Here is a 68076-nt window from a genome sequence, read left to right as displayed (position 1 = left end):
CTCTCCTGCTTATGACACTTTCTTAAATCAACCTGTCCCGCTCTCGGCCTTTCTTAAATCAGCCGCTTCCGCTCTCGGCCTTTCTTAAATCAGCCGCTCCCACTCTCGGCCTTTCTTAAATCAGCCTCTCCAACTCTCGGCCTTTCTTAAATCAAACGCTCCCACTCTCGGCCTTTCTTAAATCAGCCTCACCCGCTCTCGGCCTTTCTTAAATCAGCCTCTCCCGCTCTAGGCCTTTCTTAAATCAGACAGTCCCGCTCTAGGCCTTTCTTAAATCAGCCTCTCCCGCTCTCGGCCTCTTCTTAATACTGCCTCTCCTGCTCTCGGCACTTGCTTAAATCCACCTCGCCCACTCTCGGCTTTTCTTAAATCAGGCTCTCCCAATCTCGGCTCTTTTTAAATCAGCCACTCCCGCTCTCGGCTCTTTCTTAAATCAGCCTCTCCTGCTCTCGGCCTTTCTTAAATCAGCCGCTTCCGCTCTTGGCCTTTCTTAAATCAGCCTCTCCCGCTCTCGGCGTTTCTTAAATCAAACGCTCCCACTCTCGGCCTTTCTTAAATCAGCCTCACCCGCTCTCGGCCTTTCTTAAATCAGCCTCTCCCGCTCTAGGCCTTTCTTAAATCAGCCAGTCCCGCTCTAGGCCTTTCTTAAATCAGCCTCTCCCGCTCTCGGCCTCTTCTTAATACTGCCTCTCCTGCTCTCGGCACTTGCTTAAATCCACCTCGCCCACTCTCGGCTTTTCTTAAATCAGGCTCTCCCAATCTCGGCTCTTTTTAAATCAGCCACTCCCGCTCTCGGCTCTTTCTTAAATCAGCCTCTCCTGCTCTCGGCCTTTCTTAAATCAGCCGCTTCCGCTCTTGGCCTTTCTTAAATCAGCCTCTCCCGCTCTCGGCGTTTCTTAAATCAGCCGCTTCCGCTCTCGGCCTTTCTTAAATTAGCCTCTCCCACTCACGGCATTTCTTAAATCAGCCTCTCCAGCTCTCGGCCTTTCTTAAATCAAACGCTCCCACTCTCAGCCTTTCTTAAATCAGCCTCACCCGCTCTCGGCCTTTCTTAAATCAGCCTCTCCCGCTCTAGGCCTTTCTTAAATCAGCATTTCCCGCTCTTGGCCTTTCTTAATTCAGCCTCTCCCGCTCTCGGCCTTTCTTAAATCAGCCTCTCCCACTCTCGGACTTTCTTAAATCAGCCTCTCCCGCTCTCGGCCTTGCTTAAATCAGCCTCTCCTGCTCTCGGCTCTTTCTTAAATCAACCTCTCCAACTCTCGGTCTTTCTTAAATCAGCCGCTCCCGCCCTCGGCCTTTCTTAAATCAGCCTCTCCCGCTCTCAGCTCTGTTTAAATCAGCCTCTCCCGCTCTCGGCTCTTTCTTAAATCAGCCTCTCCCGCTCTCGGCCTTTCTTAAATCAGCCTCTCCCGCTCTCGGCTCTTTCTTAAATCAGCCTCTCCCGCTCGGCCTTTCTTAATTCAGCCTCTCCTGCTCTCGGCCTTTCTTAAATCAGCCTCTCACGCTCTCGGCCTTGGTTAAATCAGCCGCTCCCGCACTCGGCCTTTTTTAAATGATCCTCTGCCGCGCTCGGCCTTTCTTAAATCAGCCTCTCCCGCTCTTGGCTCTTTCTTAAATCAGCCTCTCCCGCTCTCGGCTCTTTTTAAATAAGCCTCTCCCGCTCTCGGCGCTCTGTTTGAATCAGCCTCTCCCGCCCTCGGCGCTCTGTTTGAATCAGCCTCTCCCGCTCTCGGCCTTTCTTAAATCAGCCTCTCCCGCACTCAGCCATTCTTAAATCAGCCTCTCCCGCACTCGGCCTTTCTTAAATCAGCCGCTTCCACTCTCGGCCATTCTTAAATCAGCCTCTCCCGCACTCGGCCTTTCTTAAATCAGCCTCTCCCGCTCTCGGCCTTTCTTAAATCAGCCTCTCCCACTTTCGGCCTTTCAGAAATCAGCCGCTTCCACTCTTGGCATTTCTTAAATCAGCCTCACCCGCTCTCGGCCTTTCTTAAATCAGCCTCTCCACTCTCAGCCATTCTTAAATTAGCCTCTCCCGCTCTCGGCCTTTCTAAAATGAGCCGCTTCCGCTCTCAGCTCTGTTTAAATCAGCCTCTCCCGCTCTCGGCGCTTTCTTAAATCAGCCTCTGCCGCTCTCGGCCTTTCTTAAATCAGCCTCTCCCGCTCTCGGATCTTTCTTAAATCAAACTCTCACACTCTCGGCCTTTCTTAAATCAGCCTCTCCCGCTCTCAGCCTTTCTTAAATCAGCCTGTTCTGCTCTCGGCCTTTCTTAAATCAGCCTCTCCCGCTCTCGGCCTTTCTTAAATCAGCCTCTCCCACTCTCGGCCTTTCAGAGATCAGCCGCTTCCACTCTCGGCATTTCTTAAATCAGCTTCTCCCGCTCTCGGCCTTTCTTAAATCAGCCTCTCCCGCTCTCAGCCATTCTTAAATTAGCCTCTCCCGCTCTCGGCCTTTCTAAAATGAGTCGCTTCCGCTCTCAGCTCTGTTTAAATCAGCCTCTCCCGCTCTCAGCGCTTTCTTAAATCAGCCTCTGCCGCTCTCGGCCTTTCTTAAATCAAACTCTCCCACTCTCGGCCTTTCTTAAATCAGCCTTTCCCGCTCTCAGCCTTTCTTAAATCCGCCTCTCCCGCTCTAGTCCTTTCTTAAATCAGCCTCTCCCGCTCTCGGCCTTTCTTAAATCAGCCTGTTCTGCTCTCCGCCTTTCTTAAATCAGCCTATCCCGCTCTCGGCCTTTCTTAATTCAGCCTCTCCAGCTCTCGGCCTTTCTTAAATCAGCCTCTCCTGCTCTCGGCCTTTCTTAAATCAGCCTCCCCCGCTCTCGGCCTTTCTTAAATCAGCCTCTGCCGCTCTCGGCTCTTTCTTAAATCAGCCTCTCCCGTTCTCGGACTTTCTTAAATCAGCCTCTCCCGCTCTCGGCCTTTCTTAAATCAGCCTCTCCCGCTCCCAGCTCTGTTTTAATCAGCCTCTCCCGCTCTCGGCTCTTTCTTAAATCAGCCTCTGCCGCTCTCGGCCTTTCTTAAGTCAGCCCCTCCCGCTCTCGGCTCTGTTTAAATCAGCCTCTCCCGCTCTCGGCCTTTCTTAATTCAGCATCTCCCGCTCTCGGCTCATTCGTAAATCAGCCTCTCCCGCTCTCGGCTCTTTCGTAAATCAGCCTCTCCCGTTCTCGGACTTTCTTTAATCAGCCTCTCCCGCTCTCGGCCTCTCTTAAATCAGCCTCTCCTGCTCTCGGCTCTTTCTTAAATCAGCCTCTCCCGCTCTCGGCCTTTCTTAAATCAGCCTCTCCCGCTCTCGCCTCTGTTTAAATCAACCTCTCCCACTCTCGGCTTTCTTAAATCAGCATCTCCCGCTCTCGGCTCTTTCTTAAATCAGCCTCTCCCATTCTCGGCCTTTCTTAATTCAGCCTCTCCCGCTCTCGGCGTTTCTTAAATCAGCCACTTCCGCTCTCGGCCTTTCTTAAATCAGCCGCTTCCACTCTCGGCCTTTCTTAAATCAGCCTCTCCCACTCTCAGCTCTGTTTAAATCAGCATCTCCCGCTCTCGGCTCTTTTTTATGTCAGCATCTGCCACTCTCGGCCTTTCTTAAATCAGCCTCTCCTGCTCTCGGCTCTTTCTTAAATCCACCTCTCCCACTCTCGGCCTTTCTTAAATCTGCCTCTCCCGCTCTCGGCCTTTCTTAAATCAGTCTCTCCCGCTCTAGGCCTTTCTTAAATCAGCCTCTCCCGCTCTCGGCACTCTGTTTGAATCAGCCTCTCCCGCTCTCGGCCTTTCTGAAATCAACCTCTCCCACTCTCGGCATTTCTTAAATCAGCCTCTCCTGCTCCCGGCTCTTTCTTAAATCAACCTCTCCCACTCTTGGCCTTGCTTATATCAGCCTCAAGCGCTCTCGGCCTCTCCTAAATCAGCCTCTCCTGCTTTCGACTCTTTCTTAAATCAACCTCTCCCACTCTCGGTCTTTCTTAAATCAGCCTCTCTCGCCCTCGGGCTTTCTTAAATCAGCCTCTCCCGCTCTCGGCTCTGTTTAAATCAGCCTCTGCCGCTCTCGGCTCTTTCTTAAATCAGTCTCTCCCGCTCGGCCTTTCTTAAATCAGCCTCTCCCGCACTCGGCCTTTCCTAAATCAGTCTCTCCCGCTCTCGGCCTTTCTTAAATCAGCCTCTCTCACTCTCGGCCTTGCTTTTATCAGCCTCAAGCGCTCTCGGCCTCTCCTAAATCAGCCTCTCCCGCTCTCGGCCTTTCTTAAATCAGCCGCTTCCGCGCTCGGCCTTTCTTAAATCAGCTGCTCCCACTCTCGGCCTTTCTTAAATCAGCCTCTCCAGCTCTCGGCCTTTCTTAAATCAAACGCTCCAACACTCGGCCTTTCTTAAATCAGCCTCACCCGCTCTCGGCCTTTCTTAAATCAGCCTCTCCCGCTCCAGGCCTTTCTTAAATGAACCTCTCCAGCTCTCGGCCTTTCTTAAATCAGTCTTTCCCGCTCTTGGACTTTCTTAATTCAGCCTCTCCCACTCTCGGCCCTTCTTGAAACAGCCTCTCCCGCTCTCGGCCTTTCTTAAATCAGCATCTCCCGCTCTCGGCCTTTCTTAAATCAGGCTCTCCCGCACTCGGCCTTTCTTAAATCAGCCGCTTCCACTCTCGGCCTTTCTTAAATCAGCCTCTCCCGCACTCGGCCTTTCTTAAATCAGCCTCTCCCGCTCTCGGCCTTTCTTAAATCAGCCTTTCCCGCTCTCGGCTCTTTCTTAAATCAGCCTCTCCTGCACTCGGCCTTTCTTAAATCAGCCGCTTCCACTCTCGGCCTTTCTTAAATCAGCCTCTCCCGCACTCGGCCTTTCTTAAATCAGCCTCTCCCGCTCTCGGCCTTTCTTAAATCAGCCGCTTCCGCTTTCGGCCTTTCTTAAATCAGCCTCTCCCACTCTCGGCCTTGCTTAAATCAGCCTCTCCCGCTCTCGGCTCTGTTTTAATCAGCATCTCCCACGCTCGGCCTTTCTTAAATCAGCATCTCCCGTTCTCGGCCTTTCTTAAATCAGCATCTCCCGTTCTCGGCCTTTCTTACATCAGCCTCTCCCGCTGTCAGCCTTTCTTAAATCAGACTCTCCCGCTATCGGCCTTTCTTAAATCAGCCTCTCCTGCTCTCGCCTCTTTCTTGAATCAGCCTTTCCCGGTCTCGGCTCTTTCTTAAATCAGCCTCTCCCGCTCGGCCTTTCTTAAATCAGCCTCTCCCACTCTCGGCCTTTCTTAAATCAGCCTCTCCCGCTCTCAGCTATGTTTAAATCAGCCTCTCCCGCTCTCGGCATTTGTTAAATCAGTCTCTCCTGCTCCCGGACCTTTCTTAAATCAACCTCTCCCACTCTCAGCCTTGTTATATCAGCCTCAAATGCTCTCGGCCTCTCCTAAATCAGCCTCTCCTGCTCTCGGCACTTGCTTAAATCAATCTCTCCCACTCTCGGCCTTTCTTAAATCAGCCTCTCCCACTCTCGGCCTTTCTTAAATTAGCCTCTCCCGCTCTCTGCCTTGGTAAAATCAGCCTCTCCCGCTCTCGGCCTTTATTAAATCAGCCGCTACCACTCTCGGCCTTTCTTAAATCAGCCTCTCCAGCTCTCGGCCTTTCTTAAATCAAACGCTCCCACTCTCGGCCTTTCTTAAATCAGCCTCATCCGCTCTCGGCCTTTCTTAAATCAGCCTCTCCCACTCTAGGCCTTTCTTAAATCAGCCTCTCCCGCTCTCGACCTTTCTTAAATCAGACTCTCCCATTCTCGGCCTTTCTTAATTCAGCCTCTCCCACTCTCGGCTCTTTCTTAAGTCAGCCTCTCCCACTCTCGGCCTTTCTTAAATCACCCTCTCCCGCTCTCGGCCTTTTTAAAATCAGCCTCAGCCGCGCTCGGCCTTTCTTAAATCAGCCGCTCCCGCTCTCGGCCTTTGTTAAATCAGCCTCTCCCGCTCTCGGCCTCTCCTAAATCAGCCTCTCCTGCTCTCGGCACTTGCTTAAATCAACCTCTCCCACTCTCGGCCTTTCTTAAATCAGCCTCTCCCAGTCTCGGCTCTGTTTAAATCAGCCTCTCCCGCTCTCGGCTCTGTTTAAATCAGCCTCTCCCGCTCTCGGCTCTTTCTTAAATCAGCCTCTCCCGCTCTCGGCCTTTCTTAAATCAGCCTCTCCCGCACTCAGCCATTCTTAAATCAGCCTCTCCCGCACTCGGCCTTTCTTAAATCAGCCGCTTCCACTCTCGGCCATTCTTAAATCAGCCTCTCCCGCACTCGGCCTTTCTTAAATCAGCCTCTCCCGCTCTCGGCCTTTCTTAAATCAGCCTCTCCCACTTTCGGCCTTTCAGAAATCAGCCGCTTCCACTCTTGGCATTTCTTAAATCAGCCTCACCCGCTCTCGGCCTTTCTTAAATCAGCCTCTCCACTCTCAGCCATTCTTAAATTAGCCTCTCCCGCTCTCGGCCTTTCTAAAATGAGCCGCTTCCGCTCTCAGCTCTGTTTAAATCAGCCTCTCCCGCTCTCGGCGCTTTCTTAAATCAGCCTCTGCCGCTCTCGGCCTTTCTTAAATCAGCCTCTCCCGCTCTCGGCTCTTTCTTAAATCAAACTCTCACACTCTCGGCCTTTCTTAAATCAGCCTCTCCCGCTCTCAGCCTTTCTTAAATCAGCCTGTTCTGCTCTCGGCCTTTCTTAAATCAGCCTCTCCCGCTCTCGGCCTTTCTTAAATCAGCCTCTCCCACTCTCGGCCTTTCAGAGATCAGCCGCTTCCACTCTCGGCATTTCTTAAATCAGCTTCTCCCGCTCTCGGCCTTTCTTAAATCAGCCTCTCCCGCTCTCAGCCATTCTTAAATTAGCCTCTCCCGCTCTCGGCCTTTCTAAAATGAGTCGCTTCCGCTCTCAGCTCTGTTTAAATCAGCCTCTCCCGCTCTCGGCCTTTCTTAAATCAAACTCTCCCACTCTCGGCCTTTCTTAAATCAGCCTTTCCCGCTCTCAGCCTTTCTTAAATCCGCCTCTCCCGCTCTAGTCCTTTCTTAAATCAGCCTCTCCCGCTCTCGGCCTTTCTTAAATCAGCCTGTTCTGCTCTCCGCCTTTCTTAAATCAGCCTATCCCGCTCTCGGCCTTTCTTAATTCAGCCTCTCCAGCTCTCGGCCTTTCTTAAATCAGCCTCTCCTGCTCTCGGCCTTTCTTAAATCAGCCTCCCCCGCTCTCGGCCTTTCTTAAATCAGCCTCTGCCGCTCTCGGCTCTTTCTTAAATCAGCCTCTCCCGTTCTCGGACTTTCTTAAATCAGCCTCTCCCGCTCTCGGCCTTTCTTAAATCAGCCTCTCCCGCTCCCAGCTCTGTTTTAATCAGCCTCTCCCGCTCTCGGCTCTTTCTTAAATCAGCCTCTGCCGCTCTCGGCCTTTCTTAAGTCAGCCCCTCCCGCTCTCGGCTCTGTTTAAATCAGCCTCTCCCGCTCTCGGCCTTTCTTAATTCAGCATCTCCCGCTCTCGGCTCATTCGTAAATCAGCCTCTCCCGCTCTCGGCTCTTTCGTAAATCAGCCTCTCCCGTTCTCGGACTTTCTTTAATCAGCCTCTCCCGCTCTCGGCCTCTCTTAAATCAGCCTCTCCTGCTCTCGGCTCTTTCTTAAATCAGCCTCTCCCGCTCTCGGCCTTTCTTAAATCAGCCTCTCCCGCTCTCGCCTCTGTTTAAATCAACCTCTCCCACTCTCGGCTTTCTTAAATCAGCATCTCCCGCTCTCGGCTCTTTCTTAAATCAGCCTCTCCCATTCTCGGCCTTTCTTAATTCAGCCTCTCCCGCTCTCGGCGTTTCTTAAATCAGCCACTTCCGCTCTCGGCCTTTCTTAAATCAGCCGCTTCCACTCTCGGCCTTTCTTAAATCAGCCTCTCCCACTCTCAGCTCTGTTTAAATCAGCATCTCCCGCTCTCGGCTCTTTTTTATGTCAGCATCTGCCACTCTCGGCCTTTCTTAAATCAGCCTCTCCTGCTCTCGGCTCTTTCTTAAATCCACCTCTCCCACTCTCGGCCTTTCTTAAATCTGCCTCTCCCGCTCTCGGCCTTTCTTAAATCAGTCTCTCCCGCTCTAGGCCTTTCTTAAATCAGCCTCTCCCGCTCTCGGCACTCTGTTTGAATCAGCCTCTCCCGCTCTCGGCCTTTCTGAAATCAACCTCTCCCACTCTCGGCATTTCTTAAATCAGCCTCTCCTGCTCCCGGCTCTTTCTTAAATCAACCTCTCCCACTCTTGGCCTTGCTTATATCAGCCTCAAGCGCTCTCGGCCTCTCCTAAATCAGCCTCTCCTGCTTTCGACTCTTTCTTAAATCAACCTCTCCCACTCTCGGTCTTTCTTAAATCAGCCTCTCTCGCCCTCGGCCTTTCTTAAATCAGCCTCTCCCGCTCTCGGCTCTGTTTAAATCAGCCTCTGCCGCTCTCGGCTCTTTCTTAAATCAGTCTCTCCCGCTCGGCCTTTCTTAAATCAGCCTCTCCCGCTCTCGGCCTTTCCTAAATCAGTCTCTCCCGCTCTCGGCCTTTCTTAAATCAGCCTCTCTCACTCTCGGCCTTGCTTTTATCAGCCTCAAGCGCTCTCGGCCTCTCCTAAATCAGCCTCTCCCGCTCTCGGCCTTTCTTAAATCAGCCGCTTCCGCGCTCGGCCTTTCTTAAATCAGCTGCTCCCACTCTCGGCCTTTCTTAAATCAGCCTCTCCAGCTCTCGGCCTTTCTTAAATCAAACGCTCCAACACTCGGCCTTTCTTAAATCAGCCTCACCCGCTCTCGGCCTTTCTTAAATCAGCCTCTCCCGCTCCAGGCCTTTCTTAAATGAACCTCTCCAGCTCTCGGCCTTTCTTAAATCAGTCTTTCCCGCTCTTGGACTTTCTTAATTCAGCCTCTCCCACTCTCGGCCCTTCTTGAAACAGCCTCTCCCGCTCTCGGCCTTTCTTAAATCAGCATCTCCCGCTCTCGGCCTTTCTTAAATCAGGCTCTCCCGCACTCGGCCTTTCTTAAATCAGCCGCTTCCACTCTCGGCCTTTCTTAAATCAGCCTCTCCCGCACTCGGCCTTTCTTAAATCAGCCTCTCCCGCTCTCGGCCTTTCTTAAATCAGCCTTTCCCGCTCTCGGCTCTTTCTTAAATCAGCCTCTCCTGCACTCGGCCTTTCTTAAATCAGCCGCTTCCACTCTCGGCCTTTCTTAAATCAGCCTCTCCCGCACTCGGCCTTTCTTAAATCAGCCTCTCCCGCTCTCGGCCTTTCTTAAATCAGCCGCTTCCGCTTTCGGCCTTTCTTAAATCAGCCTCTCCCACTCTCGGCCTTGCTTAAATCAGCCTCTCCCGCTCTCGGCTCTGTTTTAATCAGCATCTCCCACGCTCGGCCTTTCTTAAATCAGCATCTCCCGTTCTCGGCCTTTCTTAAATCAGCATCTCCCGTTCTCGGCCTTTCTTACATCAGCCTCTCCCGCTGTCAGCCTTTCTTAAATCAGACTCTCCCGCTATCGGCCTTTCTTAAATCAGCCTCTCCTGCTCTCGCCTCTTTCTTGAATCAGCCTTTCCCGGTCTCGGCTCTTTCTTAAATCAGCCTCTCCCGCTCGGCCTTTCTTAAATCAGCCTCTCCCACTCTCGGCCTTTCTTAAATCAGCCTCTCCCGCTCTCAGCTATGTTTAAATCAGCCTCTCCCGCTCTCGGCATTTGTTAAATCAGTCTCTCCTGCTCCCGGACCTTTCTTAAATCAACCTCTCCCACTCTCAGCCTTGTTATATCAGCCTCAAATGCTCTCGGCCTCTCCTAAATCAGCCTCTCCTGCTCTCGGCACTTGCTTAAATCAATCTCTCCCACTCTCGGCCTTTCTTAAATCAGCCTCTCCCACTCTCGGCCTTTCTTAAATTAGCCTCTCCCGCTCTCTGCCTTGGTAAAATCAGCCTCTCCCGCTCTCGGCCTTTATTAAATCAGCCGCTACCACTCTCGGCCTTTCTTAAATCAGCCTCTCCAGCTCTCGGCCTTTCTTAAATCAAACGCTCCCACTCTCGGCCTTTCTTAAATCAGCCTCATCCGCTCTCGGCCTTTCTTAAATCAGCCTCTCCCACTCTAGGCCTTTCTTAAATCAGCCTCTCCCGCTCTCGACCTTTCTTAAATCAGACTCTCCCATTCTCGGCCTTTCTTAATTCAGCCTCTCCCACTCTCGGCTCTTTCTTAAGTCAGCCTCTCCCACTCTCGGCCTTTCTTAAATCACCCTCTCCCGCTCTCGGCCTTTTTAAAATCAGCCTCAGCCGCGCTCGGCCTTTCTTAAATCAGCCGCTCCCGCTCTCGGCCTTTGTTAAATCAGCCTCTCCCGCTCTCGGCCTCTCCTAAATCAGCCTCTCCTGCTCTCGGCACTTGCTTAAATCAACCTCTCCCACTCTCGGCCTTTCTTAAATCAGCCTCTCCCAGTCTCGGCTCTGTTTAAATCAGCCTCTCCCGCTCTCGGCTCTGTTTAAATCAGCCTCTCCCGCTCTCGGCTCTTTCTTAAATCAGCCCCTCCTGCTCTCGGCCTTTCTTAAATCAGCCACTTCCGCTCTCGGCCTTTCCTAAATCAGCCGCTTCCGCTCTCGGCCTTTCTTAAATCAGCCTCTCCATGTCTCGGCCTTTCTTAAATCAAACGCTCACACTCTCGGCCTTTCTTAAATCAGCCTCTCCCACTCTAGGCCTTTCTTAAATCAGCCTCGCCCGCTCTCGGCCTTTCTTAAATCAGCCTCTCCCGCTCTCGGCCTTTCTTAAATCAGCCTCTCCCGCTCTCGGCCTTTCTTAAATCAGCCTCTCCCACTCTCGGCTTTTTCTTAAATCAGCCTCTCCCGCTCTCGGCCTTTCTTAAATCAGCCTCTCCCACTCTCGGCTCGTTCTTAAATCAACCTCTCCCACTCTCGGTCTTTCTTAAATCAACCTCTCCCGCACTCGGCCTTTCTTAAATCAGCCTCTCCCGCTCTCGGCTCTTTCTTAAATCAGCCTCGCCCGCTCGGCCTTTCTTAAATCAGCCTCTCTCGCTCTCGGCCTTTCTTAAATCAGCTGCTTCCGCTCTTGGCCTTTCTTAAATCAGCCTCCCCCGCTCTCGGCTCTGTTTAAATCAGCCTCTCCCGCTCTCGGCTCTTTCATAAATCAGCCTCTCCCTTTCTCGGCCTTTCTTAAATCTGCCTCTCCCGCTCTCGGCTCTGTTTTAATCAGCCTCTCCCGCTGTCGGCCTTGCTTAAATCAGCCTTTCCCGCACTCGGCCTTTTTTAAATCTGCCTCTGCCGCGCTCGGCCTTCCTTAAATCAGCCTCTCCCGCTCTCGGCTCTTTCTTAAATCAAACTCTCCCACTCTCAGCCTTTCTTAAATCAGCCTCTCCCGCTCTCAGCCATTCTTAAATCAACCTTTCCCGCTCTCGGCTCTTTTTAAATAAGCCTCTCCCGCTCTCGGCGCTCTGTTTGAATCAGCCTCTCCCGCTCTCGGCCTTTCTTAAATCAGCCGCTCCCGCTCTCAGCCTTTCTTAAATAAGCCTCTCCCGCTCTCGGCTCTTTCTTAAATCAGCCTCTCCCGCACTCGGCCTTTCTTAAATCAGCCGCTTCCACTCTCGGCCATTCTTAAATCAGCCTCTCCCGCACTCGGCTTTTCTTAAATCAGCCTCTCCCGCTCTCGGCCTTTCTTAAATCAGCCTCTCCCGCACTTGGTGCTCTGTTTGAATCAGCCTCTCCCGCTCTCGGCCTTTCTTAAATCAGCCTGTCCCACTCTCGGCCTTTCTGAAATCAGCCGCTTCCACTCTCGGCATTTCTTAAATCAGCCTCTCCCGCTCTCGGCCTTTCTTAAATCAGCCTCTCCCGCTCTCGGCCTTTCTTAAATTAGCCTCTCCCGCTCTTGGCCTTTCTTAAATTAGCCTCTTCCGCTCTCGGCCTTTCTAAAATCAGCCGCTTCCGCTCTCAGCTCTGTTTAAATCAGCCGCTGCCGCTCTCGGCTCTTTCTTAAATCAGCCTCTCCCGCTCGGCCTTTCTTAAATCAGCCTCTCCCGCTCTCGGCCTTTCTTAAATCAGTCTCTCCCGCTCTCGGCCTTTTTTAAATCAGCCTCTCCCACTCTCGCCCTTGCTTATATCAGCCTCAAGCGCTCTCGGCCTCTCCTAAATCAGCCTCTCCCGCTCTCGGCCTTTCTTAAATCAGCCGCTTCTGCTCTCGGCCTTTCTTAAATCAGCCGCTCCCACTCTCGGCCTTTCTTAAATCAGCCTCTCCAGCTCTCGGCCTTTCTTAAATCAAACGCTCCAACTCTCGGCCTTTCTTAAATCAGCCTCACCCGCTCTCGGCCTTTCTTAAATCAGCCTCTCCCGCACTAGGTCTTTCTTAAATCAACCTCTCCAGCTCTCGGCCTTCCTTAAATCAGTCTTCCCCGCACTTGGACTTTCTTAATTCAGCCTCTCCCACTCTCGGCCCTTCTTGAAACAGCCTCTCCCGCTCTCGCCCTTTCTTAAATCAGGCTCTCCCGCACTCGGCCTTTCTTAAATCAGCCGCTTCCGCTCTCGGCCTTTCTTAAATCAGCCTCTCCCGCACTCGGCCTTTCTTAAATCAGCCTCTCCCGCTCTCGGCCTTTCTTAAATCAGCCACTTCCGCTCTCGGCCTTTCTTAAATCAGCCTCTCCCACTCTCGGCCTTGCTTAAATCAGCCTCTCCCGCTCTCGGCTCTGTTTTAATCAGCCTCTCCCACGCTCAGCCTTTCTTAAATCAGCATCTCCCGTTCTCGGCCTTTCTTAAATCAGCCTCTCCCGTTCTCGGCCTTTCTTACATCAGCCTCTCCCGCTGTCAGCCTTTCTTAAATCAGACTCTCCCGCTCTCGTCCTTTCTTAAATCAGCCTCTCCTGCTCCCGCCTCTTTCTTGAATCAGCCTTTCCCGGTCTCAGCTCTTTCTTAAATCAGCCTCTCCCGCTCGGCCTTTCTTAAATCAGCCTCTCCCACTCTCGGCCTTTATTAAATCAGCCTCTCCCGCTCTCAGCTATGTTTAAATCAGCCTCTCCCGCTCTCGGCATTTGTTAAATCAGTCTCTCCTGCTCCCGGACCTTTCTTAAATCAACCTCTCCCACTCTCAGCCTTGCTTATATCAGCCTCAAACGCTCTCGGCCTCTCCTAAATCAGCCTCTCCTGCTCTCGGCACTTGCTTACATCAACCTCTCCCACTCTCGGCCTTTCTTAAATCAGCCTCTCCCACTCTTGGCCTTTCTTAAATTAGCCTCTCCCGCTCTCTGCCTTGCTAAAATCAGCCTCTCCCGCTCTCGGCCTTTCTTAAATCAGCCGCTCCCACTCTCGGCCTTTCTTAAATCAGCCTCTCCAGCTCTCGGCCTTTCTTAAATCAAACGCTCCCACTCTCGGCCTTTCTTAAATCAGCCTCATCCGCTCTCGGCCTTTCTTAAATCAGCCTCTCCCGCTCTAGGCCTTTCTTAAATCAGCCTCTCCCGCTCTCGACCTTTTTTAAATCAGCCTCTCCCACTCTCGGCCTTTATTAAATCACCCGCTCCCGCTCTCGGCCTTTTTAAAATCAGCCTCAGCCGCGCTCGGCCTTTCTTAAATCAGCCTCTCCCGCTCTCGGCCTCTCCTAAATCAGCCTCTCCTGCTCTCGGCACTTGCTTAAATCAACCTCTCCCACTCTCGGCCTTTCTTAAATCAGCCTCTCCCACTCTCGGCTCTGTTTAAATCAGCCTCTCCCGCTCTCGGCTCTGTTTAAATCAGCCTCTCCTGCTCTCGGCTCTTTCTTAAATCAGCCTCTCCTGCTCTCTGCCTTTCTTAAATCAGCCACTTCCGCTCTCGGCCTTTCTTAAATCAGCCTCTCCCGCTCTCGGCCTTTCTTAAATCAGCCGCTTCCGCTCTCGGCCTTTCTTAAATCAGCCTCTCCCACTCTCGGCATTTCTTAAATCAGCCTCTCCATGTCTCGGCCTTTCTTAAATCAAACGCTCACACTCTCGGCCTTTCTTAAATCAGCCTCTCCCGCTCTAGCCCTTTCTTAAATCAGCCTCTCCCGCTCTCATCCTTTCTTAAATCAGCCTCTCCCGCTCTCGGCCTTTATTAAATCAGCCTCTCCCGCTCTCGGCCTTTCTTAAATCAGCCTCTACCACTCTCGGCTTTTTCTTAAATCAGCCTCTCCCGCTCTCGGCCTTTCTTAAATCAGCCTCTCCCACTCTCGGCTCGTTCTTAAATCAACCTCTCCCACTCTCGGTCTTTCTTAAATCTGCCTCTGCCGCGCTCGGCCTTCCTTAAATCAGCCTCTCCCGCTCTCGGCTCTTTCTTAAATCAAACTCTCCCGCTCTCAGCCATTCTTAAATCAACCTTTCCCGCTCTCGGCTCTTTTTAAATAAGCCTCTCCCGCTCTCGGCGCTCTGTTTGAATCAACCTCTCCCGCTCTCGGCCTTTCTTAAATCAGCCGCTCCCGCTCTCAGCCTTTCTTAAATAAGCCTCTCCCGCTCTCGGCTCTTTCTTAAATCAGCCTCTCCCGCACTCGGCCTTTCTTAAATCAGCCGCTTCCACTCTCGGCCATTCTTAAATCAGCCTCTCCCGCACTCGGCTTTTCTTAAATCAGCCTCTCCCGCTCTCGGCCTTTCTTAAATCAGCCTCTCCCGCACTTGGTGCTCTGTTTGAATCAGCCTCTCCCGCTCTCGGCCTTTCTTAAATCAGCCTGTCCCACTCTCGGCCTTTCTGAAATCAGCCGCTTCCACTCTCGGCATTTCTTAAATCAGCCTCTCCCGCTCTCGGCCTTTCTTAAATCAGCCTCTCCCGCTCTCGGCCTTTCTTAAATTAGCCTCTCCCGCTCTTGGCCTTTCTTAAATTAGCCTCTTCCGCTCTCGGCCTTTCTAAAATCAGCCGCTTCCGCTCTCAGCTCTGTTTAAATCAGCCTCTCCCGCTCTCGGCCTTTCTTAAATCAGCCTCTCCCGCTCTCGGCCTTTCTTAAATTAGCCTCTCCCGCTCTTGGCCTTTCTTAACTCAGCCTCTGCCGCTCTCGGCCTTTCTTAAATCAGCCTCTCCCGCTCTCGGCTCTTTCTTAAATCAAACTCTCCCACTCTCTGCCTTTCTTAAATCAGCCTCTCCCGCTCTCAGCCTTTCTTAAATCAGCCTCTCCCGCTCTAGTCCTTTCTTAAATCAGCCTCTCCCGTTCTCGGCCTTTCTTAAATCAGCCTGTTCCGCTCTCCGCCTTTCTTAAATCAGCCTATCCCGCTCTCGGCCTTTCTTAATTCAGCCTCTCCAGCTCTCGGCCTTTCTTAAATCAGCCTCTCCTGCTCTCGGCCTTTCTTAAATCAGCCTCCCCGCACTCCGACTTTCTTAAATCAGCCGCTTCCGCTCTCGGCCTTTCTTAAATCAGCCTCTCCCGCTCTCGGCCTTTTTTAAATCATCCTCTGCCGCTCTCGGCCTTTCTTAAATCAGCCTCTCCCGCTCTCGGCTCTTTCTTAAATCAGCCTCTCCCGTTCTTGGACTTTCTTAAATCAGCCTCTCCCGCTCTCGGGCTTTCTTAAATCAGCCTTTCCCGCGCTCGGCCTTTCTTAAATCAGCCTCTCCCGCTCTCAGCTCTGTTTTAATCAGCCTCTCCCGCTCTCGGCTCTTTCTTAAATCAGCCTCTCCCGCTCTCGGCCTTTCTTAAGTCAACCTCTCCCATTCTCGGCATTTCTTAAATCAGCCTCTCCTGCTCCTGGCTCTTTCTTAAATCAACCTCTCCCACTCTTGGCCTTGCTTATATCAGCCTCAAGCGCTCTCGGCCTCTCCTAAATCAGCCTCTCCTGCTTTCGGCACTTGCTTAAATCAATCTCTCCCACTCTCGGCCTTTCTTAAATCAGCCTCTCCCACACTCGGCCGTTCTTAAATCAGCCTCTCCAGCTCCCGGCTCTCTTTAAATCAGCCTTTCCCGCCCTTGGCTCTTTCTTAAAGCAGCCTCTCCCGCTCTCGGCCTTTCTTAAATCAGCCTCTCCCGCTCTCGGCCTTTCTTAAATCAGCCGCTTCCGCTCTCGGCCTTCCTTAAATCAGCCGCTTCCGCTCTCGGCCTTTCTTAAATCAGCCCCTCCCACTCTCGGCCTTATTTAAATCAGCCTCTCCCGCACTCGGCTCTTTCTTAAATCAACCTCTCCCACTCTCGTTCTTTCTTAAATCAGCCTCTCCCGCCCTCGGCCATTCTTTAATCAGCCTCTCCCGCTCTCGGCTCTGTTCAAATCAGCCTCTCCCACTCTAGGCTCTTTCTTAATTCAGCCTCTACCGCACTCGGCCTTTCTTAAATCAGCCTCTGCCGCTCTCGGCTCTTTCTTAAATCAACCTCTCCCACTCTCGGTCTTTCTTAAATCAGCCTCTCCCGCCCTCGGCCATTCTTTAATCAGCCTCTCCCGCTCTCGGCTCTGTTCAAATCAGCCTCTCCCACTCTAGGCTCTCTCTTAATTCAGCCTCTACCGCTCTCGGCCTTTCTTAAATCAGCCTCTCCCGCTCTCGGCCTTTCTTAAATCAGCCTCTCCCGCTCTCGGCTCTTTCTTAAATCAGCCTCTCCTGTTCTCGGACTTTCTTAAATCAGCCTCTCCCGCTCTCGGGCTTTCTTAAATCAGCCTTTCCCGCTCTCGGCCTTTCTTAAATCAGCCTCTCCCGTTCTCAGCTCTGTTTTAATCAGCCTCTCCCGCTCTCGGCTCTTTCTTAAATCAGCCTCTCCCGCTCTCGGCCTTTCTTAAGTCAGCCCCTCCCGCTCTCGGCTCTGTTTAAATCAGCCTCTCCCGCACTCGGCCTTTCTTAATTCAGCATCTCCTGCTCTCGGCCTTTCTTAAATCAGCCTCTCCCACTCCCGGCTCTTTCTTAAATCAACCTCTCCCACTTTCGGCCTTGCTTATATCAGCCTCTCCCGCTCTCGGCCTCTCCTAAATCAGCCTCTCCTGCTTTCGGCACTTGCTTAAATCAACCTCTCCCGCTCTCGGCTCTTTTTTATGTCAGCATCTGCCACTCTCTGCCTTTTTTAAATCAGCCTCTCCCGCTCCCGACTCTTTCTTAAATCAAACTCTCCCGCTCTCGGCCTTTCTTAAATCAGCCTCTCCAGCTCTCGGCCTTTCTTAGATCAAACGCTCCCACTCTCGGCCTTTCTTAAATCAGCCTCACCCGCTCTCGGCCTTTCTTAAATCAGCCTCTCCCACTCTAGGCCCTTCTTAAATCAGCCAGTCCCGCTCTAGGCCTTTCTTAAATCAGCCTCTCCCGCTCTCGGCCTCTCCTAAATCAGCCTCTCCTGCTCTCGGCACTTGCTTAAATCCACCTCTCCCACTCTCGGCCTTTCTTAAATCAGCCTCTCCCACTCTCGGCTCTTTTTAAATCAGCCTCTCCCGCTCTCGGCTCTTTCTTAAATCAGCCACTCCTGCTCTCGGCCTTTCTTAAATCAGCCGCTTCCGCTCTTGGCCTTTCTTAAATCAGCCTCTCCCGCTCTCGGCCTTTCTTAAATCAGCCGCTTCCGCTCTCGGCCTTTCTTAAATTAGCCTCTCCCACTCTCGGCATTTCTTAAATCAGCCTCTCCAGCTCTCGGCCTTTCTTCAATCAAATGCTCCCACTCTCAGCCTTTCTCAAATCAGCCTCACCCGCTCTCGGCCTTTCTTAAATCAGCCTCTCCCGTTCTAGGCCTTTCTTAAATCAGCATTTCCCGCTCTTGGCCTTTCTTAATTCAGCCTCTCCCGCTCTCGGCCTTTCTTAAATCAGCCTCTCCCGCTCTCGGCATTTCTTAAATCAGCCTCTCCCGCTCTCGGCCTTTCTTAAATCAGCCTCTCCCGCTCTCGGCCTTTCTTAAATCAGCATCTCCCACTCTCGGCTTTTTCTTAAATCAGCCTCTCCCGCTCTCGGCCTTTCTGAAATCAGCCTCTCCCACTCTCGGACTTTCTTAAATCAGCCGCTCCCGCCCTCGGCCTTTCTTAAATCAGCCTCTCCCGCTCTCGGCCTTGCTTAAATCAGCCTCTCCTGCTCTCGGCTCTTTCTTAAATCAACCTCTCCCACTCTCGGCCTTTCTTAAATCAGCATCTCCTGCTCTCGGCTCTTTCTTAAATCAGCCTCTCCCTCTCGGCCTTTCTTAAATCAGCCTCTCCTGCTCTCGGCCTTTCTTAAATCAGCCTCTCACGCTCTCGGCCTTGCTTAAATCAGCCTCTCCCGCACTCGGACTTTTTTAAATCAGCCTCTGCCGCGCTCGGCCTTTCTTAAATCAGCCTCTCCCGCTCTCGGCTCTTTCTTAAATCAGCCTCTCCCGCTCTCGGCTCTTTTTAAATAAGCCTCACCCGCCCTCGGCGCTCTGTTTGAATCAGCCTCTCCCGCTCTCAGCCTTTCTTAAATCAGCCTCTCCCGCTCTCGGCTCTTTCTTAAATCAGCCTCTCCCGCACTCGGCCTTTCTTAAATCAGCCGCTTCCACTCTCGGCCATTCTTAAATCAGCCTCTCCCACACTTGGCCTTTCTTAAATCAGCCTCTCCCGCTCTCGGCCTTTCTTAAATCAGCCACTCCCACTCTCGGCCTTTCTGAAATCAGCCGCTTCCACTCTCGGCATTTCTTAAATCAGCCTCTCCCGCTCTCGGCCTTTCTTAAATCAGCCTCTCCCGCTCTCAGCCTTTCTTAAATTAGCCTCTCCCGCTCTCGGCCTTTCTAAAATCAGCCGCTTCCGCACTCAGCTCTGTTTAAATCAGCCTCTCCCGCTCTCGGCGCTTTCTTAAATCAGCCTCTGCCGCTCTCGGCCTTTCTTAAATCAGCCTCTCCCGCTCTCGGCTCTTTCTTAAATCAAACTCTCCCACTCTCGGCCTTTCTTAAATCAGCCTCTCCCGCTCTCAGCCTTTCTTAAATCAGCCTCTCCCGCTCTAGTCCTTTCTTAAATCAGCCTCTCCCGCTCTCGGCCTTTCTCAAATCAGCATGTTCTGCTCTCCGCCTTTCTTAAATCAGCCTATCCCGCTCTCGGCCTTTCTTAATTCAGCCACTCCAGCTCTCGGCCTTTCTTAAATCAGCCTCTACTGCTCTCGGCCTTTCTTAAATCAGCCTCCCCCGCTCTCGGCCTTTCTTAAATCAGCCTCTGCCGCTCTCGGCTCTTTCTTAAATCAGCCTCTCCCGTTCTCGGACTTTCTTAAATCAGCCTCTCCCGCTCTCGGGCTTTCTTAAATCAGCCTTTCCCGCTCTCGGCCTTTCTTAAATCAGCCTCTCCCGCTCCCAGCTCTGTTTTAATCAGCCTCTCCCGCTCTCGGCTCTTTCTTAAATCAGCCTCTGCCGCTCTCGGCCTTTCTTAAGTCAACCCCTCCCGCTCTCGACTCTGTTTAAATCAGCCTCTCCTGCTCTCGGCCTTTCTTAATTCAGCGTCTCCCGCTCTCGGCCTTTCTTAAATCAGCCTCTCCCGCTCTCGGCCTTTCTTAAATCAGCCTCTCCCGCTCTCGCCTCTGTTTAAATCAACCTCTCCCACTCTCGACCTTTCTTAAATCAGCATCTCCCGCTCTCGGCTCTTTCTTAAATCAGCCTCTCCCATTCTCGGCCTTTCTTAATTCAGCGTCTCCCGCTCTCAGCGTTTCTTAAATCAGCCTCTACTGCTCTCGGCCTTTCTTAAATCAGCCTCTCCCGCTCTCGGCCTTTCTTAAATCAGCCGCTTGCACTCTCGGCCTTTCTTAAATCAGCCTCTCCTGCTCTCAGCTCTGTTTAAATCAGCATCTCCCGCTCTCGACTCTTTTTTATGTCAGCATCTGCCACTCTCGGCCTTTCTTAAATCAGCCTCTCCTGCTCTCGGCTCTTTCTTAAATCCACCTCTCCCACTCTCGGCCTTTCTTAAATCAGCCTCTCCCGCTCTCGGCCTTTCTTAAATCAGCCTCTCCCGCTCTAGGCCTTTCTTAAATCAGCCTCTCCCGCTCTCGGCCTTTCTTAAATCAACCTCTCCCACTCTCGGCATTTCTTAAATCAGCCTCTCCTGCTTTCGACTCTTTCTTAAATCAACCTCTCCCACTCTCGGTCTTTCTTAAATCAGCCTCTCCCGCCCTCGGCCTTTCTTAAATCAGACTCTCCCGCTCTCGGCTCTGTTTAAATCAGCCGCTGCCGCTCTCGGCTCTTTCTTAAATCAGCCTCTCCCGCTCGGCCTTTCTTAAATCAGCCTCTCCCACTCTCGGCCTTTCTTAAATCAGTCTCTCCCGCTCTCGGCCTTTCTTAAATCAGCCTCTCCCACTCTCGCCCTTGCTTATATCAGCCTCAAGCGCTCTCGGCCTCTCCTAAATCAGCCTCTCCCGCTCTCGGCCTTTCTTAAATCAGCCGCTTCCGCTCTCGGCCTTTCTTAAATCAGCCGCTCCCACTCTCGGCCTTTCTTAAATCAGCCTCTCCAGCTCTCGGCCTTTCTTAAATCAAACGCTCCAACTCTCGGCCTTTCTTAAATCAGCCTCACCCGCTCTCGGCCTTTCTTAAATCAGCCTCTCCCGCTCTAGGTCTTTCTTAAATCAACCTCTCCAGCTCTCGGCCTTCCTTAAATCAGTCTTCCCCGCACTTGGACTTTCTTAATTCAGCCTCTCCCACTCTCGGCCCTTCTTGAAACAGCCTCTCCCTCTCTCGGCCTTTCTTAAATCAGCCTCTCCCGCTCTCGGCCTTTCTTAAATCAGCCTCTCCCGCACTCGGCCTTTCTTAAATCAGCCGCTTCCGCTCTCGGCCTTTCTTAAATCAGCCTCTCCCGCACTCGGCCTTTCTTAAATCAGCCTCTCCCGCTCTCGGCCTTTCTTAAATCAGCCACTTCCGCTCTCGGCCTTTCTTAAATCAGCCTCTCCCACTCTCGGCCTTGCTTAAATCAGCCTCTCCCGCTCTCGGCTCTGTTTTAATCAGCCTCTCCCACGCTCAGCCTTTCTTAAATCAGCATCTCCCGTTCTCGGCCTTTCTTAAATCAGCCTCTCCCGTTCTCGGCCTTTCTTACATCAGCCTCTCCCGCTGTCAGCCTTTCTTAAATCAGACTCTCCCGCTCTCGTCCTTTCTTAAATCAGCCTCTCCTGCTCCCGCCTCTTTCTTGAATCAGCCTTTCCCGGTCTCAGCTCTTTCTTAAATCAGCCTCTCCCGCTCAGCCTTTCTTAAATCAGCCTCTCCCACTCTCGGCCTTTATTAAATCAGCCTCTCCCGCTCTCAGCTATGTTTAAATCAGCCTCTCCCGCTCTCGGCATTTGTTAAATCAGTCTCTCCTGCTCCCGGACCTTTCTTAAATCAACCTCTCCCACTCTCAGCCTTGCTTATATCAGCCTCAAACGCTCTCGGCCTCTCCTAAATCAGCCTCTCCTGCTCTCGGCACTTGCTTACATCAACCTCTCCCACTCTCGGCCTTTCTTAAATCAGCCTCTCCCACTCTTGGCCTTTCTTAAATTAGCCTCTCCCGCTCTCTGCCTTGCTAAAATCAGCCTCTCCCGCTCTCGGCCTTTCTTAAATCAGCCGCTCCCACTCTCGGCCTTTCTTAAATCAGCCTCTCCAGCTCTCGGCCTTTCTTAAATCAAACGCTCCCACTCTCGGCCTTTCTTAAATCAGCCTCATCCGCTCTCGGCCTTTCTTAAATCAGCCTCTCCCGCTCTAGGCCTTTCTTAAATCAGCCTCTCCCGCTCTCGACCTTTTTTAAATCAGCCTCTCCCACTCTCGGCCTTTATTAAATCACCCGCTCCCGCTCTCGGCCTTTTTAAAATCAGCCTCAGCCGCGCTCGGCCTTTCTTAAATCAGCCTCTCCCGCTCTCGGCCTCTCCTAAATCAGCCTCTCCTGCTCTCGGCACTTGCTTAAATCAACCTCTCCCACTCTCGGCCTTTCTTAAATCAGCCTCTCCCACTCTCGGCTCTGTTTAAATCAGCCTCTCCCGCTCTCGGCTCTGTTTAAATCAGCCTCTCCTGCTCTCGGCTCTTTCTTAAATCAGCCTCTCCTGCTCTCTGCCTTTCTTAAATCAGCCACTTCCGCTCTCGGCCTTTCTTAAATCAGCCTCTCCCGCTCTCGGCCTTTCTTAAATCAGCCGCTTCCGCTCTCGGCCTTTCTTAAATCAGCCTCTCCCACTCTCGGCATTTCTTAAATCAGCCTCTCCATGTCTCGGCCTTTCTTAAATCAAACGCTCACACTCTCGGCCTTTCTTAAATCAGCCTCTCCCGCTCTAGCCCTTTCTTAAATCAGCCTCTCCCGCTCTCGTCCTTTCTTAAATCAGCCTCTCCCGCTCTCGGCCTTTATTAAATCAGCCTCTCCCGCTCTCGGCCTTTCTTAAATCAGCCTCTACCACTCTCGGCTTTTTCTTAAATCAGCCTCTCCCGCTCTCGGCCTTTCTTAAATCAGCCTCTCCCACTCTCGGCTCGTTCTTAAATCAACCTCTCCCACTCTCGGTCTTTCTTAAATCAGCCTCTCCCGCACTCGGCCTTTCTTAAATCAGCCTCTCCCGCTCTCGGCTCTTTCTTAAATCAGCCTCTCCCGCTCGGCCTTTCTTAAATCAGACTCTCCCGCTCTCGGCCTTTCTTAAATCAGCCGCTTCCGCTCTTGGCCTTTCTTAAATCAGCCTCACCCGCTCTCGGCTCGGTTTAAATCAGCCTCTCCCGCTCTCGGCTCTTTCATAAATCAGCCTCTCCCTTTCTCGGCCTTTCTTAAATCAGCCTCTCCCGCTCTCGGCTCTGTTTTAATCAGCCTCTCCCGCTGTCGGCCTTGCTTAAATCAGCCACTCCCGCACTCGGCCTTTTTTAAATCAGCTTCTGCCACGCTCGGCCTTCCTTAAATCAGACTCTCCCGCTCTCGGCTCTTACTTAAATCAAACTCTCCCACTCTCGGCCTTTCTTAAATCAGCCTCTCCCGCTCTCAGCCATTCTTAAATCAACGTTTCCCGCTCTCGGCTCTTTTTAAATAAGCCTCTCCCGCTCTCGGCGCTCTGTTTGAATCAGCCTCTCCCGCTCTCGGCCTTTCTTAAATCAGCCGCTCCCGCTCTCAGCCTTTCTGAAATAAGCCTCTCCCGCTCTCGTCTCTTTCTTAAATCAGCCTCTCCCGCACTCGGCCTTTCTTAAATCAGCCGCTTCCACTCTCGGCCATTCTTAAATCAGCATCTCCCGCACTCGGCCTTTCTTAAATCAGCCTCTCCCGCTCTCGGCCTTTCTTAAATCAGCCTCTCCCGCACTTGGCGCTCTGTTTGAATCAGCCTCTCCCGCTCTCAGCCTTTCTTAAATCAGCCTGTCCCACTCTCGGCCTTTCTGAAATCAGCCGCTTCCACTCTCGGCATTTCTTAAATCAGCCTCTCCCGCTCTCGACCATTCTTAAATCAGCCTCTCCCGCTCTCGGCCTTTCTTAAATTAGCCTCTCCCGCTCTCGGCCTTTCTTAAATTAGCCTCTTCCGCTCTCGGCCTTTCTAAAATCAGCCGCTTCCGCTCTCAGTTCTGTTTAAATCAGCCTCTCCCGCTCTCGGCACTTTCTTAAATCAGACTCTGCCGCTCTCGGCCTTTCTTAAATCAGCCTCTCCAACTCTCGGCTCTTTCTTAAATCAAACTCTCCCACTCTCGGCCTTTCTTAAATCAGCCTCTCCCGCGCTCAGCCTTTCTTAAATCAGCCTCTCCCGCTCTAGTCCTTTCTTAAATAAGCCTCTCCCGCTCTCGGCCTTTCTTAAATCAGCCTGTTCCGCTCTCCGCCTTTCTTAAATCAGCCTGTCCCGCTCTCGGCCTTTCTTAATTCAGCCTCTCCAGCTCTCGGCCTTTCTGAAATCAGCCTCTGCTGCTCTCGGCCTTTCTTAAATCAGCCTCCCCGCACTCCGACTTTCTTAAATCAGCCGCTTCCGCTCTCGGCCTTTCTTAAATCAGCCTCTCCCGCTCTCGGCTCTGTTTTAATCAGCCTCTCCCACGCTCAGCCTTTCTTAAATCAGCATCTCCCGTTCTCGGCCTTTCTTAAATCAGCCTCTCCCGTTCTCGGCCTTTCTTACATCAGCCTCTCCCGCTGTCAGCCTTTCTTAAATCAGATTCTCCCGCTCTCGGCCTTTCTTAAATCAGCCTCTCCTGCTCTCGCCTCTTTCTTGAATCAGCCTTTCCCGGTCTCGGCTCTTTCTTAAATCAGCCTCTCCCACTCGGCCTTTCTTAAATCAGCCTCTCCCACTCTCGGCCTTTATTAAATCAGCCTCTCCCGCTCTCAGCTATGTTTAAATCAGCCTCTCCCGCTCTCGGCATTTGTTAAACCAGTCTCTCCTGCTCCCGGACCTTTCTTAAATCAACCTCTCCCACTCTCAGCCTTGCTTATATCAGCCTCAAAAGCTCTCGGCCTCTCCTAAATCAGCCTCTCCTGCACTCGGCACTTGCTTAAATCAACCTCTCCCACTCTCGGCCTTTCTTAAATCAGCCTCTCCCACTCTCGGCCTTTCTTAAATTAGCCTCTCCCGCTCTCTGCCTTGCTAAAATCAGCCTCTCCCGCTCTCGGCCTTTCTTAAATCAGCCGCTCCCTCTCGGCCTTTCTTAAATCAGCCTCTCCAGCTCTCGGCCTTTCTTAAATCAAACGCTCCTACTCTCGGCCTTTCTTAAATCAGCCTCATCCGCTCTCGGCCTTTCTTAAATCAGCCTCTCCTGCTCTAGGCCTTTCTTAAATCAGCCTCTCCCGCACTCGACCTTTCTTAAATCAGCCTCTCCCATTCTCGGCCTTTCTTAATTCAGCCTCTCCCACTCTCGGCTCTTTCTTAAGTCAGCCTCTCCCACTCTCGGCCTTTCTTAAATCACCCTCTCCCGCTCTCGGCCTTTTTAAAATCAGCCTCAGCCGCGCTCGGCCTTTCTTAAATCAGCCTCTCCCGCTCTCGGCCTTTCTTAAATCAGCCTCTCCCACTGTCGGCCTCTCCTAAATCAGCCTCTCCTGCTCTCGGCACTTGCTTAAATCAACCTTTCCCACTCTCGGCCTTTCTTAAATCAGCCTCTCCCACTCTCGGCTCTGTTTAAATCAGCCTCTCCCGCTCTCGGCTCTGTTTAAATCAGCCTCTCCCGCTCTCGGCTCTTTCTTAAATCAGCCTCTCCTGCTCTCGGCCTTTCTTAAATCAGCCACTTCCGCTCTCGGCCTTTCTTAAATCAGCCTCTCCCGCTCTCGGCCTTTCTTAAATCAGCCGCTTCCGCTCTCGGCCTTTCTTAAATCAGCCTCTCCCACTCTCGGCAATTCTTAAATCAGCCTCTCCATGTCTCGGCCTTTCTTAAATCAAATGCTCACACTCTCGGCCTTTCTTAAATCAGCCTCTCCTGCTCTAGCCCTTTCTTAAATCAGCCTCTCCCGCTCTCGGCCTTTCTTAAATCAGCCTGTCCCACTCCCGGCCTTTCTGAAATCAGCCGCTTCCACTCTCGGCATTTCTTAAATCAGCCTCTCCCGCTCTCGACCTTTCTTAAATCAGCCTCTCCCGCTCTCGGCCTTTCTTAAATTAGCCTCTCCCGCTCTCGGCCTTTCTTAAATTAGCCTCTTCCGCACTCGGCCTTTCTAAAATCAGCCGCTTCCGCTCTCAGCTCTGTTTAAATCAGCCTCTCCCGCTCTCGGTGCTTTCTTAAATCAGCCTCTGCCGCTCTCGGCCTTTCTTAAATCAGCCTCTCCCGCTCTCGGCTCTTTCTTAAATCAAACTCTCCCACTCTCGGCCTTTCTTAAATCAGCCTCTCCCGCTCTCAGCCTTTCTTAAATCAGCCTCTCCCGCTCTCGGCTCTTTCTTAAATCAGCCTCTCCCGCTCGGCCTTTCTTAAATCAGCCTCTACCGCTCTCGACCTTTCTTAAATCAGCCGCTTCCGCTCTTGGCCTTTCTTAAATCAGCCGCTTCCGCTCTTGGCCTTTCTTAAATCAGCCTCACCCGCTCTCAGCTCTGTTTAAATCAGCCTCTCCCGCTCTCGGTGCTTTCTTAAATCAGCCTCTGCCGCTCTCGGCCTTTCTTAAATCAGCCTCTCCCACTCTCGGCTCCTTCTTAAATCAACCTCTCCCGCTCGGGCTTTCTTAAATCAGCCTCTCCCGCACTCGGCCTTTCTTAAATCAGCCTCTCCCGCTCTCGGCTCTTTCTTAAATCAGCCTCTCCCGCTCGGCCTTTCTTAAATCAGCCTCTACCGCTCTCGACCTTTCTTAAATCAGCCGCTTCCGCTCTTGGCCTTTCTTAAATCAGCCGCTTCCGCTCTTGGCCTTTCTTAAATCAGCCTCACCCGCTCTCGGCTCTGTTTAAATCAGCCTCTCCCGCTCTCGGCTCTTTCATAAATCAGCCTCTCCCTTTCTCGGCCTTTCTTAAATCAGCCTCTCCCACTCTCGGCTCGTTCTTAAATCAACCTCTCCCGCTCGGCCTTTCTTAAATCAGCCTCTCCCGCTCTCGGCCTTTCATAAATCAGCCACTCCCACTCTCGGCTTTTTCTTAAATCAGCCTCTCCCGCTCTCGGCCTTTCTTAAATCAGCCTCTCCCGCTCTCGGCTCGTTCTTAAATCAACCTCTCCCGCTCGGCCTTTCTTAAATCAGCCTCTCCCGCACTCGGCCTTTCTTAAATCAGCCTCTCCCGCTCTCGGCTCTTTCTTAAATCAGCCTCTCCCGCTCGGCCTTTCTTAAATCAGCCTCTACCGCTCTCGACCTTTCTTAAATCAGCCTCTCCTGCTCTAGGCCTTTCTTAAATCAGCCTCTCCCGCACTCGACCTTTCTTAAATCAGCCTCTCCCATTCTCGGCCTTTCTTAATTCAGCCTCTCCCACTCTCGGCTCTTTCTTAAGTCAGCCTCTCCCACTCTCGGCCTTTCTTAAATCACCCTCTCCCGCTCTCGGCCTTTTTAAAATCAGCCTCAGCCGCGCTCGGCCTTTCTTAAATCAGCCTCTCCCGCTCTCGGCCTTTCTTAAATCAGCCTCTCCCACTGTCGGCCTCTCCTAAATCAGCCTCTCCTGCTCTCGGCACTTGCTTAAATCAACCTTTCCCACTCTCGGCCTTTCTTAAATCAGCCTCTCCCACTCTCGGCTCTGTTTAAATCAGCCTCTCCCGCTCTCGGCTCTGTTTAAATCAGCCTCTCCCGCTCTCGGCTCTTTCTTAAATCAGCCTCTCCTGCTCTCGGCCTTTCTTAAATCAGCCACTTCCGCTCTCGGCCTTTCTTAAATCAGCCTCTCCCGCTCTCGGCCTTTCTTAAATCAGCCGCTTCCGCTCTCGGCCTTTCTTAAATCAGCCTCTCCCACTCTCGGCAATTCTTAAATCAGCCTCTCCATGTCTCGGCCTTTCTTAAATCAAATGCTCACACTCTCGGCCTTTCTTAAATCAGCCTCTCCTGCTCTAGCCCTTTCTTAAATCAGCCTCTCCCGCTCTCGGCCTTTCTTAAATCAGCCTGTCCCACTCCCGGCCTTTCTGAAATCAGCCGCTTCCACTCTCGGCATTTCTTAAATCAGCCTCTCCCGCTCTCGACCTTTCTTAAATCAGCCTCTCCCGCTCTCGGCCTTTCTTAAATTAGCCTCTTCCGCACTCGGCCTTTCTAAAATCAGCCGCTTCCGCTCTCAGCTCTGTTTAAATCAGCCTCTCCCGCTCTCGGTGCTTTCTTAAATCAGCCTCTGCCGCTCTCGGCCTTTCTTAAATCAGCCTCTCCCGCTCTCGGCTCTTTCTTAAATCAAACTCTCCCACTCTCGGCCTTTCTTAAATCAGCCTCTCCCGCTCTCAGCCTTTCTTAAATCAGCCTCTCCCGCTCTCGGCTCTTTCTTAAATCAGCCTCTCCCGCTCGGCCTTTCTTAAATCAGCCTCTACCGCTCTCGACCTTTCTTAAATCAGCCGCTTCCGCTCTTGGCCTTTCTTAAATCAGCCGCTTCCGCTCTTGGCCTTTCTTAAATCAGCCTCACCCGCTCTCAGCTCTGTTTAAATCAGCCTCTCCCGCTCTCGGTGCTTTCTTAAATCAGCCTCTGCCGCTCTCGGCCTTTCTTAAATCAGCCTCTCCCACTCTCGGCTCCTTCTTAAATCAACCTCTCCCGCTCGGGCTTTCTTAAATCAGCCTCTCCCGCACTCGGCCTTTCTTAAATCAGCCTCTCCCGCTCTCGGCTCTTTCTTAAATCAGCCTCTCCCGCTCGGCCTTTCTTAAATCAGCCTCTACCGCTCTCGACCTTTCTTAAATCAGCCGCTTCCGCTCTTGGCCTTTCTTAAATCAGCCGCTTCCGCTCTTGGCCTTTCTTAAATCAGCCGCTTCCGCTCTCGGCCTTTCATAAATCAGCCACTCCCACTCTCGGCTTTTTCTTAAATCAGCCTCTCCCGCTCTCGGCCTTTCTTAAATCAGCCTCTCCCGCTCTCGGCTCGTTCTTAAATCAACCTCTCCCGCTCGGCCTTTCTTAAATCAGCCTCTCCCGCACTCGGCCTTTCTTAAATCAGCCTCTCCCGCTCTCGGCTCTTTCTTAAATCAGCCTCTCCCGCTCGGCCTTTCTTAAATCAGCCTCTACCGCTCTCGACCTTTCTTAAATCAGCCGCTTCCGCTCTTGGCCTTTCTTAAATCAGCCTCACCCGCTTTCGGCTCTGTTTAAATCAGCCTCTCCCGCTCTCGGCTCTTTCATAAATCAGCCTCTCCCTTTCTCGGCCTTTCTTAAATCAGCCTCTCCCGCTCTCGGCTCTGTTTTAATCAGCCTCTCCCGCTGTCGGCCTTGCTTAAATCAGCCTCTCCCGCACTCGGCCTTTTTTAAATCAGCCTCTGCCGCGCTCGGCCTTCCTTAAATCAGCCTCTCCCGCTCTCGGCTCTTTCTAAAACAAACTCTCCCACTCTCGGCCTTTCTTATATCAGCCTCTCCCGCTCTCAGCCATTCTTAAATCAACCTTTCCCGCTCTCGGCTCTTTTTAAATAAGCCTCTCCCGCTCTCGGCGCTCTGTTTGAATCAGCCTCTCCCGCTCTCGGCCTTTCTTAAATCAGCCGCTCCCGCTCTCAGCCTTTCTTAAATAAGCCTCTCCCGCTCTCGTCTCTTTCTTAAATCAGCCTCTCCCGCACTCAGCCTTTCTTAAATCAGCCTCTCCCGCTCTCGGCCTTTCTTAAATCAGCCTCTCCCGCACTTGGCGCTCTGTTTGAATCAGCCTCTCCCGCTCTCGGCCTTTCTGAAATCAGCCGCTTCCACTCTCGGCATTTCTTAAATCAGCCTCTCCCGCTCTCGGCCTTTCTTAAATTAGCCTCTCCCGCTCTCGGCCTTTCTTAAATTAGCCTCTTCCGCACTCGGCCTTTCTAAAATCAGCCGCTTCCGCTCTCAGCTCTGTTTAAATCAGCCTCTCCCGCTCTCGGTGCTTTCTTAAATCAGCCTCTGCCGCTCTCGGCCTTTCTTAAATCAGCCTCTCCCGCTCTCGGCTCTTTCTTAAATCAAACTCTCCCACTCTCGGCCTTTCTTAAATCAGCCTCTCCCGCTCTCAGCCTTTCATAAATCAGCCTCTCCCGCTCTCGGCTCTTTCTTAAATCAGCCTCTCCCACTCGGCCTTTCTTAAATCAGCCTCTACCGCTCTCGACCTTTCTTAAATCAGCCTCACCCGCTCTCAGCTCTGTTTAAATCAGCCTCTCCCGCTCTCGGTGCTTTCTTAAATCAGCCTCTGCCGCTCTCGGCCTTTCTTAAATCAGCCTCTCCCACTCTCGGCTCGTTCTTAAATCAACCTCTCCCGCTCGGGCTTTCTTAAATCAGCCTCTCCCGCACTCGGCCTTTCTTAAATCAGCCTCTCCCGCTCTCGGCTCTTTCTTAAATCAGCCTCTACCGCTCTCGACCTTTCTTAAATCAGCCGCTTCCGCTCTTGGCCTTTCTTAAATCAGCCGCTTCCGCTCTTGGCCTTTCTTAAATCAGCCTCACCCGCTCTCGGCTCTGTTTAAATCAGCCTCTCCCGCTCTCGGCTCTTTCATAAATCAGCCTCTCCCTTTCTCGGCCTTTCTTAAATCAGCCTCTCCCACTCTCGGCTCGTTCTTAAATCAACCTCTCCCGCTCGGCCTTTCTTAAATCAGCCTCTCCTGCTCTCGGCCTTTCATAAATCAGCCACTCCCACTCTCGGCTTTTTCTTAAATCAGCCTCTCCCGCTCTCGGCCTTTCTTAAATCAGCCTCTCCCGCTCTCGGCTCGTTCTTAAATCAACCTCTCCCGCTCGGCCTTTCTTAAATCAGCCTCTCCCGCACTCGGCCTTTTGTAAATCAGCCTCTCCCGCTCTCGGCTCTTTCTTAAATCAGCCTCTCCCGCTCGGCCTTTCTTAAATCAGCCTCTACCGCTCTCGACCTTCTTAAATCAGCCGCTTCCGCTCTTGGCCTTTCTTAAATCAGCCTCACCCGCTTTCGGCTCTGTTTAAATCAGCCTCTCCCGCTCTCGGCTCTTTCATAAATCAGCCTCTCCCTTTCTCGGCCTTTCTTAAATCAGCCTCTCCCGCTCTCGGCTCTGTTTTAATCAGCCTCTCCCGCTGTCGGCCTTGCTTAAATCAGCCTCTCCCGCACTCGGCCTTTTTTAAATCAGCCTCTGCCGCGCTCGGCCTTCCTTAAATCAGCCTCTCCCGCTCTCGGCTCTTTCTAAAACAAACTCTCCCACTCTCGGCCTTTCTTAAATCAGCCTCTCCCGCTCTCAGCCATTCTTAAATCAACCTTTCCCGCTCTCGGCTCTTTTTCAATAAGCCTCTCCCGCTCTCGGCGCTCTGTTTGAATCAGCCTCTCCCGCTCTCGGCCTTTCTTAAATCAGCCGCTCCCGCTCTCAGCCTTTCTTAAATAAGCCTCTCCCGCTCTCGTCTCTTTCTTAAATCAGCCACTCCCGCACTCAGCCTTTCTTAAATCAGCCTCTCCCGCTCTCGGCCTTTCTTAAATCAGCCTCTCCCGCACTTGGCGCTCTGTTTGAATCAGCCTCTCCCGCTCTCGGCCTTTCTTAAATCAGCCTGTCCCACTCCCGGCCTTTCTGAAATCAGCCGCTTCCACTCTCGGCATTTCTTAAATCAGCCTCTCCCGCTCTCGACCTTTCTTAAATCAGCCTCTCCCGCTCTCGGCCTTTCTTAAATTAGCCTCTCCCGCTCTCGGCCTTTCTTAAATTAGCCTCTTCCGCACTCGGCCTTTCTAAAATCAGCTGCTTCCGCTCTCAGCTCTGTTTAAATCAGCCTCTCCCGCTCTCGGTGCTTTCTTAAATCAGCCTCTGCCGCTCTCGGCCTTTCTTAAATCAGCCTCTCCCGCTCTCGGCTCTTTCTTAAATCAAACTCTCCCACTCTCGGCCTTTCTTAAATCAGCCTCTCCCGCTCTCAGCCTTTCATAAATCAGCCTCTCCCGCTCTCGGCTCTTTCTTAAATCAGCCTCTCCCACTCGGCCTTTCTTAAATCAGCCTCTACCGCTCTCGACCTTTCTTAAGTCAGCCTGTTCCGCTCTCCGCCTTTCTTAAATCAGCCTATCCCGCACTCGGCCTTTCTTAAATCAGCCTCTCCCGCTCTCGGCCTTTCTTAAATCAGCCTCTCCCGCACTTGGCGCTCTGTTTGAATCAGCCTCTCCCGCTCTCAGCCTTTCTTAAATCAGCCTGTCCCACTCTCGGCCTTTCTGAAATCAGCCGCTTCCACTCTCGGCATTTCTTAAATCAGTCTCTCCCGCTCTCGACCTTTCTTAAATCAGCCTCTCCCGCTCTCGGCCTTTCTTAAATTAGCCTCTCCCGCTCTCGGCCTTTCTTAAATTAGCCTCTTCCGCTCTCGGCCTTTCTAAAATCAGCCGCTTCCGCTCTCAGTTCTGTTTAAATCAGCCTCTCCCGCTCTCGGCACTTTCTTAAATCAGACTCTGCCGCTCTCGGCCTTTCTTAAATCAGCCTCTCCCGCTCTCGGCTCTTTCTTAAATCAAACTCTCCCACTCTCGGCCTTTCTTAAATCAGCCTCTCCCGCGCTCAGCCTTTCTTAAATCAGCCTCTCCCGCTCTAGTCCTTTCTTAAATAAGCCTCTCCCGCTCTCGGCCTTTCTTAAATCAGCCTGTTCCGCTCTCCGCCTTTCTTAAATCAGCCTATCCCGCTCTCGGCCTTTCTTAATTCAGCCTCTCCAGCTCTCGGCCTTTCTGAAATCAGCCTCTCCTGCTCTCGGCCTTTCTTAAATCAGCCTCCCCGCACTCCGACTTTCTTAAATCAGCCGCTTCCGCTATCGGCCGTTCTTAAATCAGCCTCTCCCGCTCTCGGCTCTGTTTTAATCAGCCTCTCCCACGCTCAGCCTTTCTTAAATCAGCATCTCCCGTTCTCGGCCTTTCTTAAATCAGCCTCTCCCGTTCTCGCCTCTTTCTTGAATCAGCCTTTCCCGGTCTCGGCTCTTTCTTAAATCAGCCTCTCCCACTCGGCCTTTCTTAAATCAGCCTCTCCCACTCTCGGCCTTTATTAAATCAGCCTCTCCCGCTCTCAGCTATGTTTAAATCAGCCTCTCCCGCTCTCGGCATTTGTTAAATCAGTCTCTCCTGCTCCCGGACCTTTCTTAAATCAACCTCTCCCACTCTCAGCCTTGCATATATCAGCCTCAAAAGCTCTCGGCCTCTCCTAAATCAGCCTCTACTGCACTCGGCACTGGCTTAAATCAACCTCTCCCACTCTCGGCCTTTCTTAAATCAGCCTCTCCCACTCTCGGCCTTTCTTAAATTAGCCTCTCCCGCTCTCTGCCTTGCTAAAATCAGCCTCTCCCGCTCTCGGCCTTTCTTAAATCAGCCGCTCCCTCTCGGCCTTTCTTAAATCAGCCTCTCCAGCTCTCGGCCTTTCTTAAATCAAACGCTCCTACTCTCGGCCTTTCTTAAATCAGCCTCATCCGCTCTCGGCCTTTCTTAAATCAGCCTCTCCCGCTCTAGGCCTTTCTTAAATCAGCCTCTCCCGCACTCGACCTTTCTTAAATCAGCCTCTCCCATTCTCGGCCTTTCTTAATTCAGCCTCTCCCACTCTCGGCTCTTTCTTAAGTCAGCCTCTCCCACTCTCGGCCTTTCTTAAATCACCCTCTCCCGCTCTCGGCCTTTTTAAAAGCAGCCTCAGCCGCGCTCGGCCTTTCTTAAATCAGCCTCTCCCGCTCTCGGCCTTTCTTAAATCAGCCTCTCCCACTCTCGGCCTCTCCTAAATCAGCCTCTCCTGCTCTCGGCACTTGCTTAAATCAACCTTACCCACTCTCGGCCTTTCTTAAATCAGCCTCTCCCACTCTCGGCTCTGTTTAAATCAGCCTCTCCTGCTCTCGGCTCTGTTTAAATCAGCCTCTCCCGCTCTCGGCTCTTTCTTAAATCAGCCTCTCCTGCTCTCGGCCTTTCTTAAATCAGCCACTTCCGCTCTCGGCCTTTCTTAAATCAGCCTCTCCCGCTCTCGGCCTTTCTTAAATCAGCCGCTTCCGCTCTCGGCCTTTCTTAAATCAGCCTCTCCCACTCTCGGCAATTCTTAAATCAGCCTCTCCATGTCTCGGCCTTTCTTAAATCAAATGCTCACACTCTCGGCCTTTCTTAAATCAGCCTCTCCTGCTCTAGCCCTTTCTTAAATCAGCCTCTCCCTCTCTTGACCTTTCTTAAATCAGCCTCTCCCGCTCTCGGCCTTTCTTAAATCAGCCTCTCCCGCTCTCGGCCTTTCATAAATCAGCCACTCCCACTCTCGGCTTTTTCTTAAATCAGCCTCTCCCGCTCTCGGCCTTTCTTAAATCAGCCTCTCCCACTCTCGGCTCATTCTTAAATCAACCTCTCCCGCTCGGCCTTTCTTAAATCAGCCTCTCCCGCACTCGGCCTTTCTTAAATCAGCCTCTCCCGCTCTCGGCTCTTTCTTAAATCAGCCTCTCCCGCTCGGCCTTTCTTAAATCAGCCTCTACCGCTCTCGACCTTTCTTAAATCAGCCGCTTCCGCTCTTGGCCTTTCTTAAATCAGCCGCTTCCGCTCTTGGCCTTTCTTAAATCAGCCTCACCCGCTCTCGGCTCTGTTTAAATCAGCCTCTCCCGCTCTCGGCTCTTTCATAAATCAGCCTCTCCCTTTCTCGGCCTTTCTTAAATCAGCCTCTCCCACTCTCGGCTCGTTCTTAAATCAACCTCTCCCGCTCGGCCTTTCTTAAATCAGCCTCTCCCGCTCTCGGCCTTTCATAAATCAGCCACTCCCACTCTCGGCCTTTCTTAAATCAGCCTCTCCCGCTCTCGGCCTTTCTTAAATCAGCCTCTCCCGCTCTCGGCTCGTTCTTAAATCAGCCTCTCCCGCTCTCGGCTCTTTCATAAATCAGCCTCTCCCTTTCTCGGCCTCTCTTAAATCAGCCTCTCCCGCTCTCGGCTCTGTTTTAATCAGCCTCTCCCGCTGTCGGCCTTGCTTAAATCAGCCTCTCCCGCACTCGGCCTTTTTTAAATCAGCCTCTGCCGCGCTCGGCCTTCCTTAAATCAGCCTCTCCCGCTCTCGGCTCTTTCTAAAACAAACTCTCCCACTCTCGGCCTTTCTTAAATCAGCCTCTCCCGCTCTCAGCCATTCTTAAATCAACCTTTCCCGCTCTCGGCTCTTTTTAAATAAGCCTCTCCCGCTCTCGGCGCTCTGTTTGAATCAGCCTCTCCCGCTCTCGGCCTTTCTTAAATCAGCCGCTCCCGCTCTCAGCCTTTCTTAAATAAGCCTCTCCCGCTCTCGTCTCTTTCTTAAATCAGCCTCTCCCGCACTCAGCCTTTCTTAAATCAGCCTCTCCCGCTCTCGGCCTTTCTTAAATCAGCCTCTCCCGCACTTGGCGCTCTGTTTGAATCAGCCTCTTCCGCTCTCGGCCTTTCTTAAATCAGCCTGTCCCACTCCCGGCCTTTCTGAAATCAGCCGCTTCCACTCTCGGCATTTCTTAAATCAGCCTCTCCCGCTCTCGACCTTTCTTAAATCAGCCTCTCCCGCTCTCGGCCTTTCTTAAATTAGCCTCTCCCGCTCTCGGCCTTTCTTAAATTAGCCTCTTCCGCACTCGGCCTTTCTAAAATCAGCCGCTTCCGCTCTCAGCTCTGTTTAAATCAGCCTCTCCCGCTCTCGGTGCTTTCTTAAATCAGCCTCTGCCACTCTCGGCCTTTCTTAAATCAGCCTCTCCCGCTCTCGGCTCTTTCTTAAATCAAACCCTCCCACTCTCGGCCTTTCTTAAATCAGCCTCTCCCGCTCTCAGCCTTTCTTAAATCAGCCTCTCCCGCTCTAGTCCTTTCTTAAATCAGCCTCTCCCGCTCTCGGCCTTTCTTAAGTCAGCCTGTTCCGCTCTCCGCCTTTCTTAAATCAGCCTATCCCGCTCTCGGCCTTTCTTAATTCAGCCTCTCCAGCTCTCGGCCTTTCTGAAATCAGCCTCTCCTGCTCTCGGCCTTTCTTAAATCAGCCTCCCCGCACTCCGACTTTCTTAAATCAGCCGCTTCCGCTCTCGGCCTTTCTTAAATCAGCCTCTCCCGCTCTCGGCCTTTATTAAATCATCCTCTGCCGCTCTCGGCATTTCTTAAATCAGCCTCTCCCGCTCTCGGCTCTTTCTTAAATCAGCCTCTCCCGTTCTCGGACTTTCTTAAATCAGCCTCTCCCGCTCTCGGGCTTTCTTATATCAGCCTTTCCCGCTCTCGGCCTTTCTTAAATCAGCCTCTCCCGCTCTCGGCCTTTCTTAAATCAGCCTCTCCCGCACCCGGCTCTGTTTAAATCAGCCTCTCCTGCTTTTGGCTCTTTCTTAAATCAGCCTCTCCCGCTCTCGGCCTTTCTTAATCAGCCTCTCCCACTCTCGGCCTTTCTTAAATCAGCCGCTTCCGCTCTCGGCCTTTCTTAAATCAGCCGCTTCCGCTCTCGGCCTTTCATAAATCAGCCTCTCCCACTCTCGGCCTTGTTTAAATCAGCCTCTCCCGCTCTCGGCTCTTTCTTAAATCAACCTCTCCCACTCTCGGTCTTTCTTAAATCAGCCTCTCCCGCCCTCGGCCATTCTTAAATCAGCCTCTCCCGCTCTCGGCTCTTTCTTAAATCAGCCTATCCCGCACGCGGCCTTTCTTAAATCAGCCTCTGCCGCTCTCGTCTCTTTCTTAAATCAGCCTCTCCCGCTCGGCCTTTCTTAATTCAGCCTCTCCCGCTCTCGGCCTTTCTTAAATCAGCGTCTCCCGCTCTCGGCCTTTCTTAAATCAGCCTCTCCCGCTCTCAGCCATGTTTAAATCAGCACCTCCCGCTCTCGGCCTCTCATAAATCAGCCTCTCCCGCTCTCGGCCTTTCTTGAATCAGCCTCTCCCGCTCTCGGCCTTTCTTAAATCAGCCTCTCCCGCTCTCGGCCTTTCTTAAATCAGCCTCTCCCGCTCTCGGCCTTTCTTAAATCAGCCTCTCCCGCTCTCGGCTCTTTCTTAAATCAACCTCTCCCACTCTTGGCCCTTCTTGAAACAGCCTCTCCCGCGCTCGGCTCTTTCTTAAATCAGCCTCTCCCGCACTCGGCCTTTCTTAATCAGCCGCTTCCACTCTCGGCCTTTCTTAAATCAGCCTCTCCCGCACTCGGCCTTTCTTAAATCAGCCTCTCCCGCTCTCGGCTCTTTCTTAAATCAACCTCTCCCACTGTCGGCCCTTCTTGAAACAGCCTCTCCCGCTCTCGGCTCTTTCTTAAATCAGCCTCTCCCGTGCTCGGCTCTTTCTTAAATCAGCCTCTCCCGCACTCGGCCTTTCTTAAATCAGCCGCTTCCACTCTCGGCCTTTCTTAAATCAGCCTCACCCGCACTCGGCCTTTCTTAAATCAGCCTCTCCCGCTCTCGGCTCTTTCTTAAATCAGCCTCTCCCGCCCTCGGCCTTTCTTAAATCAGCCTCTCCCGCTCTCGGCTCTGTTTAAATCAGCCTCTCCCGCTCTCGGCTCTTTCTTAAATCAGCCTCTCCCGCACTCGGCCTTTCTTAAATCAGCCTCTGCCGCTCTCGGCTCTTCCTTAAATCAGTCTCTCCCGCTCGGCCTTTCTTAAATCAGCCTCTCCCGCTCTCGGCCTTTCTTAAATCAGCCTCTCCCGCTCTCGGCCTTTCTTAAAATCAGCCTCTCCCGCTCTCAGCTATGTTTAAATCAGCACCTCCCGCTCTCGGCCAATCTTAAATCAGCCTCTCCCACTCTCGGCCTTGCTTATATCAGCCTCAAGCGCTCTTGTCCTCTCCTAAATCAGCCTCTCCCGCTCTCGGCCTTTCTTAAATCAGCCTCTAAAGGGAAGATAGATTATGAAAGTAAATTAGCAAAAAATATAAAAACAGACAGTAAAAGTTTCTATAGTTATATAAAAAGAAAAAGGGTGGCTAAAGTAAATGTTGGTCCCTTAGAGGATGAGACCGGGAAATTAATGGTGGGAAACATGGAGATGGCAAAAACACTGAACAATTATTTTGTATCAGTCTTTACAGTAGAGGACACGAAGAATATCCCAACAATGGACAAACAGGGGGCTCTAGGGGGGGAGGAACTAAATACAATTAAAATCACTAAGGAAGTGGTACTTGGTAAAATAATGGGACTCAAGGCGGATAAATCCCCTGGACCTGATGGCTTGCATCCCAGGGTCTTGAGGGAAGTAGCGGTAGGGATTGTGGATGCATTGGTAATAATTTTCCAAAACTCACTGGACTCAGCAAAGGTCCCGGCAGATTGGAAAACTGCTAATGTAACACCATTATTTAAAAAGGGTAGTAGGCAGAAGGCTGGAAACTATAGACCTGTTAGCCTAACATCTGTGGTTGGTAAAATGTTAGAGTCCATTATTAAGGAGACAGTAAGGGACATTTGGATAAACATAATTTAATAGGGCAAACTCAGCATGGTTTCATGAAGGGGAAGTCATGTTTAACAAATTTGCTTGAGTTTTTTGAGGAAGTAACATACAGGGTGGATAAAGGGGAACCAGTGGTCGTAGTGTATTTAGACTTCCAAAAGGCATTTGACAAGGTGCCACACAAAAGATTATTGCTCAAGATAAAAAATCACGGGATTGGGGGTAATATTCTGGCGTGGGTGGAGGATTGGCTCTCTAACAGAAAGCAGAGAGTTGGGATAAATGGTTCGTTCTCAGATTGGCAACCAGTAACTAGTGGTGTTCCGCAGGGGTCAGTGCTGGGTCCCCAGCTCTTTACAATCTATATTAACGATTTGGAGGAGGGGACCGAGTGTAACATATCAAAGTTTGCAGATGATACAAAGATGGGACGGAAAGTAGTGAGTGAGGAGGACATAAAAAACCTGCAAAGGGACATAGACAGGCTAAGTAAGTGGGCAGAGATTTGGCAGATGGAATACAATGCTGGAAAGTGTGAGGTTATGCACTTTGGCAGGAAAAATCATAGAGCAAGTTATTATCTTAATGGCAAGAAACTGGAAAGTACTGTAGTACAAAGGGATCTGGGGGTCCTGGTGCACGAAACTCAAAAAGTTAGTATGCAGCTGCAGCAAGTGATTAAGAAGGCCAATGGAATGTTGGCTTTTATTGCTAGGGGGTTGGAATATAAAAACAGGGAGGTATTGCTGCAGTTGTACAAGGTGTTGGTGAGGCCGCACCTGGAATACTGCATACAGTTTTGGTGTCCATACTTAAGAAAATACATACTTGCTCTCGAGTCAGTACAAAGAAGGTTCACTCGGTTAATCCCGGGGATGAGGGGGTGGTCATATGAGGAGAGGTTGAGTAGATTGGGACTCTACTCATTGGAGTTCAGAAGAATGAGAGGCGATCTTATTGAAACATATAAGATTGTGAAGGGGCTTGATCGGGTGGATGCGGTGAGGATGTTCCCAATGATGGGTGAAACTAGAACTAGGGGGCATAATCTTAAAATAAGGGGCTGCTCATTCAAAACTGAGATGAGGAGAAACTTCTTCACTCAGAGGGTGGTAGGTTTGTGGAATTTGCTGCCCCAGAAAGCTGTGGAAGCTACATCATTAAATAAATTTAAAACAGAAATAGATAGTTTCCTAGAAGTAAAGGGAATAAAGGGTTACGGGGAGCGGGCAGGAAATTGGACATGAGTCTGGGTTCGGAACGGTCATGGCCCTGTGGGTAGTGGAGCGGGCCCAGGGGCCGTGTAGCCTTGTTCTGCTCCTACTGTGTTCTAATTCAGTTAGATTTCAGGAGATGGTTTTATTCCTGTTCCTGGCTGGGGTGGAGATCGCCTTTACAGAAGGTAAGTACTGTAGAAAATATAGGGACAGAGTGATCTCCTGGAAGAATTTCGATCGCCTAGATGGTTCGGAGAGGAATTTCCCAGATTTTTTTCTCCCAAATTGGCCATTGGGTCTTTATCTGGTTTTTCGCCTCTCCCGGGAGATCACATGGGTTCGGGTGGATGCAGAGTGATAGAAGGTTTGAGGTTAGGATCAGATCAGCCATGATCTTATTGAATGGTGGAGCAGGCTCGAGGGGCCGATTGGCCTACTCCTGCTCCTATTTCTTATGTTCTTATTTTCTGATGTTCTCTCCCACTCTCGGCCTTTCTTAAATCAGCCGCTTCCGCTCTCGGCCTTTCTTAAATCAAACGCTCCCACTCTCAGCCCTTCTTGAAACAGCCTCTCCCGCTCTCGGCTCTTTCTTAAATCAGCCTCTCCCGCTCTCGGCTCTTTCTTAAATCAGCCTCTCCCGCACTCGGCCTTTCTTAAATCAGCCGCTTCCACTCTCGGCCTTTCTTAAATCAGCCTCTCCCGCACTCGGCCTTTCTTAAATCAGACTCTCCCGCTCTCGGCCTTTCTTAAATCAGCCTCTCCCGCTCTCGGCCTTTTTTAATCAGCCTCTCCCGCACTCGGCGCTCTGTTTGAATCAGCCTCTCCCGCTCTCGGCCTTTCTTAATTCAGCTTGTCCCACTCTCGGCCTTTCTGAAATCCGCCGCTTCCACTCTCGGCATTTCTTAAATCAGCCTCTCCCGCTCTCAGCTCTGTTTTAATCAGTCTCTCCCGCTCTCGGCTCTTTCTTAAATCAGCCTCGCCCACTCTCGGCCTTTCTTAAATCAGCCTCTCCCGCTCTCGGCCTTTATTAAATCATCCTCTCCCACTCTCGGCCTTGCTTAAATCAGCCTCTCCCGCTCTCGGCCTTTCTTAAATCAGACTCTCCCACTCTCGGCCTTTCTTAAATCAGCCTCTCCCGCTCTCGGCCTTTCTTAAATCAGCCTCTCCTGCTCTCGCCTCTGTTTCAATCAACCTCTCCCACTCTCGGCCTTTCCAAAATCAGCCTCTCCCATTCTCGGCCTTTCTTAATTCAGCGTCTCCCGCTCTCGGCCTTTCTTATATCAGCCGCTTCCACTCTCGGCCTTTCTTAAATCAGCCTCTCCCACTCTCGGACTTTCTTAAATCACCCTCGCCCGCTCTCGGCCTTTTATAAATCAGCCTCTGCCGCGATCTGCCTTTCTTAAACCAGCCTCTCCCGCTCTCGGCCGTTCTTAAATCAGCCTCTCCCGCTCTCGGCCTTTCTTAAATGAGCCTCTCCTGCACTCGACTCTTTCTTAAATCAGCCTCTCCCGCTCGGCCTTTCTTAAATCAGCCTCTGCCACTCTCGGCATTTCTTAAATCAGCCTCTCCTGCTCCCTGCTCTTTCTTAAATGAACCTCTCCCGCTCTCGGCCTTTCTTAAATCAGCCTCTCCCACTCTCGGCCTTTCTTAAATCAGCCTCTCCCGCTCTCGGCTCTGTTTAAATCACCCTCTCCCGCTCTCGGCTCTTTCTTAAATCAGCCTCTCCCGTTCTCGGCCTTGCTTAAATCAGCCTCTCCCGCTCTCGGCCTTTCCTAAATCAGCCTCTCCCGCTCTCGGCCTTTCTTAAATCAGCCTCGCCCGCTCTCGGCCTTTCTTAAATCAAACGCTCCCACTCTCGGCCTTTCTTAAATCAGCCTCACCCGCTCTCGGCCTTTCTTAAATCAGCCTCTCGTGCTCACGCCTCTTTCTTAAATCAACCTCTCCCACTCTCGGCCTTGCTTATATCAGCCTCAAGCGCTCTCGGCCTTTCTTAAATCAGCCTCACCCGCTCTCGGCCTTTCCTAAATCAGCCTCTCCTGCTCCCGGCACTTGCTTAAATCAACCTCTCCCACTCTTGGCCTTTCTTAAATCACCCTCTCCCACTCTCGGCTCTTTCTTAATTCAGCCTCTCCCACTCGGCCTTTCTTAAATCAGCCTCTCCCGCTCTCGGCCTTTCTTAAATCAGCATCTCCCGCTCGGCCTTTCTTAAATCAGCCTCTCCCGCTCTCAGCTTTTCTTAAATCAGACTCTCCCGCTCTCGGCTCCTTTTTAAATCAGCCTCTCCCGCTCGGCCTTTCTTAAATCAGCCTCTCACAATCTCGGCATTTCTTAAATCAGCCTCTCCCGCTCTCAGCTATGTTTAAATCAGCAGCTTTCGCTCTCGGCCAATCTTAACTCAGCCTCTCCCGCTCTCGGCATTTCTTAAATTAGCCTCTCCTGCTCTCGGCCTTTCTTAAATCAGCCTCTCCCGCTCTCGGCCTTTCATAAATCAGCCTCTCCCGCTCTCAGCCTTTCTTTAATCAGCCTTTCCCGCTCTTGGTCTTTCTTAATTCAGCCTCTCCAGCTCTCGGCCATTCTTAAATCAGCCTGTCCCGCTCTCGGCCTTTCTTAAATTAGCCTCTCCCGCTGTCGGCCTTTCTTAAACCAGCCTCTCCCGCTCTCGGCCTTTCTTAAATCAGCCACTCCCGCTCTCGGCCTTTCTTAAATCAGCCTCTCCCGCTCTCGGCCTTTCTTAAATCAGCCTCTCCTGCTCTCTGCCTTTCTTAAATCACCCTGTCAAGCTCACGGCCTTTTTTAAATCAGCCTCTGCCGCGCTCGGCCTTTCTTAAATCAGCCTCTCCCACTCTCGGCCTTTCTTAAATCAGCCTCTCCCGCTCTCGGCTATTCTTAAATCAGCCTCTCCCGCTCTCGGCCTTTCATAAATCAAACGCTCCCACTCACGGCATTTCTTAAATCAGCCTCACCCACTCTCGGCCTTGCTTATATCAGGCTCAAGCGCTCTCGGCCTTTCTTAAATCAGCCTCTCCTGCTCTCGGCCTTTCTTAAATCAGCCTCTCCCACTCTCGGCCTTTCTTAAATCAGCCTCTCCCACTCTTGGCCTTTCTTAAATCAGCCTCACCCGCTCTCGGCCTTTCTTAAATCAGCCTCTCCCGCTCTCGGCCTTTCTTAAATCAGCCTCTCCCACTCTCGGCCTTTCTTAATTCAGCCTCTCCAGCTCTCGGCCTTTCGTAAATCAGCCTCTCCCGCTCTCGGCTCTTTCTTAAATCAGCCTCTCCCACTCTCGGCTCTTTCTTAAATCAGCCTCTCCCGCTCTCGGCCTTTCTTAAATCAGCCTCTCCCACTCTCGGCTCTTTCTTAAATCAGCCTCTCCCACTCTCGGCTCTTTCTTGATTCAGCCTCTCCCGCACACGGCCTTTCTTAAATCAGCATCTCCCGCCCTCGGCCTTTCTTAAATCAGCCTCTCCAGCTCTCGGCTCTGTTTAAATCAGCCTCTCCCGCTCTCGGCTCTTTCTTAAATCAGCCTCTCCCGCTCTCGGCCTCTCTTAAATCAGCCTCTCCAGCTCTCGGCCTTTCTTAAATCAGCCTTTCCAGCTCTCGGCCTTTCATAAATCAAACGCTCCCACTCTCGGCCTTTCTTAAATCAGCCTCACCCACTCTCGGCCTTTCTTAAATCAGCCTCTCCCGCTCTCGGCCTTTCTTAAATCAGCGTCTCCCACTCTCGGCCTTTCATAAATCTGCCTCTCCAGCTCTCGGCCTTTCTTAAATCAAACGCTCCCACTCTCGGCCTTTCTTAAATCAGCCTCTCCCGCTCTCGGCCTTTCTTAAATCAGCCTCTCCCGCTCTCGGCCTTTCTTAAATCAGCATCTCCCGCACTCGGCCTTTCTTAAATCAGCCTCGCCCGCTCTCGGCCTTTCTTAAATCAGCCTCTCCCACTCTCGGCTCCTTCTTAAATCAGCCTCCCCAGCTCTCGGCCTTTCTTAAATCAACCTCTCCCGCTCTCGGCCTTTCTTGATTCAGCCTCTCCCGCTCTCTGCCTTTCTTAAATCAGCCTCTCCCGCTCTCGGCCTTACTTAAATCAGCCTCTCCCACTCTCAGCCTTTCTTAAACCAGCCTCCTGAGCTCTCGGCCTTTCTTAAAACAAACGCTCACACTCTCGGCCTTTCTTAAATCAGCCTCACCCGCTCTCGGCCTTTCTTAAATCTGCCTCTCCCGCTCTCGGCATTTCTTATATCAGCCTTTCCCGCTCTTGGCCTTTCTTAATTCAGCCTCTCCAGCTCTCGGCCTTTCGTAAATAAGCCTCTCCCGCTCTTGGCTCTTTCTTAAATCAGCCTCTCCCACTCTCGGCTCTTTCTTAAATCAGCATCTCCCGCCCTCGGCCTTTCTTAAATCAGCCTCTCCCGCCCTCGGTCTTTCTTAAACCAGCCTCTCCCGCTCTCGGCACTTGCTTCAATCAACCTCTCCCACTCTCGGCCTTTCTTAAATCAGCCTCTCCCACTCTCAGCCTTTCTTAAATCAGCCTCTCCCGCTCTCGGCTCTGTTTAAGTCAGCCTTTCCCGCTCTCGGCTCTTTCTTAAATCAGCCTCTCCCGTTCTCGGCCTTTCTTAAATCAGCCTCTCCCGCTCTCGGCCTTTCATAAATCAGCCTCTCCCGCTCTCGCCCTTTCTTAATTCAGCCTCTCCCAATCTCGGCCTTTCTTAAATCAGCCTCTCCTGCTCTCGGCCTTTCTTAAATCAGCCTCTCCCACTCTCGGCTCTTTCTTAAATCAACCTCTCCCACTCTCGGCCTATCTTGATTCAAACTCTCCCGCTCTCGGCCTTTCTTAAATCAGCCTCTCCCGCTCTCGGCCTTGCTTAAATCAGCCTCTCCTGCTCTCGGCTCTTTCTTAAATCAACCTCTCCCACTCTCGGCCTTTCTTAAATCAACCTCTCCCACTCTCGGCCTTTCTTAAATCAGTCTCTCCCGCCCTCGGCCTTTCTTAAATCAGCCTCTCCTGTTCTCAGCCTTTCTTAAATCAGCCTCTCCCGCTCTCAGCCTTTCTTAAATCAGCCTCTCCCACTCTCGGCCTTTCTTAAATCAGCCTCTCCCGCTCACGGCCTTTCTTAAATCAGCCACTCCTGCTCTCGGCTCTTTCTTGAATCAAACTCTCCCGCTCTCGGCCTTTCTTAAATCAGGCTTTCCCGCTCTCGGCTCTTTCTTAAATCAGCCTCTCCCGCTCGGCCTTTCTTAAATCAGCCGCTTCCGCTCTCGGCCGTACTTAAATTAGCCTCTCCCGCTCTCGGCTCAGTTTAAATCAGCCTCTCCTGCTCTGGGCCTTTCTTAAATCAGCCGATTCCGCTCTCGGCCTTTCTTAAATCAGCCTCTCCCGCTCTCGGCCTTTCTTAAATCAGCCGCATCCTTTCTCGGCCTTTCTTAAATCAGCCTCTCCCGCACTCGGCTCTTTCTTAAGTCAGCATCAGCCACTCTCGGCCTTTCTTAAATCAGCCTCTCCCACTCTCGGCCTTTCTTAAATCAGCCTCTCCCGCTCTCGGCTCTTTCTTAAATCAAACGCTCCCACTCTCGGCCTTTCTTCAATCAGCCTCTCCAGCTCTCGGCCTTTCTTAATTCAGCGTCTCCAGCACTCGGCCTTTCTTAAATCAGCCTCTGCCGCTCTCGGCCTTTCTAAAATCAGCCTCTCCCGCTCTCGGCCTTTCTTAAACCACCCTCTCCCGCTCTCGGCCTTTCTTAAATCAGCCTTTCCCGCTCTCGGCCTTTCTTAAATCAGCCTCTCCCACTCTCGGCTCTTTCTTAAATCAACCTCTCCCACGCTTGGCCTTTCTTGATTCAGCCTCTCCCGCTGTCGGCTCTTTATTAAATCAGCCTCTCCCGCTCTCGGCCTTGCTTAAATCAGCCTCTCCTGCTCTCGGCTCTTTCTTAAATCAACCTCTCCCACGCTTGGCCTTTCTCGATTCAGCCTATCCCACTCTCGGCTTTTCTTAAATCAGCCTCTCCCACTCTCGGCCTTTCTTAAATCAGCCTTTCCCGCTCTCGGCTCTTTTTAAATCAGCCTCTCCCGCTCTCGGCTATTTCTTAAATCAGCCTCTCCCGTTCTCGGCCTTTCTTAAATCAGCCTCTCCCGCTCTTGGCTCTTTCTTAAATCAGCCTCTCCCGCTCGGCCTTTCTTAAATCAGCCGCTTCCGCTCTCGGCCGTACTTAAAATCGCCTCTCCCGCTCTCGGCTCAGTTTAAATCAGCCTCTCCCGCTCTGGGCCTTTCTTAAATCAGCCGCTTCCGCTCTCGGCCTTTCTTAAATCAGCCTCTCCCGCTCGGCCTTTCTTAAATCAGCTTCTCCCGCTCTCAGCTATGTTTAAATCAGCACCTCCCGCTCTCGGCCAATCTTAAATCAGCCTCTCCCACTCTCGGCCTTTCTTAAATCAGCCTCTCCCGCACTCGGCTCTGTTTACATCAGCACCTCCCGCTCTCGGCCTTTCTTAAATCAGCCTTTCCCGCTCTCGGCCTTTCTTAAATCAGCCTCTCCCTCTCTCGGCTCTTTCTTAAATCAACCTCTCCCACGCTTGGCCTTTCTTGATTCAGCCTCTCCCGCTGTCGGCTCTTTATTAAATCAGCCTCTCCCGCTCTCGGCCTTGCTTAAATCAGCCTCTCCTGCTCTCGGCTCTTTCTTAAATCAACCTCTCCCACGCTTGGCCTTTCTTGATTCAGCCTATCCCACTCTCGGCTTTTCTTAAATCAGCCTCTCCCACTCTCGGCTATTTCTTAAATCAGCCTCTCCCGTTCTCGGCCTTTCTTAAATCAGCCTCTCCCGCTCTTGGCTCTTTCTTAAATCAGCCTCTCCCGCTCGGCCTTTCTTAAATCAGCCGCTTCCGCTCTCGGCCGTACTTAAAATAGCCTCTCCCGCTCTCGGCTCAGTTTAAATCAGCCTCTCCCGCTCTTGGCCTTTCTTAAATCAGCCGCTTCCGCACTCGGCCTTTCTTAAATCAGCCTCTCCCGCTCGGCCTTTCTTAAATCAGCCTCTCCCGCTCTCGGCTCTGTTTACATCAGCCCCACCCGCTCTCGGCTCTTTCTTAAATCAGCCTCTCCCGCTCTCGGCTCTGTTTTAATAAGCCTCTCCCGCTCTCGGCCTTTCTATAATCAGCCTCTCCCGCTCTCGGCCTCTCTTAAATAAGCCGCTTCCGCTCTCGGCCTTTCTTAAATCAGCCTCTCCCACTCTCGGCCTTTCTTAAATCAGCCTCTCCCGCTCTCAGCCTTTCTTAAATCAGCCTCTCCCGCTCTCGGCCTTTCTTAAATCAGCCGCTTCCTTTCTCGGCCTTTCTTAAATCAGCCTCTCCCGCTCTCAGCCTTTCTTATATCAGCCTCTCCCGCACTCGGCTCTTTCTTAAGTCAGCATCAGCCACTCTCGGCCTTTCTTAAATCAGCCTCTCCCACTCTCGGCCTTTCTTAAATCAGCCTCTCCTGCTCTCGGCTCTTTCTTAAATCAAACGTTCCCACTCTCGGCCTTTCTTCAATCAGCCTCTCCAGCTCTCTGCCTTTCTTAAATCAGCCTCTCCAGCTCTCGGCCTTTCTTAAATCAGCCTCTGCCGCTCTCGGCCTTTCTTAAATCAGCCTCTCCCGCTCTCGGCCTTTCTTAAATCACCCTCTCCCTCTCTCGGCCTTTCTTAAATCAGCCTCTCCTGCTCTCGGCCTTTCTTAAATCAGCCTCTCCTGCTCTCGGCCTTTCTTAAATCAGCCTCTCCCACTCTCGGCTCTTTCTTAAATCAACCTCTCCCACGCTTGGCCTTTCTTGATTCAGCCTCTCCCGCTCTCGGCTCTTTCTTAAATCAGCCTCTCCCGCTCTCAGCCTTGCTTAAATTAGCCTCTCCTGCTCTCGGCTCTTTCTTAAATCAACCTCTCCCACGCTTGGCCTTTCTTGATTCAGCCTCTCCCACTCTCGGCCTTTCTTAAATCAGCCTCGCCCACTCTCGGCCTTTCTTAAATCAGCCTCTCCCGCTCTCGGCTTTTTAAATCAGCCTCTCCCGCTCTCGGCTCTTTCTTAAATCAGCCTCTCCCGTTCTCGGCCTTTCTTAAATCAGCCTCTCCCGCTCTCGGCTCTTTCTTAAATCAGCCTCTCACGCTCTCGGCCTTTCTTAAATCAGCCGCTTCCGCTCTCGGCCTTTCTGAAATCAGCCTCTCCCGCTCTCGGCCTTTCTTAAATCAAACGCTCCCACTCTCGGCCTTTCTTAAATCAGCCTCACCCGCTCTCGGCCTTTCTTAAATCAGCCTCTCCTGCTCTAGGCCTTTCTTAATTCAGCCTCTCCGGCTCTCGGCCTTTCTTAAATCAACCTCTCCCGCTCTCGGCTCTTTCTTAAATCAGCCTCTCCCGCTCTCGGCTCTTTCTTAAATCAGCATCTCCCGCTCGGCCTTTCTTAAATCAGCCTCTCCCACTCTCGGCCTTTCTTAAATCAGCCGCTTCCGCTCTCGGCCTTTCTGAAATCAGCCTCTCCCGCTCTCAGCTCTGTTTAATCAGACTCTCCCGCTCACGGCTCTTTCTTATGTTAGCATCTCCCACTCTCGGCCTTTCTTAATTCAGCCTCTCCGGCTCTCGGCCTTTCTTAAATCAACCTCTCCCGCTCTCGGCCTTTCTGAAACCAGCCTCTCCCGCTCTCGGTTCTGTTTAAATCAGCTTCTCCCGCTCTCGGCCTTTCTTAAATCAGCATCTCCCGCTCTCGGCCTTTCTTAAATCAGCCTCTCCCGCTCTCGGCCTTTATTAAATCATCCTCTCCCGCTCTCGGCCTATCTTAAATCAGCCTCTTCCGCTCTCGGCCTTTCTTAAATCAGCCTCTCCCGCTCTCGGCCTTTCTTATATCAGCCTCTGCCGCTCTCGGCCTTTCTTAAATCAGTCTCTCCCGCTCTCGGCCTTTCTTAAATCAGTCTTTCCCGCTCTCGGCCTTTCTTAAATCAGCCTCTCCCACTCTCGGCCTTTCTTAAATCAGCCTCTAACGCTCTCGGCTCTGTTTAAATCAGCCTCTCCCACTCTCGGCTCTTTCTTAAATCAGCCTCTCCCGTTCTTGGCCTTTCTTAAATCAGCCTCTCCCGCACTCGGCCTTTCTTAAATCAGCCTCTCCCGTTCTCGGCCTTTCTTAAATCAGCCTCTCCCGCTCTTGGCCTTTCTTAAATCAGCCGCTTCCGTTCTCGGCCTTTCTTAAATCAGCCTCTCCCGCTCTCAGCCCTGTTTAAATCAGCCTCTCCCGCTCTCGGCTCTTTCTTACGTCAGCATCTCCCACTCTCGGCCTTTCTTAAATCAGCCTCTCCCGCTCTCGGCCTTGCTTAAATCAGCCTCTCCTGCTCTCGGCTCTTTCTTAAATCAACCTCTCCCACTCTCGGCCTGTCTTAAATCAACCTCTCCCACTCTCGGCCTTTCTTAAATCAGTCTCTCCCGCCCTCGGCCTTTCTTAAATCAGCCTCTCCCACTCTCGGCCTTTCTTATATCAGCCTCTCCCGCTCTCGGCCTTTCTTAAATCAGCCACTCCTGCTCTCGGATCTTTCTTGAATCAAACTCTCCCGCTCTCGGCCTTTCTTAAATCAGGCTTTCCCGCTCTCGGCTCTTTCTTAAATCAGCCTCTCCCGCTCGGCCTTTCTTAAATCAGCCGCTTCCGCTCTCGGCCGTACTTAAATTAGCCTCTCCCGCTCTCGGCTCAGTTTAAATCAGCCTCTCCTGCTCTGGGCCTTTCTTAAATCAGCCGATTCCGCTCTCGGCCTTTCTTAAATCAGCCTCTCCCGCTCTCGGCCTTTCTTAAATCAGCCGCTTCCTTTCTCGGCCTTTCTTAAATCAGCCTCTCCCGCACTCGGCTCTTTCTTAAGTCAGCATCAGCCACTCTCGGCCTTTCTTAAATCAGCCTCTCCCACTCTCGGCCTTTCTTAAATCAGCCTCTCACGCTCTCGGCTCTTTCTTAAATCAAACGCTCCCACTCTCGGCCTTTCTTCAATCAGCCTCTCCAGCTCTCGGCCTTTCTTAAATCAGCCTCTGCCGCTCTCGGCCTTTCTAAAATCAGCCTCTTCCGCTCTCGGCCTTTCTTAAATCAGCCTCTCCCACTCTCGGCCTTTCTTAAATCAGCCTCTCACGCTCTCGGCTCTTTCTTAAATCAAACGCTCCCACTCTCGGCCTTTCTTAAATCAGCCTCTCCCGCTCTCGGCCTTTATTAAATCATCCTCTCCCGCTCTCGGCCTATCTTAAATCAGCCTCTTCCGCTCTCGGCCTTTCTTAAATCAGCCTCTCCCGCTCTCGGCCTTTCTTATATCAGCCTCTGCCGCTCTCGGCCTTTCTTAAATCAGTCTCTCCCGCTCTCGGCCTTTCTTAAATCAGTCTCTCCCGCTCTCGGCCTTTCTTAAATCAGCCTCTCCCACTCTCGGCCTTTCTTAAATCAACCTCTCCCGCTCTCGGCTCTGTTTAAATCAGCCTCTCCCACTCTCGGCTCTTTCTTAAATCAGCCTCTCCCGTTCTTGGCCTTTCTTAAATCAGCCTCTCCCGCACTCGGCCTTTCTTAAATCAGCCTCTCCCGCTCTCGGCCTTTCTTAAATCAGCCTCTCCCGCTCTCGGCCTTTCTTAAATCAGCCGCTTCCGTTCTCGGCCTTTCTTAAATCAGCCTCTCCCGCTCTCAGCCCTGTTTAAATCAGCCTCTCCCGCTCTCGGCTCTTTCTTACGTCAGCATCTCCCACTCTCGGCCTTTCTTAAATCAAACGCTCCCACTCTTGGCCTTTCTTAAATCGGCCTCACCCACTCTCGGCCTTTCTTATATCAGCCTCTCCAGCTCTCGGCCTTTCTTAAATCAGCCTCTCCCGCTCTCGGCCTTTCTTAAATCAGCCTCTCCCGCTCTCGGCCTTTCTTAAATCAGCCTCTCCTGCTCTCGGCCTTTCTTAAATCAGCCTCTCCCACTCTCGGCTCTTTCTTAAATCAACCTCTCCCACGCTCGGCCTTTCTTGATTCAGCCTCTCCTGCTCTCGGCCTTTCTTAATTCAGCCTCTCCCGCACTCTGACTTGCTTAAATCAGCCTCTTCTGCAATCAGCTCTTTCTTAAATCAACCTCTCGCACTCTCGGCCTTTCTTAAATCAACCTCTCCCACTCTCGGCCTTTCTTAAATCAGCCTCTCCCGCCCTCGGCCTTTCTTCAATCAGCCTCTCCCGCTCTCGGCTCTGTTTAAATCAGCCTCTCCCACTCTCGGCTCTTTCTTAAATCAGCCTCTCCTGTTCTCGGCCTTTCTTAAATGAGCCTCTCCCGCACTCGGCCTATCTTAAATCAGACTCTCCCGCTCTCGGCCTTTCTTAAATCAGCCTCTCCTGTTCTCGGCCTTTCTTAAATCAGCCTCTCCCGCACTCGGCCTTTCTTAGATCTGCCTCTCCCGCTCTCGGCTCTTTCTTAAATCAGCCTCTCCCGCTCGGCCTTTCTTAAATCAGCCTCTCCCGCTCTCGGCTCTTTCTTAAATCAGCCTCTCCCGCTCGGCCTTTCTTAAATCAGACTCTCCCGCTCACGGCTCTTTCGTACGTTAGCATCTCCCACTCTCGGCCTTTCTTAAATCACCCTCTCCCGCTCTCGGCCTTTCTTAAATCAAACTCTCCCACTCTCGGCCTTTCTTAAATCAGCCTCTCCCGCTCTCGGCCTTTCTTAAATCAGCCTCTCCCGCTCTAGGCCTTTCTTAAATCAGCCTCTCCCGCTCTCGGCGCTCTGTTTGAATCAGCCTCTCCCGCTCTCGGCCTTTCTTATATCAGTCTCTTCCGCTCTCGGCTCTTTTTAAATAAGCCTCTCCCGCTCTCGGCCTTTCTTAAATGAGCCTCTCCCGCTCTCGGCCTTTCTTAAATCAGCCTCTCCCACTCTCGGCCTTTCTTAAATCAGCCTCTCCCGCTCTAGGCCTTTCTTAAGTCAGCCTCTCCCGCTCTCGGCGCTCTGTTTGAATCAGCCTCTCCCGCTCTCGGCCTTTCTTAAATCAGCCTCTTCCGCTCTCGGCTCTTATTCAATAAGCCTCTCCCGCTCTCGGCCTTTCTTAAATCAGCCTCTCCCGCTCTCAGCCTTTCTTAAATCAGCCTCTCCCGCGCTCGGCCTTTCTTAAATCAGCCTCTCCCACTCTCGGCCTTTCTTAAATCAGCCTCTCCCGCCCTCGGCTCTTTCTTAAATCAGCCTCTCCCACTCTCGGCCTTTCTTGAATCAGCCTCTCCCGCTCTCGGCTCTTTCTTAAATCAGCCTCTCCCGCTCTCGGCTTTTTTAAAATCAGCCTCTCCCGCTCTCGGCCTTTATTAAATCAGCCGCTCCCGCTCTTGGACTTTCTTAAATCAGCCTCTCCCACTCTCGGCCTTTCTTAAATCAGCCTCTCCCGCTCTCGGCCTTTTTATACCAGCCTCTCCCGCACTCGGCCTTTCTTAAATCGGCCGCTTCCACTCTCGGCCTTTCTTAAATTAGCCTCTCCCGCTCTCGGCCTTTCTTAAATCAGCCTCTCCCGCTCTCAGCGTTTCTTAAATCAGCCTCTCCCGCTCTCGGCCTTTCTTAAATCAGCCTCTCCCACTCTCGGCCTTTTTTAAATCAGCCTCTGCCGCGCTCGGCCTTTCTTAAATCAAACTCTCCCGCTCTCGGCCTTTCTTAAATCAGCCTCTCCCGCTCTAGGCCTTTCTTAAATCAGCCTCTTCCACTCTCAGCTCTTTTTAAATAAGCCTCTCCCGCTATCGGCCTTTCTTAAATCAGCCTCTCCCGCTCTCGTGTCTTTCTTAAATCAGCCTCTCCCGCTCTCGGCCTTTCTTAAATCAGCCTCTCCCGCTCTCGGCCTTTCTTAAATCAAACTCTCCCGCTCTCGGCCTTTCTTAAATCAGCCTCTCCCGCTCTCGGCCTTTCTTATATCAGCCTTTCCTGCTCTTGGCCTTTCTTAATTCAGCCTCTCCAGCTCTCGGCCTTTCGTAAATAAGCCTCTCCCGCTCTTGGCTCTTTCTTAAATCAGCCTCTCCCACTCTCGGCTCTTTCTTAAATCAGCCTCTCCCGCTCTCGGCCTTTCTTAAATCAGCCTCTCCCACTCTCGGCTCTTTCTTGATTCAGCATCTCCCGCCCTCGGCCTTTCTTAAATCAGCCTCTCCCGCCCTCGGCCTTTCTTAAATCAGCCTCTCCCGCTCTCGGCTCTGTTTAAATCAGCCTCTCCTGCTCTCGGCCTTTCTTAAATCAGCCTCTCCCGCTCTCGGCTCTTTCTTAAATCAGCCTCTCCCGCTCGGCCTTTCTTAAATCAGACTCTCCCGCTCACGGCTCTTTCGTACGTTAGCATCTCCCACTCTCGGCCTTTCTTAAATCACCCTCTCCCGCTCTCGGCCTTTCTTAAATCAAACTCTCCCACTCTCGGCCTTTCTTAAATCAGCCTCTCCCGCTCTCGGCCTTTCTTAAATCAGCCTCTCCCGCTCTAGGCCTTTCTTAAATCAGCCTCTCCCGCTCTCGGCGCTCTGTTTGAATCAGCCTCTCCCGCTCTCGGCCTTTCTTATATCAGTCTCTTCCGCTCTCGGCTCTTTTTAAATAAGCCTCTCCCGCTCTCGGCCTTTCTTAAATGAGCCTCTCCCGCTCTCGGCCTTTCTTAAATCAGCCTCTCCCACTCTCGGCCTTTCTTAAATCAGCCTCTCCCGCTCTAGGCCTTTCTTAAGTCAGCCTCTCCCGCTCTCGGCGCTCTGTTTGAATCAGCCTCTCCCGCTCTCGGCCTTTCTTAAATCAGCCTCTTCCGCTCTCGGCTCTTTTTCAATAAGCCTCTCCCGCTCTCGGCCTTTCTTAAATCAGCCTCTCCCGCTCTCAGCCTTTCTTAAATCAGCCTCTCCCGCGCTCGGCCTTTCTTAAATCAGCCTCTCCCACTCTCGGCCTTTCTTAAATCAGCCTCTCCCGCCCTCGGCTCTTTCTTAAATCAGCCTCTCCCACTCTCGGCCTTTCTTGAATCAGCCTCTCCCGCTCTCGGCTCTTTCTTAAATCAGCCTCTCCCGCTCTCGGCTTTTTTTAAATCAGCCTCTCCCGCTCTCGGCCTTTATTAAATCAGCCGCTCCCGCTCTCGGACTTTCTTAAATCAGCCTCTCCCACTCTCGGCCTTTCTTAAATCAGCCTCTCCCGCTCTCGGCCTTTTTATACCAGCCTCTCCCGCACTCGGCCTTTCTTAAATCAGCCGCTTCCACTCTCGGCCTTTCTTAAATTAGCCTCTCCCGCTCTCGGCCTTTCTTAAATCAGCCTCTCCCGCTCTCAGCGTTTCTTAAATCAGCCTCTCCCGCTCTCGGCCTTTCTTAAATCAGCCTCTCCCACTCTCGGCCTTTTTTAAATCAGCCTCTGCCGCGCTCGGCCTTTCTTAAATCAAACTCTCCCGCTCTCGGCCTTTCTTAAATCAGCCTCTCCCGCTCTAGGCCTTTCTTAAATCAGCCTCTTCCACTCTCAGCTCTTTTTAAATAAGCCTCTCCCGCTATCGGCCTTTCTTAAATCAGCCTCTCCCGCTCTCGTGTCTTTCTTAAATCAGCCTCTCCCGCTCTCGGCCTTTCTTAAATCAGCCTCTCCCGCTCTCGGCCTTTCTTAAATCAAACTCTCCCGCTCTCGGCCTTTCTTAAATCAGCCTCTCCCGCTCTCGGCCTTTCTTATATCAGCCTTTCCTGCTCTTGGCCTTTCTTAATTCAGCCTCTCCAGCTCTCGGCCTTTCGTAAATAAGCCTCTCCCGCTCTTGGCTCTTTCTTAAATCAGCCTCTCCCACTCTCGGCTCTTTCTTAAATCAGCCTCTCCCGCTCTCGGCCTTTCTTAAATCAGCCTCTCCCACTCTCGGCTCTTTCTTGATTCAGCATCTCCCGCCCTCGGCCTTTCTTAAATCAGCCTCTCCCGCCCTCGGCCTTTCTTAAATCAGCCTCTCCCGCTCTCGGCTCTGTTTAAATCAGCCTCTCCTGCTCTCGGCTCTTTCTTAAATCAGCCTCTCCCGCTCTCGGCCTTTCTAAAATCAGCCTCTCCTGCTCTCGGCCTTTCTTAAATCAGCCTCTCCCGCTCTCGGCTTTTCGTAAATCAGCCTCTCCCGCTCTCGCCCTTTCTTAATTCAGCCTCTCCCAATCTCGGCCTTTCTTAAATCAGCCTCTCCTGCTCTCGGCCTTTCTTAAATCAGCCTCTCCCACTCTCGGCTCTTTCTTAAATCAACCTCTCCCACTCTCGGCCTATCTTGATTCAACCTCTCCCGCTCTCGGCCTTTCTTAAATCAGCATCTCCCGCTCTCGGCCTTGCTTAAATCAGCCTCTCCTGCTCTCGGCTCTTTCTTAAATCAACCTCTCCCACTCTCGGCCTTTCTTAAATCAACCTCTCCTACTCTCGGCCTTTCGTAAATCAGTCTCTCCCGCCCTCGGCCTTTCTTAAATCAGCCTCTCCTGTTCTCAGCCTTTCTTAAATCAGCCTCTCCCGCTCTCAGCCTTTCTTAAATCAGCCTCTCCCACTCTCGGCCTTTCTTAATTCAGCCTCTCCCGCTCTCTGCCTTGCTTAAATCAGCCTCTTCTGCAATCGGCTCTTTCTTAAGTCAACCTCTCCCACTCTCGGCCTTTCTTAAATCAACCTCTCCCACTCTCGGCCTTTCTTAAATCAACCTCTCCCGCCCTCGGCCTTTCTTCAATCAGCCTCTCCCGCTCTCGGCTCTGTTTAAATCAGCCTCTCCCACTCTCGGCTCTTTCTGAAATCAGCCTCTCCTGTTCTCGGCCAATCTTAAAGGAGCCTCTCCCGCACTCGGCCTATCTTAAATCAGCCTCTCCCGCTCTCGGCCTTTCTTAAATCAGCCTCTCCTGTTCTCGGCCTTTCTTAAATCAGCCTCTCCCGCACTCGGCCTTTCTTAGATCTGCCTCTCCCGCTCTCGGCTCTTTCTTAAATCAGCCTCTCCCGCTCGGCCTTTCTTAAATCAGCCTCTCCCGCTCTCGGCTCTTTCTTAAATCAGCCTCTCCCGCTCGGCCTTTCTTAAATCAGACTCTCCTGCTCACGGCTCTTTCGTACGTTAGGCCGAGAGTGGGAGATGCTAACGTACGAAAGAGCCGTGAGCAGGAGAGTCTGATTTAAGAAAGGCCGAGAGTGGGAGAGTTTGATTTAAGAAAGGCCGAGAGCGGGAGAGTGTGATTTAAGAAAGGCCGAGAGTGGGAGATGCTTTCTTAAATCACCCTCTCCCGCTCTCGGCCTTTCTTAAATCAAACTCTCCCACTCTCGGCCTTTCTTAAATCAGCTTCTCCCGCTCTCGGCCTTTCTTAAATCAGCCTCTCCCGCTCGAGGCCTTTCTTAAATTAGCCTCTCCCGCTCTCAGCCTTTCTTAAATCAGCCTCTCCCGCTCTCGGCCTTTCTTAAATCAGCCTCTCCCACTCTCGGCCTTTCTTAAATCAGCCTCTCCCGCTCTAGGCCTTTCTTAAGTCAGCCTCTCCCGCTCTCGGCGCTCTGTTTGAATCAGCCTCTCCCGCTCTCGGCCTTTCTTAAATCAGCCTCTTCCGCTCTCGGCTCTTTGTAAATAAGCCTCTCCCGCTCTCGGCCTTTCTTAAATCAGCCTCTCCCGCTCTCAGCCTTTCTTAAATCAGCCTCTCCCGCGCTCGGCCTTTCTTAAATCAGCCTCTCCCACTCTCGGCCTTTCTTAAATCAGCCTCTCCCGCCCTCGGCTCTTTCTTAAATCAGCCTCTCCCACTCTCGGCCTTTCTTGAATCAGCCTCTCCCGCTCTCGGCTCTTTCTTAAATTAGCCTCTCCTGCTCTCGGCCTTTTTAAAATCAGCCTCTCCCGCTCTCGGACTTTATTAAATCAGCCGCTCCCGCTCTCGGACTTTCTTAAATCAGCCTCTCCCACTCTCGGCCTTTCTTAAATCAGCCTCTCCCGCTCTCGGCCTTTTTATACCAGCCTCTCTCGCACTCGGCCTTTCTTAAATCAGCCGCTTCCACTCTCGGCCTTTCTTAAATTAGCCTCTCCCGCTCTCGGCCTTTCTTAAATCAGCCTCTCCCGCTCTCAGCGTTTCTTAAATCAGCCTCTCCCGCTCTCGGCCTTTCTTAAATCAGCCTCTCCCACTCTCGGCCTTTTTTAAATCAGCCTCTGCCGCGCTCGGCCTTTCTTAAATCAAACTCTCCCGCTCTCGGCCTTTCTTAAATCAGCCTCTCCCGCACTAGGCCTTTCTTAAATCAGCCTCTTCCACTCTCAGCTCTTTTTGAATAAGCCTCTCCCGCTCTCTGCCTTTCTTAAATCAGCCTCTCCCGCTCTCGTGTCTTTCTTAAATCAGCCTCTCCCGCTCTCGGCCTTTCTTAAATCAGCCTTCCCCGCTCTCGGCCTTTCTTGAATCAGCCTCTCCCGCTCTTGACCTTTCTTAAATCAAACTCTCCCACTCTCGGCCTTTCTTAAATCAGCCTCTCCCGCTCTCGGCCTTTCTTAAATCAGCCTCTCCCGCTCCCGGCCTTTCTTAAATCAGCCTCTCCCGCTCTCGGCCTTTCTTGAATCAACCTCTCCCGCTCTTGACCTTTCTTCAATCAAACTCTCCCGCTCTCGGCCTTTCTTAAGTCAGCCTCTCCCGCTCTCGGCCTTTCTTATATCAGCCTTTCCCGCTCTTGGCCTTTCTTAATTCAGCCTCTCCAGCTCTCGGCCTTTCGTAAATAAGCCTCTCCCGCTCTTGGCTCTTTCTTAAATCAGCCTCTCCCACTCTCGGCTCTTTCTTAAATCAGCCTCTCCCGCTCTCGGCCTTTCTTAAATCAGCCTCTCCCACTCTCGGCTCTTTCTTGATTCAGCATCTCCCGCCCTCGGCCTTTCTTAAATCAGCCTCTCCCGCCCTCGGCCTTTCTTAAATCAGCCTCTCCCGCTCTCGGCCTTGCTTAAATCAGCCTCTCCTGCTCTCGGCTCTTTCTTAAATCAACCTCTCCCACTCTCGGCCTTTCTTAACTCAACCTCTCCCACTCTCGGCCTTTCTTAAATCAGTCTCTCCTGCCCTCGGCCTTTCTTAAATCAGCCTCTCCTGTTCTCAGCCTTTCTTAAATCAGCCTCTCCCGCTCTCAGCCTTTCTTAAATCAGCCTCTCCCACTCTCGGCCTTTCTTAAATCAGCCTCTCCCGCTCTCGGCCTTTCTTAAATCAGCCACTCCTGCTCTCGGCTCTTTCTTGAATCAAACTCTCCCGCTCTCGGCCTTTCTTAAATCAGGCTTTCCCGCTCTCGGCTCTTTCTTAAATCAGCCTCTCCCGCTCGGCCTTTCTTAAATCAGCCGCTTCCGCTCTCGGCCGTACTTAAATTAGCCTCTCCCGCTCTCGGCTCAGTTTAAATCAGCCTCTCCTGCTCTGGGCCTTTCTTAAATCAGCCGATTCCGCTCTCGGCCTTTCTTAAATCAGCCTCTCCCGCTCTCGGCCTTTCTTAAATCAGCCGCTTCCTTTCTCGGCCTTTCTTAAATCAGCCTCTCCCGCACTCGGCTCTTTCTTAAGTCAGCATCAGCCACTCTCGGCCTTTCTTAAATCAGCCTCTCCCACTCTCGGCCTTTCTTAAATCAGCCTCTCCCGCTCTCGGCTCTTTCTTAAATCAAACGCTCCCACTCTCGGCCTTTCTTCAATCAGCCTCTCCAGCTCTCGGCCTTTCTTAAATCAGCCTCTCCAGCACTCGGCCTTTCTTAAATCAGCCTCTGCCGCTCTCGGCCTTTCTAAAATCAGCCTCTCCCGCTCTCGGCCTTTCTTAAAACACCCTCTCCCGCTCTCGGCCTTTCTTAAATCAGCCTTTCCCGCTCTCGGCCTTTCTTAAATCAGCCTCTCACACTCTCGGCTCTTTCTTAAATCAACCTCTCCCACGCTTGGCCTTTCTTGATTCAGCCTCTCCCGCTCTCGGCTCTTTATTAAATCAGCCTCTCCCGCTCTCGGCCTTGCTTAAATCAGCCTCTCCTGCTCTCGGCTCTTTCTTAAATCAACCTCTCCCACGCTTGGCCTTTCTCGATTCAGCCTATCCCACTCTCGGCTTTTCTTAAATCAGCCTCTCCCACTCTCGGCCTTTCTTAAATCAGCCTTTCCCGCTCTCGGCTCTTTTTAAATCAGCCTCTCCTGCTCTCGGCTATTTCTTAAATCAGCCTCTCCCGTTCTCGGCCTTTCTTAAATCAGCCTCTCCCGCTCTTGGCTCTTTCTTAAATCAGCCTCTCCCGCTCGGCCTTTCTTAAATCAGCCGCTTCCGCTCTCGGCCGTACTTAAAATAGCCTCTCCCGCTCTCGGCTCAGTTTAAATCAACCTCTCCCGCTCTGGGCCTTTCTTAAATCAGCCGCTTCCGCTCTCGGCCTTTCTTAAATCAGCCTCCCACTCTCGGCCTTTCTTAAATCAGCCTCTCCCGCTCTCGGCTCTGTTTACATCAGCCCCACCCGCTCTCGGCTCTTTCTTAAATCAGCCTCTCCCGCTCTCGGCTCTGTTTTAATAAGCCTCTCCCGCTCTCGGCCTTTCTTAAATAAGCCGCTTCCGCTCTCGGCCTTTCTTAAATCAGCCTCTCCCACTCTCGGCCTTTCTTAAATCAGCCTCTCCCGCTCTCGGCCTTTCTTAAATCAGCCTCTCCCGCTCTCGGCCTTTCTTAAATCAGCCTCTCCCGCTCTCGGCCTTTCTTGAATCAGCCTCTCCCGCTCTTGACCTTTCTTAATTCAGCCTCTCCAGCTCTCGGCCTTTCGTAAATAAGCCTCTCCCGCTCTTGGCTCTTTCTTAAATCAGCCTCTCCCACTCTTGGCTCTTTCTTTAATCAGCCTCTCCCGCTCTCGGCCTTTCTTAAATCAGCCTCTCCCACTCTCGGCTCTTTCTTGATTCAGCATCTCCCGCCCTCGGCCTTTCTTAAATCAGCCTCTCCCGCCCTCGGCCTTTCTTAAATCAGCCTCTCCCGCTCTCGGCTCTGTTTAAATCAGCCTCTCCCGCTCTCGGCTCTTTCTTAAATCAGCCTCTCCCGCTCTCCGCCTTTCTAAAATCAGCCTCTCCTGCTCTCGGCACTTGCTTCAATCAAACTCTCCCACTCTCGGCCTTTCTTAAACCAGCCTCTCCCACTCTCAGCCTTTCTTAAATTAGCCTCTCCCGCACTCGGCTCTGTTTAAATCAGCCTTTCCCGCTCTCGGCTCTTTCTTAAATCAGCCTCTCCCGTTCTCGGCCTTTCTTAAATCAGCCTCTCCCGCTCTCGGCCTTTCGTAAATCAGCCTCTCCCGCTCTCGCCCTTTCTTAATTCAGCCTCTCCCAATCTCGGCCTTTCTTAAATCAGCCTCTCCTGCTCTCGGCCTTTCTTAAATCAGCCTCTCCCACTCTCGGCTCTTTCTTAAATCAACCTCTCCCACTCTCGGCCTATCTTGATTCAACCTCTCCCGCTCTCGGCCTTTCTTAAATCAGCCTCTCCCGCTCTCGGCCTTGCTTAAATCAGCCTCTCCTGCTCTCGGCTCTTTCTTAAATCAACCTCTCCCACTCTCGGCCTTTCTTAAATCAACCTCTCCCACTCTCGGCCTTTCTTAAATCAGTCTCTCCCGCCCTCGGCCTTTCTTAAATCAGCCTCTCCTGTTCTCAGCCTTTCTTAAATCAGCCTCTCCCGCTCTCAGCCTTTCTTAAATCAGCCTCTCCCACTCTCGGCCTTTCTTAAATCAGCCTCTCCCGCTCTCGGCCTTTCTTAAATCAGCCACTCCTGCTCTCGGCTCTTTCTTGAATCAAACTCTCCCGCTCTCGGCCTTTCTTAAATCAGGCATTCCCGCTCTCGGCTCTTTCTTAAATCAGCCTCTCCCGCTCGGCCTTTCTTAAATCAGCCGCTTCCGCTCTCGGCCGTACTTAAATTAGCCTCTCCCGCTCTCGGATCAGTTTAAATCAGCCTCTCCTGCTCTGGGCCTTTCTTAAATCAGCCGATTCCGCTCTCGGCCTTTCTTAAATCAGCCTCTCCCGCTCTCGGCCTTTCTTAAATCAGCCGCTTCCTTTCTCGGCCTTTCTTAAATCAGCCTCTCCCGCACTCGGCTCCTTCTTAAGTCAGCATCAGCCACTCTCGGCCTTTCTTAAATCAGCCTCTCCCACTCTCGGCCTTTCTTCAATCAGCCTCTCCCGCTCTTGGCTCTTTCTTAAATCAAACGCTCCCACTCTCGGCCTTTCTTCAATCAGCCTCTCCAGCTCTCGGCCTTTCTTAAATCAGCCTCTCCAGCACGCGGCCTTTCTTAAATCAGCCTCTCCCACTCTCGGCTCTTTCTTAAATCAACCTCTCCCACGCTTGGCCTTTCTTGATTCAGCCTCTCCCGCTCTCGGCTCTTTATTAAATCAGCCTCTCCCGCTCTCGGCCTTGCTTAAATCAGCCTCTCCTGCTCTCGGCTCTTTCTTAAATCAACCTCTCCCACGCTTGGCCTTTCTTGATTCAGCCTATCCCACTCTCGGCTTTTCTTAAATCAGCCTCTCCCACTCTCGGCCTTTCTTAAATCAGCCTTTCCCGCTCTCGGCTCTTTATAAATCAGCCTCTCCCGCTCTCGGCTTTTTCTTAAATCAGCCTCTCCCGTTCTCGGCCTTTCTTAAATCAGCCTCTCCCACTCTTCGCTCTTTCTTAAATCAGCCTCTCCCGCTCGGCCTTTCTTAAATCAGCCGCTTCCGCTCTCGGCCGTACTTAAAATAGCCTCTCCCGCTCTCGGCTCAGTTTAAATCAGCCTCTCCTGCTCTGGGCCTTTCTTAAATCAGCCGCTTCCGCTCTCGGCCTTTCTTAAATCAGCCTCTCCCGCTCGGCCTTTCTTAAATCAGCCTCTCCCGCTCTCAGCTATGTTTAAATCAGCACCTCCCGCTCTCGGCCAATCTTAAATCAGCCTCTCCCACTCTCGGCCTTTCTTAAATCAGCCTCTCCCGCTCTCTGCTCTGTTTACATCAGCCCCACCCGCTCTCGGCTCTTTCTTAAATCAGCCTCTCCCGCTCTCGGCTCTGTTTTAATAAGCCTCTCCCGCTCTCGGCCTTTCTATAATCAGCCTCTCCCGCTCTCGGCCTTTCTTAAATAAGCCGCTTCCGCTCTCGGCCTTTCTTAAATCAGCCTCTCCCACTCTCGGCCTTTCTTAAATCAGCCTCTCCCGCTCTCGGCCTTTCTTAAATCAGCCTCTCCCGCTCTCGGCCTTTCTTAAATCAGGCGCTTCCTTTCTCGGCCTTTCTTAAATCAGCCTCTCCCGCTCTCAGCCTTTCTTAAATCAGCCTCTCCCGCACTCGGCTCTTTCTTAAGTCAGCATCAGCCACTCTCGGCCTTTCTTAAATCAGCCTCTCCCACTCTCGGCCTTTCTTAAATCAGCCTCTCCCGCTCTCGGCTCTTTCTTAAATCAAACGCTCCCACTCTTGGCCTTTCTTCAATCAGCCTCTCCAGCTCTCTGCCTTTCTTAAATCAGCCTCTCCAGCTCTCGGCCTTTCTTAAATCAGCCTCTGCTGCTCTCGGCCTTTCTTAAATCAGCCTCTCCCGCTCTCGGCCTTTCTTAAATCAACCTCTCCCGCTCTCGGCCTTTCGTAAATCAGCCTCTCCTGCTCTCGGCCTTTCTTAAATCAGCCTCTCCCACTCTCGGATCTTTCTTAAATCAACCTCTCCCACGCTTGGCCTTTCTTGATTCAGCCTCTCCTGCTCTCGGCTCTTTCTTAAATCAGCCTCTCCCGCTCTCGGCCTTGCTTAAATTAGCCTCTCCTGCTCTCGGCTCTTTCTTAAATCAACCTCTCCCACGCTTGGCCTTTCTTGATTCAGCCTCTCCCACTCTCGGCCTTTCTTAAATCAGCCTCTCCCACTCTCGGCCTTTCTTAAATCAGTCTCTCCCGCTCTCGGCTTTTTAAATCAGCCTCTCCCGCTCTCGGCTCTTTCTTAAATCAGCCTCTCCCGTTCTCGGCCTTTCTTAAATCAGCCTCTCCCGCTCTCGGCTCTTTATTAAATCAGCCTCTCCCGCTCTCGGCCTTTCTTAAATCAGCCGCTTCCGCTCTCGGCCTTTCTTAAATCAGCCTCTCCCGCTCTCGGCCTTTCTTAAATCAAACGCTCCCACTCTCGGCCTTTCTTAAATCAGCCTCACCCGCTCTCGGCCTTTCTTAAATCAGCCTCTCCTGCTCGAGGCCTTTCTTAATTCAGCCTCTCCGGCTCTCGGCCTTTCTTAAATCAATCTCTCCCGCTCTCGGCTCTTTCTTAAATCAGCCTCTCCCGCTCTCGGCTCTTTCTTAAATCAGCATCTCCCGCTCGGCCTTTCTTAAATCAGCCTCTCCCACTCTCGGCCTTTCTTAAATCAGCCGCTTCCGCTCTCGGCCTTTCTGAAATCAGCCTCTCCCGCTCTCAGCTCTGTTTAATCAGACTCTCCCGCTCACGGCTCTTTCTTATGTTAGCATCTCCCACTCTCGGCCTTTCTTAATTCAGCCTCTCCGGCTCTCGGCCTTTCTTAAATCAACCTCTCCCGCTCTCGGCCTTTCTGAAATCAGCCTCTCCCGCTCTCGGTTCTGTTTAAATCAGCCTCTCACGCTCTCGGCCTTTCTTAAATCAGCATCTCCCGCTCTCGGCCTTTCTTAAATCAGCCTCTCCCGCTCTCGGCCTTTATTAAATTATCCTCTCCCGCTCTCGGCCTATCTTAAATCAGCCTCTTCCGCTCTCGGCCTTTCTTAAGTCAGCCTCTCCCGCTCTCGGCCTTTCTTATATCAGCCTCTGCTGCTTTCGGCCTTTCTTAAATCAGTCTCTCCCGCTCTCGGCCTTTCTTAAATCAGACTCTCCCGCTCTCGGCCTTTCTTAAGTCAGCCTCTCCCACTCTCGGCCTTTCTTAAATCAGCCTCTCCCGCTCTCGGCTCTGTTTAAATCAGCCTCTCCCACTCTCGGCTCTTTCTTAAATCAGCCTCTCCCGTTCTTGGCCTTTCTTAAATCAGCCTCTCCCGCACTCGGCCTTTCTTAAATCAGCCTCTCCCGCTCTCGGCCTTTCTTAAATCAGCCTCTCCCGCTCTCGGCCTTTCTTAAATCAGCCGCTTCCGTTCTCGGCCTTTCTTAAATCAGCCTCTCCCGCTCTCAGCCCTGTTTAAATCAGCCTCTCCCGCTCTCGGCTCTTTCTTACGTCAGCATCTCCCACTCTCGGCCTTTCTTAAATCAAACGCTCCCACTCTTGGCCTTTCTTAAATCGGCCTCACCCACTCTCGGCCTTTCTTAAATCAGCCTCTCCCGCTCTCGGCCTTTCTTAAATCAGCCTCTCCCGCTCTCGGCCTTTCTTAAATCAGCCTCTCCTGCTCTCGGCCTGTCTTAAATCAGCCTCTCCCACTCTCGGCTCTTTCTTAAATCAACCTCTCCCACGCTCGGCCTTTCTTGATTCAGCCTCTCCTGCTCTCGGCCTTTCTTAATTCAGCCTCTCCCGCTCTCTGCCTTGCTTAAATCAGCCTCTTCTGCAATCGGCTCTTTCTTAAATCAACCTCTCCCACTCTCTGCCTTTCTTAAATCAACCTCTCCCACTCTCGGCCTTTCTTAAATCAGCCTCTCCCGCCCTCGGCCTTTCTTCAATCAGCCTCTCCCGCTCTCGGCTCTGTTTAAATCAGCCTCTCCCACTCTCGGCTCTTTCTTAAATCAGCCTCTCCTGTTCTCGGCCTTTCTTAAATGAGCCTCTCCCGCACTCGGCCTATCTTAAATCAGCCTCTCCCGCTCACGGCCTTTCTTAAATCAGCCTCTCCTGTTCTCGGCCTTTCTTAAATCAGCCTCTCCCGCACTCGGCCTTTCTTAGATCTGCCTCTCCCGCTCTCGGCTCTTTCTTAAATCAGCCTCTCCCGCTCGGCCTTTCTTAAATCAGCCTCTCCCGCTCTCGGCTCTTTTTAAATCAGCCTCTCCCGCTCTTCGCTCTTTCTTAAATCAGCCTCTCCCGCTCGGCCTTTCTTAAATCAGCCGCTTCCGCTCTCGGCCGTACTTAAAATAGCCTCTCCCGTTCTCGGCTCAGTTTAAATCAGCCTCTCCCGCTCTGGGCCTTTCTTAAATCAGCCGCTTCCGCTCTCGGCCTTTCTTAAATCAGCCTCTCCCGCTCGGCCTTTCTTAAATCAGCCTCTCCCACTCTCAGCTATGTTTAAATCAGCACCTCCCGCTCTCGGCTCTTTCTTAAATCAGCCTCTCCCGCTCTCGGCTCTGATTTAATAAGCCTCTCCCGCTCTCGGCCTTTCTATAATCAGCCTCTCCCGCTCTCGGCCTTTCTTAAATAAGCCGCTTCCGCTCTCGGCCTTTCTTAAATCAGCCTCTCCCACTCACGGCCTTTCTTAAATCAGCCTCTCCCGCTCTCGGCCTTTCTTAAATCAGCCTCTCCCGCTCTCGGCCTTTCTTAAATCAGCCGCTTCCTTTCTCGGCCTTTCTTAAATCAGCCTCTCCCGCTCTCAGCCTTTCTTAAATCAGCCTCTCCCGCACTCGGCTCTTTCTTAAGTCAGCATCAGCCTCTCTCGGCCTTTCTTAAATCAGCCTCTCCCACTCTCGGCCTTTCTTAAATCAGCCTCTCCCGCTCTCGGCTCTTTCTTAAATCAAACGCTCCCACTCTTGGCCTTTCTTCAATCAGCCTCTCCAGCTCTCTGCCTTTCTTAAATCAGCCTCTCCAGCTCTCGGCCTTTCTTAAATCAGCCTCTGCTGCTCTCGGCCTTTCTTAAATCAGCCTCTCCCGCTCTCGGCCTTTCTTAAATCACCCTCTCCCGCTCTCGGCCTTTCGTAAATCAGCCTCTCCTGCTCTCGGCCTTTCTTAAATCAGCCTCTCCCACTCTCGGATCTTTCTTAAATCAACCTCTCCCACGCTTGGCCTTTCTTGATTCAGCCTCTCCCACTCTCGGCCTTTCTTAAATCAGCCTCTCCCACTCTCGGCCTTTCTTAAATCAGTCTCTCCCGCTCTCGGCTTTTTAAATCAGCCTCTCCCGCTCTCGGCTCTTTCTTAAATCAGCCTCTCCGGCTCTCGGCCTTTCTTAAATCAACCTCTCCCGCTCTCGGCCTTTCTGAAATCAGCCTCTCCCGCTCTCGGTTCTGTTTAAATCAGCCTCTCCCGCTCTCGGCCTTTCTTAAATCAGCATCTCCCGCTCTCGGCCTTTCTTAAATCAGCCTCTCCCGCTCTCGGCCTTTATTAATTCATCCTCTCCCGCTCTCGGCCTATCTTAAATCAGCCTCTTCCGCTCTCGGCCTTTCTTAAATCAGCCTCTCCCGCTCTCGGCCTTTCTTATAACAGCCTCGGCAGCTCTCGGCCTTTCTTAAATCAGTCTCTCCCGCTCTCGGCCTTTCTTAAATCAGTCTCTCCCGCTCTCGGCCTTTCTTCAATCAGCCTCTCCCACTCTCGGCCTTTCTTAAATCAGCCTCTCCCGCTCTCGGCTCTGTTTAAATCAGCCTCTCCCACTCTCGGCTCTTTCTTAAATCAGCCTCTCCCGTTCTTGGCCTTTCTTAAATCAGCCTCTCCCGCACTCGGCCTTTCTTAAATCAGCCTCTCCCGCTCTCGGCCTTTCTTAAATCAGCCTCTCCCGCTCTCGGCCTTTCTTAAATCAGCCGCTTCCGTTCTCGGCCTTTCTTAAATCAGCCTCTCCCGCTCTCAGCCCTGTTTAAATCAGCCTCTCCCGCTCTCGGCTCTTTCTTACGTCAGCATCTCCCACTCTCGGCCTTTCTTAAATCAAACGCTCCCACTCTTGGCCTTTCTTAAATCGGCCTCACCCACTCTCGGCATTTCTTAAATCAGCCTCTCCCGCTCTCGGCCTTTCTTAAATCAGCCTCTCCTGCTCTCGGCCTTTCTTAAATCAGCCTCTACCACTCTCGGCTCTTTCTTAAATCAACCTCTCCCACGCTCGGCCTTTCTTGATTCAGCCTCTCCTGCTCTCGGCCTTTCTTAATTCAGCCTCTCCCGCTCTCTGCCTTGCTTAAATCAGCCTCTTCTGCAATCGGCTCTTTCTTAAATCAACCTCTCCCACTCTCGGCCTTTCTTAAATCAACCTCTCCCACTCTCGGCCTTTCTTAAATCAGCCTATCCCGCCCTCGGCCTTTCTTCAATCAGCCTCTCCCGCTCTCGGCTCTGTTTAAATCAGCCTCTCCCACTCTCGGCTCTTTCTTAAATCAGTCTCTCCTGTTCTCGGCCTTTCTTAAATGAGCCTCTCCCGCACTCGGCCTATCTTAAATCAGCCTCTCCCGCTCTCGGCCTTTCTTAAATCAGCCTCTCCTGTTCTCGGCCTTTCTTAAATCAGCCTCTCCCGCACTCGGCCTTTCTTAGATCTGCCTCTCCCGCTCTCGGCTCTTTCTTAAATCAGCCTCTCCCACTCGGCCTTTCTTAAATCAGCCTCTCCCGCTCTCGGCTCTTTCTTAAATCAGCCTCTCCCGCTCGGCCTTTCTTAAATCAGACTCTCCCGCTCACGGCTCTTTCGTACGTTAGCATCTCCCACTCTCGGCCTTTCTTAAATCACCCTCTCCCGCTCTCGGCCTTTCTTAAATCAAACTCTCCCACTCTCGGCCTTTCTTAAATCAGCCTCTCCCGCTCTCGGCCTTTCTTAAATCAGCCTCTCCCGCTCTAGGCCTTTCTTAAATCAGCCTCTCCCGTTCTCGGCGCTCTGTTTGAATCAGCCTCTCCCGCTCTCGGCCTTTCTTAAATCAGCCTCTTCCGCTCTCGGCTCTTTTTAAATAAGCCTCTCCCGCTCTCGGCCTTTCTTAAATCAGCCTCTCCCGCACTCGGCCTTTCTTAGATCTGCCTCTCCCGCTCTCGGCTCTTTCTTAAATCAGCCTCTCCCGCTCGGCCTTTCTTAAATCAGACTCTCCCGCTCACGGCTCTTTCGTACGTTAGCATCTCCCACTCTCGGCCTTTCTTAAATCACCCTCTCCCGCTCTCGGCATTTCTTAAATCAAACTCTCCCACTCTCGGCCTTTCTTAAATCAGCCTCTCCCGCTCTCGGCCTTTCTTAAATCAGCCTCTCCCGCTCTCGGCCTTTCTTAAATCAGCCTCTCCCGCTCTCGGCGCTCTGTTTGAATCAGCCTCTCCCGCTCTCGGCCTTTCTGAAATCAGCCTCTTCCGCTCTCGGCTCTTTTTAAATAAGCCTCTCCCGCTCTCGGCCTTTCTTAAATCAGCCTCTCCCGCTCTCAGCCTTTCTTAAATCAGCCTCTCCCGCTCTCGGCCTTTCTTAAATCAGCCTCTCCCACTCTCGGCCTTTCTTAAATCAGCCTCTCCCGCTCTAGGCCTTTCTTAAATCAGCCTCTCCCGCTCTCGGCGCTCTGTTTGAATCAGCCTCTCCCGCTCTCGGCCTTTCTTAAATCAGCCTCTTCCGCTCTCGGCTCTTTTTAAATAAGCCTCTCCCGCTCTCGGCCTTTCTTAAATCAGCCTCTCCCGCTCTCAGCCTTTCTTAAATCAGCCTCTCCCGCGCTCGGCCTTTCTTAAATCAGCCTCTCCCACTCTCGGCCTTTCTTAAATCAGCCTCTCCCGCCCTCGGCTCTTTATTAAATCAGCCTCTCCCACTCTTGGCCTTTCTTGAATCAGCCTCTACCGCTCTCGGCTCTTTCTTAAATCAGCCTCTTCCGCTCTCGGCCTTTTTAAAATCAGCCTCTCCCGCTCTCGGCCTTTATTAAATCAGCCGCTCCCGCTCTCGGACTTTCTTAAATCAGCCTCTCCCACTCTCGGCCTTTCTTAAATCAGCCTCTCCCGCTCTCGGCCTTTTTATACCAGCCTCTCCCGCACTCGGCCTTTCTTAAATCAGCCGCTTCCACTCTCGGCCTTTCTTAAATTAGACTCTCCCGCTCTCGGCCTTTCTTAAATCAGCCTCTCCTGCTCTCAGCGTTTCTTAAATCAGCCTCTCCCGCTCTCGGCCTTTCTTAAATCAGCCTCTCCCGCTCTCGGCCTTTCTTAAACCAGCCACTCCCGCTCTTGGCCTTTCTTAAATCAGCCTCTCACGCTCTCGGCTATTTTTAAATCAGCCTCTCCCGCTCTCGGCCTTTCTTAAATCAGCCTCTCCCGCTCTCGACCTTTCTTAAATCAGCCTCTCCCGCTCTCGGCTCTTTTTAAATCAGCCTCTCCCGCTCTCGGCCTTTCTTAAATCAGCCTCTCACGCTCTCATCTCTTTTAAAATCAGCCTCTCCCGCTCTCGGCCTTTCTTAAATCAGCCTCTCCCGCTCTCGGCCTTTCTTAAATCAGCCTCTCCCGCTCTCGTCCTTTCTTAAATCAGCCTCTCCCGCTCTCGGCCTTTCTTAAATCAGCCTCTCCCGCTCTCGGCCTTTCTGAAATCAGAATCTCCCGCTCTCGGCCTTTCTTAAATCAGCCTCTCCCGCACTCGGCTCTTTCTTAAGTCAGCATCAGCCACTCTCGGCCTTTCTTAAATCAGCCTCTCCCACTCTCGGCCTTTCTTCAATCAGCCTCTCCCGCTCTCGGCTCTTTCTTAAATCAAACGCTCCCACTCTCGGCCTTTCTTCAATCAGCCTCTCCAGCTCTCGGCCTTTCTTAAATCAGCCTCTCCAGCACGCGGCCTTTCTTAAATCAGCCTCTCCCGCTCTCGGCCTTTCTTAAATCAGCCTTTCCCGCTCTCGGCCTTTCTTAAATCAGCCTCTC

Source organism: Somniosus microcephalus, chromosome 5 (genome assembly GCF_052327205.1).
Source record: "Somniosus microcephalus isolate GS21.2 chromosome 5, FLI_Smic_1.0, whole genome shotgun sequence".
Taxonomy (NCBI): Eukaryota; Metazoa; Chordata; class Chondrichthyes; order Squaliformes; family Somniosidae; genus Somniosus; species Somniosus microcephalus.
The sequence above is the reverse complement of the archived record's forward strand: the minus strand, read 5'-3'. Positions refer to the sequence as shown.